The sequence below is a fragment of the Epinephelus fuscoguttatus genome, linkage group LG23 (assembly GCF_011397635.1).
Source record: "Epinephelus fuscoguttatus linkage group LG23, E.fuscoguttatus.final_Chr_v1".
NCBI lineage: Eukaryota > Metazoa > Chordata > Actinopteri > Perciformes > Serranidae > Epinephelus > Epinephelus fuscoguttatus.
This window is the reverse complement of record NC_064774.1, coordinates 20,038,472-20,110,560: the sequence shown is the minus strand read 5'-3', so window position 1 is coordinate 20,110,560 and position 72,089 is coordinate 20,038,472. Positions and strand designations below refer to the sequence as shown.

Sequence of the window (72,089 nt, the reverse complement as noted above, 5' to 3'; positions counted from 1 at the left end):
CCTCAGGCCTACATGGAGGACATCTCACACCAGGTCACACAGGTTTCAAGTATAGCTCTATTTTGTGATTATTTTTCACAGAAACTGTTCGTCTTTGTATGTACGTGGGGTCAAGTAAGGGTCAATCAGATTTTGAGCTATATATATGGCATATATCTGCCTGTGTAAACCTATGAAAACAAGAAAGATTGTTTGTGAACATCGGATTCAAAAGTAGGAAGCTCAAGGTTTGCATTGACGCTGAAGTTACAAACCCACATTTAGGTTACAAGAATTCATTTTGGCTCTTATTTTTTACAGAAAATTACAAAATCAGGGCCAAAATTTCCATTTTCTATCCACTTTCTTAAATTTACTTGTACTTTCTGTGGTTAATCTGTACTCTGATGTTTGTTGCTAATCTTTTCTATGCACCCACCAACTTGAAATTCTCTCCCAACATGACTCCACAAGCTCTAAATCTATTTTGACCCTTATCTGAGCCCATACCTATACCTTGGGAATATTATGCACTGTGTCCTCAGACATGTAGAGACTTGATCATTTATAAAAAAAAAAAAAGCTGTTTGGTGGTTGTGACTTCTGATAGCTGTGAGCATGGATACATTAGTAGCAATATTCTTTGACACATTTTTTTTTATTTAAGAGGATTTTAATACAGACTTTTGTACACTGATATGTTCACATGTGAATAAAATGGATGCACAAATTGCTTCTTACTGTTTTCTTGTCCTTGGCATTCATCCAGTAGGCTAAATTACGGTAGTTTAGTTATGATTGTGATTATGAAGAGTTGATAAAGTTCACAGGATGATCATGAGCCCAGAGAGCTTTCAAGCTGTTATGCGATGTGGCAAATTGATCCAGTTTGGATATCAAGAAACCCCACACTGTCAGAAACTCTGCACAGATCCTGAGTTGGTGCCTGAAGCCAGCAGGCACGAGTTTCATGGCATTAAAAAAAACTATTTGAAGCTTCAATATGGCAGCCAGACGCAAATCTGCATCCCGCCCTCATCATCTGCCCCACAACCTCACCAATCAAAAGCTGCTAAACCGCAGTCTTCCGGGTCGCTGAAGAACGTCGCACCTCGCTCCTCACGCGCGCGCTAGTCGAAGCCGAGGCGCAATGGTGCTCGGAGCGTCGTCGTCGGTGTTTCGGGACTGTCGGAGGAGCGGATGAGATGCCGGGGAACATGAGCAAAGAGGACGCCCCGGGTCGGAGCGCTTCTTTGACGTTCACCATCGACAACATCCTCAACCTGAAGCAGCGGGACGGCGGGGACTTGGACGCGTCAAAGGGACAGAAGGGGGACAGTGGATGTAAGGATGGTTTACAAGCGCGGTGTGAGGAGGTGTGGGACGTCCGGAGGAGGCATGGCAGCGGGTCAGACCAGACAGGTAACTGGGAATTTAATACACATACAGATAAACCAGTAAAGAGACTAAGAAAGTGATGCTGATAAAGCTGTTAAGAGGAAAGTGGTGCGTAAAGATAGGGATGGTATTTAATAACATTATTTCAGATTTGTTTGGGCTGAATATCGCGGGCCAAATGTCGTTGTTTATTTTCACATAATTATGATTGTGCAGCTTCCTCGTGTGTGTGTTTGCACGCAGACAAAAACCTAATGTAAGTTTGCTGTTACCGCTCCATCAAAGCACGTTTTGTCGCTTCATCCACAGCGCAAACGAAGCCCAGAGTCCACCGTGCGGACCGCGGGGACGACACACCGCCGCTGACCGCTGGCTCCTGTCCCGGGGCGCACGGTGCGCACACCGCCGAGGACCCATCCGAGCAGCAGCGGCGGCAGCAACAGCAGCAGCAGCAGCAGCAGCAGACCACCGCGGACTCTAAAGCCATGGTGAAGAAGAAAACGCGCACCATCTTCTCCAAGAGACAGATATTCCAGCTGGAGGCCACTTTTGACATGAAGCGCTATCTGAGCAGCTCGGAGAGAGCGTGCCTCGCCAGCTCCCTGCAGCTCACCGAGACCCAGGTCAAGATCTGGTTCCAGAACCGCCGCAACAAGCTGAAGAGACAGCTATCCACGGACATGGAGGGCCCGCTGGCCGCGGAGCACCTCTCCGAGGCGGGGAAAAATGTGCAATTACCGACTTTTTACAAAGACAGCAGCCTGCTGGGCGGATGTTTGTTACCCATGCCTTTCCCTGTCGTGTACCCGACTGCGACCGCTGCGCCTTATATCTACTTCTCCAACACTGGCAAATACTTTGGCCTGTTTGATGCAGACTGAGTTTCTCTGTGTGGGATCAGTGTGGACAGACGGACATGCAGTCTCTCCTGGTTTGGCTTTAGGCCTGTCACTTTTTTTTTTTTTTTTTTTTAAATAATAAAAATGTTCCCAACTTTGATGTCAACATATCAGATAATCCAAGACATGCATGTGCCACTTTTTGTCCTTCTCCAAATTAATTATTATTATTATTATTATTATTATTATTAATTTTTTTCAATGCTTAGGGCAGATTGAATTCAAAATTTATCGTCAGAAAATGAGCATGCATTCAAGTTTTATTCCGCGCAGTAATGTCATCTGAATGAATGTACGTTAATGCTGCATCAACTTTATCAACCCGCAATAATAGTTTTGTCCTTTTCTTCCAACTCCTGCGATGAACTTTTCAATATGTTTTTGTGATGCAACACTTCATCCGTATTTATATGGCCTTATTATTATTATTATTATCGTTTTTAATTAATTAAACACTCAGTTTGTTTTCACGTGACCTTTCATATGACAGACTGTTGAGCTGTGAATACAGTTGGTATATTCATGATGAATTTTGCAATAAAAAGTGTAATATTTGCAGTTTGGCCAGAGTGTGTTGACTCCAACTAGATTATATTCGAGGAAAAAGATGTTCTGACAGATCAGCTTCCACTTTTGATTATTGATTGTGTTTCTTTATATATTTTTTCTTTCCATTTGGTCCCGCGTAATAAATTCAAGAAAGTTTGCGTAATTTTATCAAGTATACAATTCTGTCATCATAGTTTTTTTTTTTTTTTTTAAATGAATGCTTTTTTTTTTTTTTAAACAAATTAATGTTGACAACTTTTTTTTTTTTTTACTTGCAATAAAGTGGACCGAGGTGGAGCAGGAAAATGACCCCAGTAACTTTATTTGTTTAGTAACGAAAAATAGAACAGTGGTGTGAAATAATCCCGGAAATTCTTTTTAAACACGTAAAATAATTTACAGCAACAGTTCACTTTCCTGCGTGTTCATCTCTTTATTCATCACCTTGTACTCAGATGTTTTATTTAAGCAAAAGTAGCAGTGCTGCAGTATAAAAATACTCAGTCACAAGTAAAAGTCGTGTATTCAAAGTGTTAACTCAGGGAAAGTACAAAAGTTTTAGCATCAAAATAAACTTGAAGCTCCAAAAGTAAAACTACTCATCATGCAGAAAGGCCTGTATCAGAATAGCATTGGATTATAAACACTGATGCTTTGCTGTGTTCATCACTTTAATGTTGCAGCTTATGTTGTGGCTTATTTTTAAGCTAGTTACTGCTTATGATCATAGTTGATTAGTGAAGTGGAGTTGAAGTATAAAAGTAGCACAAATGGAAATACATAAGCATAAGAACTTCAAAATTGTATTTCAGTACAAGTACTTGAGCAAATATACTAAGGTACAGTTCATCACTGAGCCTCAGCCTGTCTGCAGACTTTGCTGCCTGTCTGACTATAAGTTTGCACTGAAAACTCTGAACTGTGTTTTTAAACTTGAAATACCTGCAGACACAGTTTGTCCATCATTTGTCTCTTAGAACTGTACTGACACATTTAAATATGTGAGCTCCTCTCAGGCCTGATTTTAACACACTCTGTTTAAACCATTGCTTGATAAGTAACATTAAAGAGGGTTCAAGAAAGAATTTTTATTCTGACTTCAATTTCATAACTAATTATTAGAAAGACAGTTGTTAATGTTACTGAAAATGTAAACAACAGGGCAAAATCTTGTCTTTAATCAACTAAAATATTACTTTTAAATATAATTATTGAACAATACATATAATGCCATGCAGTGAATTCAGTTTGGATCGTTGAACAAATGGCAGCAGCGAAAAGGTGAAAAATCATTTGATACCACTTTATACATAAAGGCGAAAAGATTCTGATGTCCGTATTCAATTTTTATGACTAAAAGACATTTATGTTCAAAACAATTATAAACAGCTTAATGTGAAACCCACATCTATAAGGACTGCGTGGGGAGGATAATTAACACATCCAAAACAATGAGTGTATTAGTTAACAGAATGTAGTAAAAATCAGGTTAATGTTTGAAGCGATTCATACATTCCACCAATGTAGAACTTCACATTACTGCTCCTCCAAAATAAAATTTAACCTTAAAAAAAACTTTAAAAATATATGTATTAAAGTTTGTTCCCTTGGTATTATCTACTTTTTTTCTTGTAGGGTTTTTTGTTTGTTTCTTAGTTTGTTTAATGCAGCAGAACTACAGTATAATGTTAGTAATTCTTTAAAGAAAACCCAAAACCCTGCAGGACAAGACACGACAGAAAAACTGCATTTATATGTGGCCGTCAAAAAGTTCCTCTCACATCCTGACTGCTTTTAACAGTAAACAAATTGATATAAAACATAGAGGTTTATCATTTGAACTTTTCTGCCTCTTAATAAAAAAGTTTGGATAATTTATTGTTACATAAAATAAAGGTTGGACTATAGGGACAAAGTTTGGTCAGCTGATTGTAAATTTTAAATTTAATGCGAGTTGACAAAAAGTCTTATATTACAACAGTCACAGTCTTTGGGTTTACTGGGCACTGAACCTCTTGGTGAGTCTTTGATATATGTTACAGAGAAGTAACAAATAAGGCTGGAAGCAGCTTCTTTGGAGGAGAAAAAACAGAAACAGCCAATGGCAGACCAGATTGCATGTCTATCAGTTTATACATCATCAGCTTTGTGTAGCAGGATGTACATTTTCTCACCGCACAAGCAATGTGCAAAAAGCACCCTGAGAGAGACCAAGAAAAAAGTTACATGGTGACATTGTGCCCCATATGTCACATGCATTCACACCGTTAGGACTGACAACTTCTGCCCTTGACTAACAGGAAGCTCCTGTGTTTTTAATTTCAAAGAAAATCTGCTCACGTCAGAGAATCATCACAAGTTTTTGTTGCAGGTCTGAAGGTGACGAACACAGTCAGAGGTTCCCCCACTATGTGTTTGTCTTTGCAGTTAGAGCGTGCACGAGTGTAGCTGAGTAATGCATCTCCGCAGAGACACAGAGCGAGGGAAATAAGAGAAATGTGTGTTTAGGTGGACTTGCATCAGTGCTGCTGGAGAGATTTTTCCTAAAGGGCCCAGCAAGCTGCACTTACACACCGTTTCCGGGTCACTTCCCCCTTCAGTGCTGGAGCCTCTCACTGCTTTCTCCCTGTCACAGCCATTCAGGGCCCCGTCGCTGTTAACCTGTTCACTCAACCACTTAGTCTGCCTGCAAATCTGTTGTTGTCTCTACTAGATTCCTGTCCACCTTTGCAATGAGCGCCGCGTCGTACTGTATCTCATTATTCCCACAGAGGAAACGAGCTGTTGTTGAACATGTTGTGTCAACAATGCAACAAAATGAAGAGAGGAAAGAAAGGAATAACTCTGCAACACTGTTGATCCGTCACACATTAATATGCTACTGAGCTCGTCTGATTGGTCTAAAATTCTGAATTTTTTTTTTTTAAATGGAGGAACAGTTGTCATTCTTTAAGAATCTAAAAAAAGGATAAACATGTATTAACAGGCCATTTTTAAAGTTTTTTTGCACTCTAGTATTTGAATAAATTGAAGCACAATAAATTACTATTAAGTCTTCCCATTCATTTAACTGCGAGGGATTTTGTCATTGCAGGGCTAAAATATCTATCAGTATAATTAGTAGCAGGATGCACTATACATTCTTTTTTTTCATATTTAGAAGCATGGTACCAACTGTAAACTACTGCAGATCCCTCTAAGCCCTATTAATGCCACACAGCTGAATTGGATTTTAGCAGCGTATTGTCCAACAGACTGGCAGGGGCCCTTTGATAATGTCAATAATCCAACTCAGACAACGATTACCTCCCTTCTTTACCACCGTTCACATTAATCCCATTTAAATTCATAGCGTTAATTAAAGTGTAATCAGTGTGAATGAAATCAGTAATTGAGGATATGAATGCTAATAAGTAACGGCAACAGTATATTACATTACAGTGCATTTAGAGAAGCGATATTAAGTAAACTTGTTGTAAAATATCTAGTTCACTACTATCAGCTCTGTTAATATACATTATGTGGTATATATTCATCCAGCTGTAGAGACAAAATCATGTCTGTACTGTCACATCCTGGACAAAAATTTAAAGTGGCCTGTTTGTGTTTTAAATCAGAGTTTTGCAAAATTAAGTTTGTAAACTCTGTTGCAAGCCTTCCTGCAGACTTAATTCATAAAGTTTAAATATTTAGCAAGTTTATTCATTATGAGTGCACAAACTTAAATGTTCAGACTTAAAAAAAACTGAGCCTGCAGACACAGAGGATTATTAAAGTATTAAAAAGTGTGTGTGTGTGTGTGTGTGTGTGTGTGTGTGTGTGTGTGTGTGAGAAACCTTTCTATTTTCAAACACACCACTAAAAATGTTAAACTAGCACAAAAAATTAGTGTTAACGTTTGGTTTTAGGGTTAAAGGGCCAGTCTGTGATTTTAATATAAATATAAATTTAAAGTATACCTTCTAATTAATTTAATTGTTTAAGACACTAATTGGAAATCATCATTTTGTAAATAATTTAAAATAAAGGGCTAATTTTACTCCAGTGTTTGCAAAAATTTGTAAAGTAACTAATAATCAATAAAAAATATTTTTTTATTTTCTTGTGTTAATTCTGTGGGTTTTTTGTTTGTTTATTTTCTATTAATTATTTTGGGAGTGGAGTGACACCTTTGTTTACATCTGGATCACTAATTGTGCCGTTAATGTTATAACTGTGGCAAGGTTAAAGGTTAAAGGTCACGGTCGGACGATGAGCAGTTCTGCTTAAAATTAGTCCGCAGGAGATGAATGTAAATCAATACAAATGTCCTCACAAGTGTAGTAGCACAGGTTTGTGTGCAGAAGTGCCCACTTGGTGTGTCTTGAGTGTGTCTAAGATGGAGGTGGGGAGGTGGGGGGAGTATGTGGGGGGGGTTCGGGTGGGGTTTACAGTCGCCAGACTTCCTGACTCTCCCGCTGTCGGACACTTGTGAGCGCAGCGTTGGCTCTTTGTGTCTCAGCACTCTGCTCTGCAACCACAAGGTTCAAGTGACCCCACCGGCTGCCTGCAGTCTGTGCTGGGCTGGGCCGCAACACACCCCCCACCCAGCTTTGTCTGTCAGAGGCGAAGAAAAATCCATTAAAATCTCAACCTGATCAAAAAGACGCCCAAAGCCAAGACACCACATGCACTCATTTAGGGCTATCGATGACTGCCGAGCATTGTGGGGTAGCTTAATACATGCGATTGACTTACTGCCAACAGTGGCAACAGAGACTGTTTTTCTACAAAGAAACAGAGCTGCAAGTCTGGCAGAGTTATTCCGGGCTGATGTGCACCTCAAGGCCATCCAGAGCTGTCAGCACGTTCCTCCAGTTTGACCATCAGCAAACCGCACGGCACATGGTTTCCATTCGGTGTTAAATGCACGAATGCCGGGCGCTATTGTTTGAAATCATTGATCCCCAAATTGCAAGTGATGATGCGGTCCCACTGAATGATTGTGGTGGGAGTTTCGCTCATGCCATTAGCATGCAAATATGGAGATGTGACCCAACTGCTATGGCTTCGTTTTACCATGAGCTCTGTGTGAAGTCATTTTAGATCAGGTCCAAAATACAGCGGGAGTGAATTGGGACCAATCTTTGTACATGCTGCAGTCACATTAGTGCTGGTTTGTATTATGTTCTCTACACTTGCGCACGTGTGTGTTATCTAGAGGATCATCTTGTCTTCGTCTCAAAGAGGTTGACATGTTGTCATATCTCATTTCATCTCCTTAACACAGAGCGACAACTTTGATTGAGATTTCCACCTCAATCATTCACCATCGGCCTTGTTCGTAACTAGACCCGAACGTCTCAACAGTTGTTTAATAACCCAGATAAGGAGCCATTAAATCCAAGCTCACACTACTTGGCGCTCCACGCTGAAAAACAGGCCTGTTTCGCCGTGAGCTTTCTTTGCGCATTCTCAGATGGGATTTTATAATTACGACCAATTACCGTTGGAGCTGCCCGGAGGTAGGCTGGTTCTGGAGCAGCCAGAGAATGTGAAGACTGAGCTTAATTTTCTTGATGCATCAGAAGTGAGCTCTAACTGTTGTGAAATACTACAACTGGTTTTCTTCAGGCTAATTTTGGCAAATAGCAAACAGTGAGAGTTGGCAGGAAATGTGAGGCAGTGAGTATTTGAAGAGCTGCCAGGAAACAATTTAAACACCAAGATGATAATTAGGGCAGGCGATAAGGCCAACACCTTCTATCACGGCATGTGTAACTTTATATCACGTTAACAGTATATATCATGATAAAGTAACTGTTGTGTAAATTCAATGAAGCAATACATCACATTTGATCATCTTCTGTTTTTTTAGTCTGGAACTTTGATGCAAAGCAGCAAAAGTCTCAGAATGGGAGTTTTAAGGTTCCTGAGAACAATATTTTCTAATGTTACAGGTTTCCATGTCCGCCTAAACCACATTACCTTGTGAGGCAGCTGGATTCACAAGACCGCACGACAGTCAAAAGATCATGTGAGAATCCGGCCTTAATTTGCTTCATAGCCTGCCCCGAATAACTCCTGCTGTAGAGACGGTATTGCCAAATTTCTACCTGTGGATACATATACCGTCATATTATCCAGCCCTTTTGTCAGTGTAATTTTAAAAATCAAAAATAGTTCAGCCTCTACACCAGTGGCTCCCAACCTTTTTCCTTAAGGGACCCAGACACTTCACTATTGCTCTGTTAGCTCTTTTGTTGTTTAAATGGCATACCTTTCCAAAGCAGGACGAGGCTGTTCAGTTAAGGTTCTGTGAACATATATATATTTATTCAACACATTCTCACTCTGACCTCATCGCACATTGACGTTTTGGTCATGGACTTTCCACGTCCACATAAAACGTGCAGGGTACCCTGGGTGTATTGGTTGTGTGTCAAGTTCCCTTCTCTCAAGATACACTTCCGCAAACTGACTTTTTTTTTCTTTCAACAACAAACACACGTGGTTGGGTGTTGGCAACAAAAGAAAGTGGTTAGGTTTAGTACAAAAAGAAAGTCGGTGTATATTGGACCCATCCACCACCCCTACCACGTAACCCGCTCGGACTTTCGCAGCCTTAACTTTCATCCTTGTCCTGCCGTGTTCTCCCCTGACGCTGCTGGGCGCAGATAAACTAACAGCAACTGGTAACATATCATGCCGACATTAAGTATGCCTGTTTAGCTGGTGTCTGACACCGCAAGTAACTGCCCAAGCGCCCGATTTTGACGACTTTGGAGTGAGACTGTACTCGGTTATTTATTTGTCTATTTACACCCCTTAAAATCAAGAAGGTTTTGCAGCCCTCCATGCAGCTCAAGACCCCCAGGTTGGGAACCAGCACTCCAGCAGTACTACGCCAGACCAGTTTGTCAGTGTAAAGCCTCAGATATAATTTCCTAACAGATGGCTGCACGGACATTTCATCTTATATTATATTATTTTTTATATTACATATTTTCCCAAACTGTAGGGGGCAGTGTATCAAAAACTCATGCCTACAGCATGGTTCTGCTGCCAATCCACATCTGTGAAGTTAAAAAATCTCAGATGTGCACAGACAATCGAAAACCTGTCTATAAGAACCAGCTGAAGGGACATGTCTGATGGTTTGCCTCATTTTGGCTTTACGGACTCTTGTGACCCTCAAGGACGCATCAAGGATAAATTGAGCAGAAGAAAGACCATATTTCAACAGATAAACCCTGCTGGACAGTAGAGGTGTACAACTAAACAAATCTTTGACAATGAATCCTCGGACTGAGTGTAAAACTGTTAAAAATGCCTCAAATTACATTGAATCCATGACTTCAGTAAAGTTGCTCAGAAGCAGCACCCTAACTTTCTAACCATATGAAAAAGCAACAACATGAACTCAATGAGCTTGGTGAGGTTAGTGAATATGAGTCTTTTTTCGAAACTGAAATATTCAAGAATGCAAGACAATTCCTAACATCAGCCTCTAGTCAAGCTCTAGTTCCCTTCCTGCTGGTTTTGTAGACACGATAAAGGATAAAAAGAGTATGTCCTTCAGTATTTTCACAGCAAGGGTTTCGAAAACTGAAATATTTTAAGGTAAATGATTAAAAGAATCCAGTAAACAACCTAAAATCTTGAACTTGATCCTTTCTGTCCACCTGCCACTGATGCTGGTGGACTCCAAAATCTACCAGCCACTCAAGATTCACATGTCTACCATTACCACTGCATAGCCGATCGACCTCCGGGTCACAAAATCATTTCTCTGACCTCTGGACCACTGATAGCCCATGACAACTTGCATGATATGTAAAGGAACAACATACAACACATGAAGTGGAATCATCTTCACCCCACTAATTCACCATAAAATCCTGAAACAGCCTGATTTCTGTCTTTAATTTCTTTCTCACCCAAAGCAAAATGTTTAACTGTGGTGACACTATCATACAGTCAAGTTAAATTTTGGCCGCCTCAGAAATCGCTAAACAATGAGCAATAAAAACAGCAACAAACAACAACTTGAATAATGAGTAAAGATGGAAAACATGTGACACATCAGACGACACCCACAGGGATGACAATTGACAATTTTATATTTTTGGCACAGATGTGCTAATTTGACTTCAGAACAAAGTTAACAGATTTTAAAGGAGGAGACACTACGGCTTATGTTCGTGTTTTATTTCTCTGGGTGATTTATCAGACTTTTTATACACACTTTTATTGTGCACATATTAATTCTCTGAAATGTGATTAGAGACTGTGGTTTTCTTCAATCTTTGTAACAAAGGCACCCTTTGAAAATTGTTTATAAGTTCTAACTAACTTCTCATAAAAAATTTAATATGCTGTAGGCCAGTTAAGCCATTAATAAGAACATTTGTGCTGCAAGGTTGTAAAAATAAAATCCCTTTGGATGATGTTTTTCCAATAAATGTCGGCGATCACACAGCAAAGATTCCCACTTAGTAATAATCCATCAAATATGCAGTCACAAATATTATTAAGTCGTTAATTAAGGGGTTTAACAACGCTCCATCATGTCATCCCAATGGTGAATCAAGTCATGCAGGAGGATGAACATCAGTCAAAGGAGCTCTTTACAACCTGGCAGAAGTTATTCTGTTTAATGGCTTATGATGTATAAAGATGTATTAACCATAAATAAAGACTTTTTTCCACATGTCTGTGTCCCAGTTTCCTCGTCACCTCTCTGAAAACTCTGCAGTGGTGTACTAGCTCTGGCTAAGAGGGTGGTTTTGTTCAAAGGACTCAGTGACGCTGCACTTTACAACATAAACAACACCCCATTCATTATGACTCGTAACTTGATAGCGACCGAAGGGGATCTGGACCCTCTCGACAGGCTTTCAGAGGGCTTATTGATCCATTAATTTCGTCGACTTCAGTGGTCTGCAGTGACAGAGTGCCTCTGTAAATTGAATGGGGGCTGAGGGGATTACAATGACCGTATCTGATGAAAAGGTCCTGCATGAGTGGCGACGACATAAATAAAGCCAAAGGTCATCCATCTTCCTCTCTCAGGATCTGGTCTGCTGTGTCGAGAGGTATCTCATCTCATCCCCAAAGGCCCCCTAGTGGCAAATATGCCACAGCAGTGGAGAGCAGCCAAATGTCAGCATATGCTCTTCACACTTTGGGGATGAAGAGCAGGGAGGAAGCAGTGAGAAGACCATGACACCTGGGGGATACTATTTTGTAGGGGTGTTATAAAATTTACCATTTGGTTCAATATGATATAGTTGTATCACGGTTTGGTACATTTTCGACACAGCAAAAAAGCAGAAATACCAGAGAAATTTCCTTGATTTTGTAAATAACAATTTTTGTTATTTGTCACTACGAATATGTCCATTGTTACACCCCTACTTTTTTGGCACTTACATTTGTACTTCTTGCTATTTAAGGGTCATTATTTATCATCATCTCACAAGACAGTCCAGTTGGGAGCTGTTCCAGAGCTTTCGAACATCAGCAGAGCGTTTTAAGGATCTCTCGTCCAAGTCGGCTTAAAAATTTAGATTCAAAGTTCATTCTAAACATCATATAAGGGCAGGTGTTGTGCCGTGGGCAAAAACTCTGGTACATGCCCAAGAAGTAGGCCGACGTAACCAAAAAAAAAAGGGTGTAAGAGGGAGAATGTCAACAGTAGTGATATCAATGTACTGTTAAATAAACAAAGTAAAGATTTGATTTTCCAGAGTCAAAAAAAACCCAGTGAAACATATGTGATGCTGTGAATGCTGTGTCAGCAGAGGAATGCACAGTAACTGAAATTAAAAGAAAATGGAATGACATACAAATTGAAGCATAACACATAGTAAGTATTGATACTCTAAAACATATAGTCTAAATTATGATATTCAGGCTTTTTTTTACGTTCCTCATATTTAAAATGTATGTTATCTTGTGTTGGACAATTTGTGGACTGTAAAAACAAGATGATTTTTTTCCTTATATTGGTAAGAGTACTCCGAACCACTCATGAAACTTTCTCTCATTTTAGAGAAAAAGTAATAAAACAATGGTGAATCCCAGAAATCAATAGGCACTAACAAAACAGACACAAATCGTGGAACAAACAAAAAGAAGTTTGATTGCATATCTCTTCCTCTAAGTCATAAACTATTTTATTTTATGCCTCAATATTTTTTAAATAGCATTCATATTAAAAGAGACCTTTGGGCAGAAATATATATAGAAATGACTAAATACTTTATCTTTAGGCTTATTGATTGGTAACTTTTTTAACCAAACCAAGCAAAAACACCTTTTGTTCACTAATGTTGCATGGATATAAACATACAGGATCTTCCTGTGCACTGTTTGTTTGTTTACCTATCAGAAGTAATACACCAAAATTTGCATATAACCCACATAATTGTGAGGGCTGCAATCATGTAACCAATGAACTGACGGGAGTATAGAAGTAAGTTATATAAAGAGCGAAAGTCTGAGTAAGGACACAGGTTGCGGTGGTGGAGTTGTCACCAAACACAGGACTGTCCTCCAGGAGAAAGCTGTTTGTGTCCCCTGAGAAATCAAGTGAGGTTTGAGATATTTTAAGGTACATCATCACATCCTCACATTACATGATGTATATGATTTCTGAGTACGTAAGGTGACAACGCCGAAACCATGATTCTTTCCTTAAACCTAACCTAACTGGTAGGTGTGCCTATTATCATACGAACCGTTGTTTGAGGATATGTTGAAATATATGCCAACTTCACAGTGAGAGATGTACTGTATTTATCTTTTAAATGTTACTTTTGTAACATTTAAATGTATTATTTTGTGTATTTATTCATTCATTCATTTTATTCATCTCAAACTGTTGTTTTTTTTCCTAACTAAGATTTTTTTTTCTTGGACTGCTGTTTCAAATTAATCTTCCTCCTGGGAATCTAAGATTTTTTTTTATCTAATGACATCTTATCTCATCTTATGTAGGACACCTCTTTCCTGTGAAGGAAGGTGACGTCTGCTATGACGAATATCACACCAGCGTGACACTTTTTGGTAACAGATGTAGGCGAGTGTAAGAAAAACGACGTCTCCAGGGGCAGAGGAGCATATTGTGCCCTGTGTTTGCTGTGCTATCCCTCTGTGTATGGCAACAACAGGTCATTTCATTGTGGCCTCTGAGATGAAAAGCCCTGACCTTGCAGGGCACTGGTCTAGCCAACTTTAAACTACATGTCATCTGATCCAGGATCAGATGTCAGCCGCTTCACACAAGGACACAGCTGTAAGGAGCGGTAATAAGACGAGCAGTGCCATTCAGAATGACAGAAGTTATGAAAATCATTTAATAAGAACAATATGGAAGAACCTCGACGCCCAAGATGACAGAATCCACCCGGCCTATCAAGCTGTCCTCGTCTTTAAGATCAGTGTACATGCTCTGTTACAAAAGACACACTGAAATCAATAGTACAAGTTGGAGGAAACAGATACTTGAGACTAATGGACACTGGGAATTGCAGCTGATGGGTGCAAAGGGCTGAAATTCATATTGATACGGACATCACAGGCCAGTGGGCTCCAAGGGGGCGAGAGGAGGTCACAGGTTGCTTTGACAGCCTACCCCCTCTTAATGGAAGCCTATCGACTGAATTGGGAAGAAGCTACTGTGACTGAGCGGGAGGCACAGAGTCTGCATATGACTGCGGTAGAATAAAAGTGTCTGTATAGGCGCTTGGACATGTGCATCTTTTATGTGTGTGAATGCAGATATATCAGTTTCTTAGCTGTCCTGTGGGACTCTCAGTCTGATCAATAGCAGGTTATTAGTCGCCCAATAATACCTTTTTTGTGCTCAGGACCAGGATGGCATATGCGCTGAAATCTGAAAATGACAATCTTTGTGCTCCAGTATGACATAATCAGAAATGCTGTTTGTTTCTCAGCTTGATCTTCAGTACCAATTCTGTCATACTGTAGCTGCAACCAGAGGAAAAAGCTTTTTAATTCCTGAGTCCTTCAAAATTTTTGATATATGCAAAATTTTCTCCTTAAAATTATTTTAAAAAATTGTAAAAAATTACAAAACTAATTTGGAGCTTAAAGGTTAACTTTCATTCTTGTACAACTACCACTCTCCTGTGACACTGACTCACAGTGCACCCACTTCAAACATTATGACCTTATTGAATGGGCATTATTAGAGGTTATCAGTCATAGATATGGGTTAGAAGGGCCCTGCTACACCTACTCGTAGGTCCAGAAGGCTTTTATCAGCCCATTAAACGGCTGTGTCTATTGTTAAGTGGCGACCTCTCATGGCTGTTTAAGTTATGACATGAGCAAAGGAGGAAGTCAGGTGATGTAACATTGGGACAAAGAGCAGGAAGTCCATGTCGGGAGGGAGCTGACATGGTGGAGAAGCCAGACAAACACAAAAAAACTTTTTGAAACCAAAAATCAACACTGATGTAACCTAACTGTCGTACAAAAGTTCGTCACATTGCATTACGTCACCTCACATCACGTTGCCTTACCTCGTGTTGCATTAGGTCATGTCATGTCACAAATGAACTTACTATATTAAACCAAACCTAACAAAAGGGAAACTTAACAAAACTGCTCCCGATGACAAGTGATAACGACCATTTAATTGGCTGATAACACTTTATACCAACGTTAAATCACCTGCATGTTATATTGCAACATTAATGTTCATTCGTTAGCAGTACAGAAACCCAAACCTGTGGAGCTTTTTGGTGGTTCCCATCAATGCTTGCGAATGAAGCAGTGTCACACCTACGTATTTAAAGCTTTTATATAATGGCAGATGATGCCAGACTTGGTCCTGGATTATGACAATTTGATGATCTGCATTTTTCTTTTTGTGTTTTTTTTTGGTTATTGCTATGTTTTGTATATAATGTTGATTTGTTTATGTACTATGTTGTATGTTGTATCTTTATTGCTGCAGTATGAGTGTAGAGGCCAAGACAAATTTCCCTCTTTGTGGGATAATAAAGTTAATCTTGACCTTGATCTTTTTGTTCAATTTGAGCCAGAATTGGTAACACTATCTGAAATAAACATAAGAACACAAATTTGCTATTTTTTTTTTCCTGACCCATCAATCATTGCAGATTTATCTCGTCACTACCTGATTGAGTCCTGACGCCCAGGTTGGCAACCACTCTTTTAGAGTACTTCTTAAATATTAGTGTATTCAACTTCAGCACGAGTGAGACACTGCTCGGTAGTATGTGTAATTTTACTACGGGTCCATTCAATATATTGGACTTCCTCCAGTATTTTCTGGATTTCTGAATTAGCAGAAGGCTAAACAATGAGAACTTGTGCTTCAGCTTGCAGGAAACAACTAAACTGTCTGCAACCTGTGATGTGCATGTATACAAAGTGCTGACTCAGTATGTGACTGTAGTGTGAAAGTGACAGTTAATTGACAGCTGGTGTATTTCCTGCTGATTTACCTTCCTCTTCCAGGCAATTGGCGGCAGGACGGTAACTTGACCCACATCTCTCACCACAAAAATGTCATAATTTGCTCTGTAACCATTTTGCTTCCTCCTGAACTGGCGGCATGTGCTCCGAGCTCGGCTCTCCCTGAGGGCCGCGCAGCTGTGCACCGCTCAGCTCATCCAGTGTGACAGCCCGAAATCACAAGTGCAACAGCCCAGTCATGGGAATTTATCATCGGTAAACACATATCACTGAGCAATCAGCGGCTGAGTGGAATACAAGTCGAGCTGTGGCTGATGCAGTGAAAAGGACAACTACTCCCCAAATAGGGATCATTGAATTGCGGGCTAATAGCCTGAATGGCAGCCTGCCAGGTAGATGCACCTGCGGCCCTTAAACAGGCTGTGTCATCACTGCAGTTAAACCCTTACACATGGCTTCAGAGTACCAAGAGAACCATTAACTCACAGCTGCTGAGAAACAACCTTTACACTCAATAGCACAACACTTTAATCTACTCCTACAGTGTCCCACATCAACAAACTGTTTGTCCTGTAGCTACAAAGACAGAGGTATAATACGCTAACTGTACTAACACTCGGACGACGCTTCATGTCACCAGTCCACTTTAACAGACTAGATTCATCCCCTAAGTATACGTACACACATACACGTTTCAACACAACTGACTAATTCAAACCCTGCTCTGTTTTGTGCCTGAAAAACTCACAAGCCAGAAAGCGTGTTGCATTACAATGAAAATTAGCAACAATTAGCTATCATGCTATTGACCGCACCATTAGTGCATAATTACGAGTGTTTTTCACAAAGTGTGGACTCGAGTCAGACTCAAGACACAAATTTGATGACTTAAACTCGACTTGGAAAAAAATAAAATACTCGCAACTCGGGCCTAAAGTTGAAAAAGTATGCTATTTAAAAAGTGTGCCACAAATCAACTCATTTCCCTTTATTTCCTGAATGAACTATATTTTTACTTGTTTATTCAACAAGGACATAAATGCATAAGATGTTGCTTCATATCTAAAATACAAAGTAGCTGTAATGCATAAAGGTTTCTAGCCATGGCTAATTTGCAACCCTTGTCCCTGGTTAGGCTTTTAGAATTAAAAACAGGAAGTGTAAGATCACTGAGCATTACTGGAGTAATTCAATACAGTAATACAAACCAACATATACAGTAAAATACGGCAAAGACCAAGTCAAAGAGGAGACCACAAAAAGACCAGAGACAAAAAAAAAAACAATTAACATTGACTATGTTATGTAAGTATTAGGTCTGTGTGTGTTTGCGTGTATGTGTACATGTCCACTCATGTACATCCATGCATTGTGCTTAACCAGATGTGTATGCATGCGTTTACATGTGTGATCTGTTTATGTTCTGTTCATTTTCACTTCATTCTCTGTTCATCCACTTTGTTTGAAACAATCTGAAAGCATCCAGTCAAGTTGCAGGAGAGAACCATGAAGAGCCAACGTTATGTTACTTAACACCAGCTGGGAAAAATGATGACATCTATAATTTGTTTCGAATACAAAAACTATGCGGTGGTGAACAAAAAGTAAATTGCAGTATGCAAAATGTTCTGGTTGAAAATTATAGACAAAGACGCAACAACTTCCAACTTTGTTCCAAATTTGAAGTTGCACAAAGAACAGTAAGTCAATGCTAAAGTTAACACACTTAGCTAGCTACTGCCTCACTAATGTTAGCTTAACAGCCAAACACATTTTTAACAAACTTGTTTTATTCATGATTTGCGTTAATATATTATTTCTCTGTTGTTAAAATGGCATTACATTTGATGAAGAGCGCATTATGACTTGTTCAGGAATTGAAACTTGAAGTTTAGTACATGGGACTTGTGACATGCAAAACAATGACTTGCTCCCACCTCTGGTTTTTAATGACGTGGTTTTGATATTTATCGCTTATTATTTCTGTTTTGAATCTGAAAATTGTCATGTTACTGCTGTCACTACTACTATATTGCCAACTAATTTCTTAGGAATACAGCCATGGTGATCAAACAGCAAATCCTGAATGACAGCCCATGAAATTCAAGACGGAATAAAAGGACAAACAGGATATGCAGGCACAAATTAAAAGGTGTGTTTTAGTGCAAAGCTAAAAATACAATTTGAAAAATAAGGTTCAGATTTGACACAAAAGACTTGATATTTGGGCACTATAGTCAAAGGAAAACCACTTAGTACAAAGTGTTGCAGTGTTCTTTACAGCCCTCTTATGTCTTGACTGTCAAAAACTGAATGTTAGGAGCTTTTATCATAACTGTAAGTAACACAAAAAGCCAGAAATGTCTAATTCTGTCAACAGATATCAAACTCCTGCCTGTTCACCCACTGAAACCCACTCTGGATAGAACCTCACCCTCAATCAAACATGAACGTGCCGCACTGTTTGACAGTAACTGAGACACACACGATGCTATGATATGACTGTTTTCAGAGAGAAGAATTAATCAACAGTTTCCCGCTCTGCTTGCCCTCTAAGGCGGGTCTCTGAGGCAGCACTGGTCACATCAGAGCTAAACAGTGATGCTGCCTCAGTGCCAGAGCTCTGACCCATTCACCAGCTCGTTGGCCCTCGCTGGAATCCCAAGTGAAACACAATTTGTAACAGTCCAGCTATTTCTGTTTGGAGCACTCTTCCGAAACAAATCCAGTGGCTCTGGGTGATATGCAGATGCAGATGGTGCAACACAAACTAACTGCTCTGTTAATTGCTGCATGATGTACATTCAGCGACCATGTGCAGAAACATGAAAATGCCAAGAAGTCAACAACAATGATGAAGAATCACTGTATGTGCTAAGACTGGTGACGAAGGCTTGAAGATCCTCCACAGTACATCTCAGCCGCCAAATGGATCTGGCATGACAGCAGCCTGAGGTTGAACTCTCATCGCGATCCGACGCTCAAAAGACTCTCATACAACCTGTCATCTGCTATCCAAGCCACTATTAGCACGGCTGTCAACATTGCTCATCAGCCGAGATGAATGATGTGCAGCAAAGGCCACAGTTCACGGCCACTTCAAACTGTCAACAACCCTCTGAGTCAATTTAGCTGTGTGTCAAAAAAACACACACTGAATTTCATGCATTTTCTGTAAAAAATGTCACTTTTGACCTGAAAATCTATCAACAAATACTGAAAGTGTTAGTGTGTGTGTTTGGTGGTATTTCCAGAGATGATTTTCCCGTAAAAGTTAATGCTCATGATTCGCAACATCACAGAACATAACTGTACACACACAGGAATGTTTGTGTTGCTGCTAACAGAGCTAGTGGACTTAAAGCCCATTTATACGACAGCCCATTATCCCAAAAACAAATACCCATTGCTGCAAAGGGCATTCCTCCAAAAACACACTACACACTCCCCCAAAGAGAAGCACATGGCTAAATATTAAGCAGAATGATGTCATCCTACCTTCCCATGAAGCTTGCACTGGTATTTCATCACTGTTATTCCAACGCGCATGTGTGTGATATGATTGGTTGTACGTGAGGTGTTTGAGGGAGATCCACTCACACTGATGTCATATATGGGTCACCTCAAACATGAATGTTAACAGTCTAAGCAGAAAGATCAGATCTGGAGAAATAACTGAGCATTAAGTCCTGCAATGTGAACATAGCCTGAGACCCTCCATGCCTGGTGAACACGCATGTAGCCTTTCTTTTTCCACATACTAACTTTCTGTATGTTTTTCAACTCGAAAATCAGTGGGTTGCTAAAAGTCTCGCCATCAGTCAGAAAAAGACAAAGTCAAAAGGTGATTCCCTGCGTTATTTCGTCTGCAGTGCTTTTAAAAACAGGTGAGTGCTGAAGTGATAGCATCAGTTTGTTCTGATATCGAACAACACTTCATAAATATCCGTGCTTACTTGCCTTCAGATCCCCTGTTGTCCAGAAGAGGCATCTAAGAGAGACGGATGCTTTCAGCCATGCATTATTCACCACTTTAATTCCACAACCCTACAAAAGAGAAAACAGAGGAGTTTGTGTTTATTTTATTCATCTCTAAAATCCACAAATAGATAGCTGCAAAATGTTCCTGATCAAAGATTTATGAGCAGGCATCAAACAGTGAACCTTTGTGTTGCCCTGAAAGGGTTATGACCAATATCTCTTTCTTTCCATCAGAAATGCCAACACTCGGCCAGTGTGAGGAAAACAAACTAAAACTGAGGACTTCTTGTTTTTCATATTTGGACTTTTTCAGGTTAAAATGGAATTTCACTTAAAACCAAAAGATGACGCATTTATTGTGGTGCATAATCTGAGGTTCAAAGCTCCTCTTGTGTGGTCTAAATACATCACTGCAGACCCTTTTACTGTTAGCAAACAGTATGACGTTTTTTTGGTGGGCGGGGCTTAGCTGGAGGCAAAACAATTCTCCACAGACATTAGCTAGAGCTAGCGAGCAAATTCTGTTGGCTTGTTTTAGACAAAAGAGGAAGATGATATGAGTGGTACATTCAGAAATACTCATTCAGAATCCCGGAGCGCACTGTGGGACAAACTGGACCATTCAGAAATTCAGAGCGCTGTCGGGATGTACTGTTCAGATATTATAAGTGGTAATATCTTAGGCAACTGGACTTAGCACTTACGATTACCATGACCTGGATGACTGAGAATCTTCAACTGTTCGGTTATTCTTTCGTGGTGGCAGAGCGCTCTCTCAGCTCTCTGTCTGGGAAGACGGAGCAGCAGGGTGCCGAGCGAAATGAATGTGTGATTAACTTAGCCATTAGTTAATTCACATAGAAATATAAAGCTCTGTTTCTTCAACTAACAGGGCTCTCATTTTAGTGTAGAGCGTCAGACTGAATTTATGAACGTACCATGTCAGGTCACTCGCTCTCCAGGATCGTGAGTGTTGCTTGAATAAGTAAACACTGACGAACAAAACCAGACTGGCCGACCCGTATGCTCTCACTCAGTAGAAGTTTTGTGGTTGGTTACTATGTGAATCATACAAAGGATGACGACACTTGAACGGTTTCCTCAAGTTTGTTTTGCTATCAAAGCTAACGTTAGCTAACGCGCTAAAAAGTTAGCGTTACAGAGAAATCCAATATTCCTCTTAATACCTCCCCAATTTCTGATGAGGTGGACATGATAACCCTTAATACACATAACGTTATTCATCCCTACAACAGTAAATTCTGTATCTGTAACGTGAGTATTTTTGACGATGGCCTCCGTCCAGTCCTTTCGTCTTATCACATTTAACCCTAGTTGTCTTTGTTTTCACTGAGGGGCAGTGGCGGCTGGTATGGTAAAAATTTAAGTTTTGAGCCATGACTCCTTCTATTCTGGCTCCCAATAACACAACAATATGACATTTTAAGAGTCCTATGTAGCCTACAGCCCTGTGGTGGAGAGTCGTGTTTTGCCTCCAGCTAACAACTGACGTCATGTGACGCTGACTCTAAAAGGGTTTATAGAGATGAAGAAATGATACTTTAAAAATGCCATCAATTCCTATCCACAAATTTAAAAGGACTAGTTTGACATTTTAGACAATATGTTTATTTGTGTCCTCTGTAAACGCCTCCGGGCTCTAGCTCCGAGGCGATTATGGGAAAAAAACATTTAAAGCGCATTTCTCAAATTGTTACAAAAGTCTTTAATTGATTATAGAGTTGATACTAAACAGACAGCACATGTTGTATTACAGGAACCCTTCCAGTGATCAAAGACATCCTGCTGTGTATTGTTTTTTTCCTCTCAGGACATTTACCACTCCGACATGAAGAACAAGCAAAATAAATAAATAAAAGCTGTCGGGGATGAGAGACGGTCAAAGCCATTTTTCAAACTCAATTGTGTTTAAACTCACTCATACCGAGAGATTTTCAAACCCATCCTCTCCCGTCGACCGAAGCACTCTCCAAAAATGCTTTGAGATTTAGAGGGAAGTGGCTGAACAGATTGTTATGTCACCATTAGGGAGCTGTAATAAAGTCATATTTCTTTTGCATTTTGCATGACTGGAGGGCCTTCCACTCTCGCCTGTCTGCTCCTCTCACATCAGCCTCCCTTAAGTGGAGCAGTTCTGGGCTGCAGGTTTTGCCTCGCTGCTGCCAGAGAGTGTCTGTGCCAGATAGCGTTGCATGATTACGCTACACACAATTTTGTGGACAGTGTTATAGCAGGAGAATAAAATATCTTAGGCCTCATTAAACGCCCACCCATTTGGAAATTAGAAACCAGTTATTCATCATTGGGAAGGGAATAGGGATATCAGAATTAAGTGTTTTATAACAGCTTATTTACAAGCAACAGGAAGATTTGTGAAAATGCTGTGTGACAACAACCAAAAATTTCCCATAAATCAACAGTGAATGTGCAAATTAATCTTTAAAAAGGTAAAAAATGATTTTTAAAAAGTAAAGTATGCTTGTTTGGTGCTTCTCCACACCACACCCTATAGGTTTCTTTTCTTTATTGCACCCTAGTGCCAAATTCAGGCATCGCTTGCATGTCTCTCAGTTTTTGGAGCAAAACTGGAAATGATTCTGATACTGATAAACAGTGACAATCAAGTGCATAAAATTCATTGTGTTTCCTCTGAGCTGTAAAACACCAAAACTGTTCTGACAGATATTATTTTTTTGCCAGGAGCTGATGCAGACAGAACAATCATGTTTTCTGCTGTATATGTGAACGTGCCATAAAAGAGCACGCTGTCATGTTAATGCTGTTCATTTTTAAGTGGTTTTCTGAATATGTGGCTTCTCATGAATATTTGACCACTTTCTAAATTAATAAAAAAAATCCTCATTTGTGAATTTTCAGGCAGCAACCATGGTTATATGGGAAATTCTCTCTGTCTGCTGCTTGACGCTGAAAATGGTCATCTTAAATTTAAGATATTTTAAGATAAAGTTAATCTTCACCCATCAGTAACCCCTGACGTTGTGACAGTAGACGTCCCCATCAATCCTGAGAGAACACCAACTGTCGCATGTTCTGTACCAATACAAATGTGGATAGCAACCAGCAGCCTGTACTATTTATATGCTGTACATCTTTTACTGAAAAGGCCAAAAAAGAAAAGAAGAGAAAAAAAAATGGATGTACAACCTACAGAGGGAATCGAAAGTGAGTTAATGGTCGCCTATGTTGTTTTCAAATATCTAACATGTTCATATTAAAAATCTTTATAAGAATTAAGGGCAGTGACTGGATCTGAAGACTTTAAGGGAATCATTTTGGGGACTCGTTTTCCCTTATTTTTGTGTCTAAATGACTGATGAAAACAATTATGAAATGGTCAAGTATTAAGAAAGAGAGTTGCAGCCGCCAGTCACAGAATAGGCTCTAATGTAACCATTCGGGGCATTTGGCACCGTCAGTTTACTTGAACTAAAACTGCTTGTTTTTGCCACTGACAGGCTCAGATTGTTATTATAAGTGTCTGAAAACATTATGGAAAGGATCCCCACAGGGAAATAAAATGTTTTTTCACCTTTTGCTTTATCTCATTGGTCAAGGTGAAGTGAGAAAGCTCGCTAACTTTTTTCAAATTGTAAAAAATACCTAAATATTCACTCATGACACTGACATCTTTCAGATAACTCTACTCCAACCCAACACACTCTTCATCGCACTCCTCTTTCCAACTCTTACTAATGTTTCCACCATTGTTTTTCCTGCAACAAGTCGTCTCTCGCAAGATTTCAGAATGACATCTCCTTGAGTGAGATTTAATACTGTAACACAAAATAACAAACTGACCAGCAAAGGGTAGAATCTTTTCCATAGTGTTGTTAGACAGTTGTAATAACAATCTGAGCCTGTCAGTGGCAAAAACAAGCACTTTCAGTGGATGTAAACTGATGGCGCATAATGCCCCGAGTGGTGACATTGCGGCCTGTTTCTCTGTTGCAGGATGAATCGATCTCTCAGTACTTGACCAGTTTCAAAAACTGTTGTTCCCTTTAATCATTTAGACACAAAAACATGGAAAAATACAGTCCAGGCAAGTTTCCCTTGAAGATTAGAATCTTATCACACACTGTACGATTTTATCTGCTGACTGTCAATACCAAGAGACCCAGACTGGACGGGACCTGATCTAACTAGGTCCCATCAGTCATTACACACAAATCAAACAGTCACGATGTGCTTCCCCTCTTTAAGAAGCATTAGAATATGTCAGACTTGGATAGAAATTGATGAAAACAGTGAAGGAGATTCCAGCTTTAAAGGTATACTATGCAAGATTGTCGGTTGCTGTTTGTTAACACGCTCGCTAGCGAAAATGAAAGTAAAAGCCAACGCCTGATTCTCCTTTTTTGGCATTTCACCATGCTGTATTATGGTTTGGCACCTGGTCACTGCCTTTTTATGAAGCCCCAACCTCACCTGAGTGCTGTGAGGGTACATGCCCATAAAGGTGCTGAACAATGAAAAGAAGAAGAAACTACAGGCAGAGTCTGTACACAGCCACACACTTCTTGTGGGTTATAAGTGATGACTGAGAGGGAACACTTCTGTTTGAGTCTATAGATTGTTTTTTATCGGGAAAATCCCGCGTAGTGTTTCTTTAAGTCTCTCTGTGGGCTTCAAAAAGTTGACACGCTATTTCAGCAACATGTAAACAGGAACAAATTGACCACTAAGACTCTGCAGTCTGTTGTCCTGAACCTCAACAATGTCCATGTCTTTGATATGGACCCCTTAATGACTATAGTTAGCGATGAAAAATGAAAAGTGTCTGGAGTGTCAGGTCTGTATTACCCACTCTGTGATCCCAAACGAACTTGTTGAAGGATTAGATTACCGGCCTTTCTCAAGTGGGCATAGCTGCTGCTGTGGCTCTTCGTTGTGCCTCTCTGGGTTTGATTTGAGCCAAAAGAGCCACAGGATACAACTTCCAAGGCATTAGCATTCTCAGCAGTCACCCAAAAAAATTCAGATCACGCTAGTTCGAAGTGACAGGGTGCTTAAACTACAGTACATGGGGGTGAGAAACAACCGCCTCATGCTAACTACAAACACATTATGTAAGGAGCAGTGATGGGCTCATGCCCTTTCATCTGCACAGTCTGCTTCTTACAGTATTTCCCAACACTATAGTGTTACATCTCCTGGGTATGGACATGCTAATGCCTTTTAAGCACTGAGAGTTTATGATGTGGTTCTAAACAATTTGGGATCTTGTGATGAAATGGCTAAGGAGTCCAACAAACACATTGGTGTTTTTTTTTTAACTCAGGCAAAACAAAGACAAGTAAACCTCCAGTGCTTAACTCGACCTGGCTGTTTATCCTATGTGTCGGCTTACATTCAAATTTGAGATTGTCAAAACATGCAGCCAGTTTTATTTTAAGTTGTAGTATTATAAGTCTTGCTATGCAGGATGTGCCAGCTCTGTGACAGATTTTACTCACAGACTGTATAAAGTAATGGGCCTAACCACCATGACATCACCCATTGGTTTGTGGGCTCCCATTTTGAAGACACGAGTCTGGCATTCTGGCCGTCACCATCTTGGATATCTGGAGTCAGAAGGGTCCATGTTTGGACAAGAGGGTGGAAATAACCCCAACGCTAGCTGCTAGCTTGGTTAGCACAGTGCATCTACAGGCATAAAACTATCAAATAAAATGCAGATAACCGAACAACTGAGCATCCAAAATATCCAATTCCTTACAGGGTCTTTTATTCCAACCAAACGCTGAATGAGATGTTTTTAGGTGACCTAAACGTTTAAATTAACTTTCATGAACAGAACACACTAACATAGCAACAGCTATAGTTACATCCTCAGTTCGAGAATCTAGGGTTATACCGAGGTTACATTACCTGACAAACTTTGTCACCATGGTAGCAATTCATCAACAGATGGCACCCACCTGAAGCTCAAAGTGACCATGCCCTTACTTATGCATAACTTCAAGCCTTGATAACATTTAAGTGGGTGAGTTATATAAACACTGGGCATTTTAACATGAGGTTTATGGGGATTGACTCGCTTTTGGAGCCAGCTTCAAGAGGCCATTTGAGAAACTGTTCTTGGCACTTCCACGTTAGCTTCATTTTTTTAACCCCAGAGATTGCTGCTGGATTTTACTAACAAGAGGGAAGTCCCGACGATGCTAGCTATGATGCCTGTGTGTTTCATAGTAGGGAAACATGAGTACTAGGTGCAAGGCCGTAACTACCATTGAGGACACCGAGGTCATGACCTCGGTAGTTTTTCCTGACCTAAATGAATGAATAAAATGAAAATAAAAATAAACCATTTCATTTGTGCGGTGAAAGTACGTGGGAGGACCGATGGAAGGTGATTGAGTGACTCTCTCTTCTCTATAATAACAATTATTTAAAAAAGAAAATTCTGGTACTCTTGTTTGATCGACGCAGCTTTCATACAGCTTTGCACACACATTATTCTTAGATGGATTACTCACGAATGCAGGGTTGCACAGAAATGCCACACATATCACATGAAAGCGCAGGAGCAGAGCTTTCCAGTGATACCACACACATCATTGTGCTGTCATCCCATCACGCTATAAATACAGATCAATTGTCTACAGAATAAAAACCTGATGAATTTCTTTACAATCCATTATACAGATCTTGTTATCAGTCACTTCATATAGTGAGGAATATCGTATCTTACCATGTCTTAGGCTTTCGTGTGTTTCTCCCTGTCTATCCACATTTGTAGTCCGGCTTTCAACATGCAAATATCTCCATATTGTCCAGTTGACACTCCATCAAACTTTTTATGACAAGACCAGTGCACTTACCTTTGCGCACCCAGACAACTGTAGCCTAATTATGCATGTGTGACAGGGCCGTAGTCACCATATACATTGAGGGGGACACGTCGCCCCCCCCCCAAGATCATGTCGACAAGAAAACGTCCAGAATTTTTTTTTACTGCAAAGTGGCAAATATTATCTTGGAGGACATCATTGCACTTGGTTGACTATTTTTCTATGATCTTAGATGTAAATATTGCATGTTTCTTTCAGATAAAACACATTTTTGACTTGTGAATGAGTCAATGGAATTTCTTGCAATAATGAAAAAATACTGGCAATCATGTCCGCCTGGCACAAACCACATGTTTTGGACAGCTGTGAAGTGACAGAATGTCCCACCATCATGGTTCTTATATTGCCAGATTCCAGAGAGTCTCCCCTCTTCAGATATGGCAGAATATGTCATTTTCCAACTTGCTATGGTGAGATACATGTAAAAATGTAAGAATTTAGTCACACAGATTTGTTTTTTTCATTGATATAAAAATGAATATAACTGACAACTGACAGATGAAGAGAAGTACTTCCTGCTAAAGAATAAATGGTTCAAACATAATTATAAATACCCACAAACAAAGTTTGGTGAAAGGCAATTACACTATAGTATGAAGTGGGAAGAGAAACATGATAAGATGGGATTAATCTAATATGATGTGTGTAGTTCTTTATAGATGTAGCCTCTTAATTTGGCTGTCAAAGTACACCAGATTGAAGGCTTTTGATATATAATTGACAAAAATTTCTGACCCCCCCCCCACATGCACCACAACTAAATGACCTCGGTATTTCAAAAATCCTGCATACGGCCCTGACTAGGTGTTGCTCATTGTTCCGCTTTCCGGCTGATACAAAAGACCAAGTGTCACTAGATAAAAAACATCAGGTAAGACAATGTGAAATTTGTGCGTAGAATATCGCTAAGTTACCTGCCTAGCTAGCTGGCATAGGTGACATATATTGTGAGACAAGAGATGGAGTTCACTAGGTGGTTTCACACAAAACTAAATGGTACCATGACAAACTTGCAAAATGATCTTTCAAATTGACAAACATTGTATGTGTGATTTATGGCACAATTCAAACAGGATCAAGAAATTATTTATCTCTCACTGTTGACTACCGTCGATATTTTTTCCAAAATAAAATCCCATGGTGGGCACTGGGAGGAGAGCGGTCACTGTTTGTAACCTTTTTTTAGTACTTTTACAGCATTTTTGTATTTGTTGAGAGTAAAGTAATGCGTCCTACTTTTCAAACAACATTTATATAATTTTTCGTATTCTTCAATTTTACTACTGTGTATTTTAGCTAGTTTTAACCTGTTTAACTGTGACAAAATAATCCCACATAAAGGTCTACTTACTAGGTTTTTGTCAGAGCTTTCAATTATATGACACTGTCTTCATCAGTGTTGTCAGTGCGTCATGGAGATAAGTTTATTGAAATGGAAGATTTCATCCAAAGCACTTCAAGGACATCTCTCGCATTTGGGACAGTTGACAACCCGGGAAAAGGCTAGTAAGTGAACCTTGAGTTGATTTTATTTTGCCAAACCACTACCTTCTATATGTGGAGACTGAACCTCCATGTTTAGATTTAACTCTGTTTGGAAGAAAAATAAACACAATGCAACAATAAAATGCTTTGAATTTTTGGTAAGTATGGCACCTTTTTTATGCTTTTGTTAACTTTTTAGAGTTTTACAGACAAAGTTGTTCGAGTTGATTTCCTCTGTGCTGTTGTTCATGGTGGACATTTTCCAGGAACCATGGAGAACACATTTCAGCTCAGTAAAGAATAAAAAAAAGGTCTGAAAACAATGTCATGTTTGTCAGAATCATTTTGAGGCTGCCTTCCATCATTGAACCAAGCGTTTTCCATTAATCTGTTGTCTGGCATTTATACTGAGTGTGTTTTTGTGGGAAGCCGTGCCCGCTGCTACCACCCCCTCCAGTCAAACTGGAATGACTGGTATCTTATTGTTTTTCCTTGATCATAACCACTGTTTCAACTGAAATCCATTCGTAACACATTGAAACATCCTGTTTACAGGCAGAGTGGGTTGAAAACAGAGCCCCTGACTCACTCCAAATGGTGAGAGTAATTTGGTGTAATTGCACCACGGGTGAAACCTTTGAAGACCCAGTTTGCTTTGTGACTGAAACAATGATGATTAGAGCTTGTTCACTTGTCAACTGCAAACAGTAGAGCAAACACATCTAAAGAGCAGCTCTTTCTATTGTGCAAAACTTCACATATTAAATATTTGCTTTAAAAACACTAATACAGCATTGTGTTTAACTAGTAATACAATCATACCAGGTTTATCTGCACATTTAGAATAGCCATAGTTACCTAAATGACTGACCAAGTGTGTGACCGACTATACATATTTGCATTTTAGCTGCAGGGTTTCAGTGACAAACAATATACAACCTGAGCTAACTTGAGGCTTGAAAGGCTACTGCTCACACCACATGACATAGATTACCTTTAGAGAAATCTGGGCACCTATTAACACCGCTGTTTGATCTCAATGGCACAAATTGATCCAAGGTGAAGAAATGGTGGCGTAATTATGATTGATGATGACAGAAAGGGGAAATGATTTGTGCCTTTAAATTCTCAGTGAGAATGTTGTTCCTTAGTTAAAAGTCCACAGTAGGAGATTTAGGAAGCTGTAATGAAATGTGAAGACTCAGCTGATGAGTGGTTGGACAATTTCATTATTATTCTTTAGGTCATAATTAGTGTAGTATTTTTAAAGTGAGAGGCTGGTTAACTTCCCGGTTGCCATTATGAATTTTAAAACATTTTTATTGCTTTGGTTTTAAGCTTTGTAAAACTTTTGTGCACATCACACACTGAACTTTGAGGCCAATAATAATTGATATATTGACTGATGAAAATATCACTGGATATTTTTTTTTATTATCTTAAACAAACATTGCTGATACAAACCCTTAAAAACTATTTTTCTTTTTGAAGTTGAGCTCAAAATTTTTAATTGTCTAAATTAAAGAATTGTGACAAAAGCTGTATACTGAACAATTAGGGATGATTATTTGAAATATTATTGAAATAGCTATGTGGCCAAATGCAGTATCCAAATCACAGGAGCTCAATTTTTTTAATAAAGGTAAAGAAGTGCGTCACGACAAATGATTATAAATGAAGAATCGTGGCACTACAGAGATGCCCTGGCCCACAAATCATATTTCAGATGTAAAAGAACAAGCTTGTTTGGCACAGAGCCCAGCAAAAACAACATCATACTCTTTTTTTTAAGTTAAAATAAAATGCAAAAATTCCAGTTAAAATCACGACTCATATCTTAATCGCAATATCTATCAAAATAATTGCAATATAATTTTTTTCTACAGACATGCTAGCTGTACTGTGAGGCCAATACTGCCCTCTACAAATTATGCTTCTATATTACAAAATTGTTTTCATAATTATGTTGTGGTGTTATGTTCAGAGACAACATTACTTTGAGTTAAAACACTATTTATGTACAGTGCTGGATTCGCAGGGAGGTGGTTGGGGTGGATGCCAGACATACAAAGTGTAGGACAGTAACACCAGAATCCCAGGTTCACATCTGGACTACTGTCTGTTAACAAATGTTAAAAAAAAAGGCTAATAATAAAAATATATATATTGCTGGAGTCACTGCAAGTGGTTTGTGTATTGCGAGGTTGCCTATTTTGGCAGAAAATAGCTGAAATACATTGTCAGTGAACATATTGCTGAGACGTTAAGTATCATCATTTTTGCAACTTGCCAGATATGTTAGCTAGTTACATTTCTATTATGTTAATAGCAAACTTCATTCATTTGGCATTATATCTTCCTTTAGAAACGTATCTGCTGTTTCAAATTAGTTGTATATAAAAATAATTTCTCAAAGACAGGCTAGTTAAGCTGCGCAGAGGGGCTTTAAGCTAAATGCTAATATTAGCTTCCTAACATGCTCGCAACAACGATGCTAACAAGCTAATGCTTAGCACGTGTAACGTTTAATGTGTTAGCATGCTAACGTTGGCTAATAAACCCTAACTCCATAGTACAGTTGAAGCTAATGTCATTAGTTGTGCAGGTATTGAGTCATAAACCAAAGTATTGGTCACACAAACAAACAAATGAGTAAATAAGTAAAGTCTTTAGGGTGTTGCCACAAGAAAAGTCAGAGGATCACTGAGGCCAGTTAGCTTCAATCTCAGGACACATGAAGGTCTGCACAACATCTCATGGTAATCAGCCCAACAATTATTCAGATATTCAATTTTTGAACAAGATCCACTAGTGTGGCCAAAAATAAACTCAGTCAGTGTTCTCTGTGTCTACATTACCTCAAATATGTCTTAGGTATGTTTGTATTTCTGCAGTATCCTGTTACTTATATGCAGATAGGGATACATCTGTGACAATATTGGTCATTAATATCAGCTAATTGTTGGTCTGACTCTTGCACACAGTGTACTGAGGACAATTCCAGCTACATAAAGTAACTGTATACACTGTTTGTGCAGGAAATTGACAATATGGAGCACATTACACCCCACACACATCTGAGACACATTAATACAAGTACATTTAGGTTTATGGCCAAGCCTAATGGCTAAGCATGAGTGTGAACGAGAACACACTTCATAAAGGATCCCGCCTGTTAACAGATGCATTAAACTTCGCACACACTTCTAGTTGCTCTGCGCTCACCCCTTACATCAAGAATATGTAAGAGATTCACACTCAAATTAGTGTATTTATGTTATAATGTCAACTTTGTACCCTGCTACCCGACACTCTCAAGAGGAGTTTGATGTGAGCAGCCCAAATCTGTGACATATTTACAAATGAAAAAACATGTTTGAGACAAATACAACACCACGATTGCTTTTCATACTTCCCCACAGAGACCCGAGCCTTCAACATTCTCCTCCAACAGCCTCAATTGAGCACGAAGGATTCTTATGATGGCGGGGCATCTGTGACTCAGTGTCTAGAATAACTCTCTAAATAAAGAATAAAAGCAATCTGCTCTCGTTTCACTCAATGCACCTTTTTCCTTCCCTGTTGCCAGGGGGATGACCAAATGCATTTCATATGCAAGCTTCGCGCTTCACTGCCTCCTGAGCACAGAACCGAATCATGTTCCACTTTAAAAGATGTTAATTTTACATTTTTAATGACCGGCTGATGGCTTAAGTAAGTGAGTGCCGCTTACAAGGGAAGATTTGATGTTCTGGAAATCCTCCTCCACACACCTCCAACTCCTCATCCTGGATTAAATGATCTGTCTTGAAGAGTGAGGGACAGAGAGTCCTGTTAAAAGACAGAAAAGTCCATAAATATATTCCAAAAGAGGAAAATGTATTTATACTGAATGCAAACTACAAACAATACATTTTTGCATCACTGCTCCACACTCTACACATCATGTGTTAACGTGCTGTAGTGGAAGGAGATTCCTCAATTTCACGGCTGATTAGCCTGATGCCAGGATTATCTCCTGTTATTTTAAGGCAGATAATACAAGATTATGACTTAATGGGATCTGTGAAATCAGCTGGAACACACTCTCAAAGAAAATTCTGCAAATTGCAGTTCATGCTAGTCAAACTCCGAATTGGAGAGGTGAAACAGTTGACCACAGCTCTATATCCAAAGGGAATATTTGACGCATAAATCATCCGTGCACCACACATTAAGGGTTCACAGCTATGGGAAATTACACAGCTTTTGAGCTTGAGGTCATCAACAATTTTTGTAAACACCTTAATAGAAATTCTGCACATCCCACTCCCCAAGGGCGAGCCAGCTTCCCAGCGTTGGGAAGAAAGGTTTCAACGTGTCTCAGCTATGAGCTAAGCGGTTTATAGCACAAATTCTGCTCTCTTTTTTTAAGGTAATTAGCTTGTGCTCAATGCTGTCATATCCAGAAGTGCAGCTGCTTTTGAAAAAACAGGGCAAGAAAACAAGAGGCCAAGCCTCCCCAGGGTCAGTGCCCACCACAGCCTGGATTATGGCACCAAAGGAATCCTGGGAAGCGTGTATTGATTTGGCCTGACACTTGCTGCCACATTTAGCTTAGCCGCTGCTGACTTGCAAAGGCTTCAAGCAGTTATCTGCCATATTCTCTACTATCTTTAAAGAGCACTGAGAAATTACCTCATGCCATAGAAGATTTATCATCACATAATTAGCTCGGTGCACCTAACGGCAGATCTCTTTTGACTGCTAATACAAGCTTAAAGTTCATGTGCAGAGGACTATGCGTAATTAACTTGTTAGCATGAGCATGCTGTGACGAAACGCTGGCCTTTATAAACTGCATTTGTTTTACAGATTGTCTGGGTGCTCTGCTGTACTGCGATATCTACCGGATGCTACAGACTACACTGATACACAGTACAGAAATATTAGTCTATTGAATTAGATATGATTTCAAATGTTGCCACTCAGTTAAAAGGGCATCATCAGCGGTTATCACCGTCATAAATATGGGTTAGAAGGCTCCTGCTACACCAACTAGCAGGTTCAGAATGCCGTCACCAGCGCATTAAAATCTTGTTGGCACTGGGAGCTGTTGCGTTAGGTTTCACTTTGACTGTAGGTTAGGTTTCAGTGCAAAGACTAGATAGTAAGTTTTAGTTCATCAGGGTTTGGCTTGCAAGTACATTGTGTGATGTATGACATGTGACGGCCCCAGGGCCTCCACTAGGGTTTGGTGTTGGTGTTGTTGGTGTTTGTGTTTCAGAGTGCTGGTGGCTTGATTGGTCATGGCGATTGGAAGCAGCTGGCCACTGTCTTCAGCCCTTTAAAACCCGCCCTCCTGGGAACTTGGTGTCTCTTCTTTTTCCCCCTGGCATCGTGCTGCGTTGATTGCATTTACTTCATTCCTTAGTTTTTGTATAGTTTAGTTTTGCATTATCTTGGTTATATTGTTTATTCTTGAATTTTTGTTAAAATAAATTACTTATTTTTATGGAACTCCCCATGTGTTTCCTTATTTGTGATGGTCTTAGAGCCGGACCATGACAGACAAATGACGTAACTTACATATGCTACATGACAAACTTAAAAGAGCTCAACATTCTCAACGACCGAAACCCTGGTCCCCTGTGTTTGACCCCTCCACCGCCCTGACCAACCTCTGTTCTCAAACTTTCTTACTCTTTTATACTAGCGTTATGTCAGCCGACTTCCTCCATCACTCCCAAACAATAAACACGGCCATTTAATGCGCTGATAACAGCATTCTGAACACACTAGTTCGGTAGCAGGACCTTTCTAACCATATCTATGACCCTGATAACCACTTATACATTTAATGAAGTGATTACATTCGATCCATTTACCAATTCAAAATAAAATTAATTGTAAATGTCACTGGAAACAGCAATCAGAAGGATCTTGAAAATGTAAGTATGAATTCTTTGGAGAAATGTTACTATTCTCTTTGTGATGTTTAATTGACAGCGGCCTTCTAATGTTTATCTCATCTTTCAGCACATATTACATTTACTATTAGAACAAACCTATTAGTACATGACAAACTAATTGTACATTAGTTATACAATATATAAATCTCAACTCAAGGTCTACTTACAAGTTTCTTTGGTAATTTCGACAGCATCTCACAGTCTTCCTCTGTGTTTCAGGTGTGGGTGGCACCACAGCTTTCCATTGGCTCCTGGTCCATAACTCTGGCCCCTTGCTGTGACAAGGTTTATGTCTTTGGTCACGAGATCACAGGAAACTCCACCTGCTGAAAAACACCATCAAGATGCGGTTAAAAGCTCAGAAAAGCGAGTAAGACCTTAAAGAGACAATTCCCCCCAAAATTTACCTGTAGTGCTGTTTACCAGTCTAGATTGTTTTGTGAGTTGCCAGGTGTTGGAGATATCGGCCATATTGAGGTCTGCCTTCTCTCAAATATAATGGAACTGGATGGCACTCAGCTTGTGGCACTTCCTGTGTGGAGATACAGTTGGCAGATGTAGTTCAGTAAGAAAATAGTTCCTCAGTGAAACTGCTCACAACAAGGTCTGTGAATTATCTTGAGTAACTGGGTCATGATTTCTGGAAAGAGACATTGCTGGTGAGGTTTGCAAATATATTTTTTGGGGTCTTTGAGCACCACAAGCCAAGTGCCATCTCGTTCCATTATTAACTCACACCAAAACAATCCAGGCTGATAAATAGAACTACAAGCAAGAGGATAAAATATGTCCCTAGCATAAAGCCCAACTGTTGATTTTGCCAGCCATGTCATGCTAGCATAAACTTCTGCTAACGCTGTGGCTTCACCTTTACCCAGTAAGTATTTAATCAAGGCACTACCATATGTCTGTATAGTGGAAAGGAGACATATGGTGCTTCTATTGGATTAACAGTAGTATTAGATACATGCCGAGGAGCATCTTCAAAACATGGAGCAAAGATCTGGATTCACCAATGAGGGAGATTAAAAGAAACAAAGGCTTACAAGAAACAAATATGCAGCTGTCCATCTACAGCCATACAGGAAATGTCATAGTACAGAAACTGTCAGCTCAAGATTACGTGTTGCACAAGCAGATGCCTTTAAGCCTCGCACTCTTGTAAGATTGTGTTTGTAATGTTTAGTGTATTTCTGTCCAGTGTCATGAGCTAATTTGACTCCTCACATGCCCAGTGTTCACATTTCTACTCAGCTGTAAACATCTCATCACCCAGTGTTGTTGCTCTGCAAGATTCTGGGCAACTACTATGTCCAAAGAGCAACCCTTGGCAAATATTCGCCTTGAATCATCCAACGCTTTACCCTTTGGAGCACCCATTGGCTTTCAGTGGCCAAACGCCATCTTATTTTATTCACGTTACGGCCCCTCTGCACCCTTTAGTCTGGCACTCTCTTGGAGCAATAGTATAAGTCTCACCCCTTCTCCTCTCTACAACTGTCGGCCAGATCTGATTCCTCTTCTTTATCGTAATGTTTTCCATTTAATTTAATTCTCTGAGTAACAGTTGTAACATCATAAGGCATCTTCTTCTGCGTCTCTGTCAGCTACAAACGCAGTTGTGGGAGCGCGCTGGATGAAATGGGCAAAGACAGCTTCACAGTCGCCAGGGGTGTTATTCTAAGATCAGGCTGGAATCAGAAGTTTTGTCGGTTTCAGTTAACCAGGGCGCTGCTAAATGGCTTAAGCCAAGCATCAGTGCACCCAGCGAAGGCTCTGAGATATTGCTGCATGACAGCTAAAGTAGCTGGGTGCATCACGGACATGTACCCAGCCTAAAGAGCCCTCGGGCTTTCTCTTCTTCATGACTGACTTTTAAGTGTTTTATCCCTGGGACACAGCGATAATGTGCATTAAGATCAAGAACACTTATTTCAATTGTGCTTTATGTTTTATTCTGGCCTTAAATTCGGTAGTGTCTAGACTGTGCTTTGCTGAGAATAGCTCACACGGGATGATCCCATGACAGTAAGTATGTGAACATTAGTCTTCACTGTTATGTTGCCAAGAAGAAATGTTGTTTAAACTGATATAAAATGGCACGAGCAAAGCATTAAGATTTCCTTCTATAAAGATCTTTAACAGCATGAATATATACATTATAGACAGGAGTTATCCCTCAGTCTCCCTCTACAGATATGTATATACATATATTCCTCTTCTTTTCAACAAATCCCTTAAAAACACCAAAACCAACGATGCATCAATTCTTCAACAGCTTTCAAAAAAGGTTAAATCATTCCCTAAAATAACAGGGAACTCTAGTTTACTGAAACTGAAGTAAATGGCGCATTTGTTCAGGACTACTTTCAGTGATGGTTGTCATGCTCTAATGAGTATTTACAGCAGCAGGACACTGTGTGTGGAGTCTTCTCAAAATAAACCGTGGTGCCCATGTTTATTGTAATGCAGGAACATGTCACACAGTGTAACAGTGTGGCTCACTGATGTGCTTTTAATAGTTTTGGAGAACAATGGAGCTCTGTGGCACAGAGGAATAAGCATCTGTCGAGGTTTGGCTACACAGACAACACTTGTTCGTGGATCAATCATTGTTGGTTTTTGGTGTTTTCATTTGATTTGTTGATGATAAGAAGAAGAATTACCACCCTACGGTTGTATGCCACCCCACGCTAGTCAAGTTGCAGCTTACATCTACATCTGTCGAGACTCATATGAAGCAATGTCAGCTGACAATGATTCAAATATGGATGTTGCTGCAAAGAAGCCACAAATACGAAAAAGAGAAAGCTTTACACGCATCTTCAATGCAGCAGCACAGAAGATCTATACAATCAGCTCAGTTTCAAGGTGGGCACCCAAGACTAGTGTCACCAATTCAGTATCTGACCAAAGAGTGTTTTTGCAGAACATTATGATGTCACAGCGTTTATCTCATTAGACATTTGTGTGAAATTTTGTCACAATCAGCATAAATTTATGAGTTATGGCCCAAAAACACATTTAGTGATGTCACAGTTGCCTCAACCTATGACCACCAACAACTAATCAGTTCATTCTTGAGTCCAAGTGAACGTTTGTGCCATATTTGAGGAATTTTTCCCATGGCCCTCTTGAGATATTGCATCTGAGATAACGGGACAGATGAACAACCCTAGCACATTATGCCTCTGGCCACGGCTGTCGCTGTTGTGCAGGCATAAAAATGAACACCGCCAAAGTTATCCATTAAATCAATTTCTTCTGGAAGACATGAAATATGCTCACAAATGCTGTTGATTCTCAACAACCATTAGGAAAATAAAACTTGTGACAAGAGATACTATTAAAGATGGAAAACATACTTTTTGCAAACAGAAAACGCACTGCAACAGTGCTAAAGCTATGCAGCACAACATCAATCACCATCCTGTGGAAACCACTAAAAGGCTGTCTTGTAAATTTAGGACCACTGCACTACTCTAGAGCCTGGTCCTGTAAAATAACAAACACCAACAACTAAAATGTGCAATACATACCATATAAACCTTAACAACAATCACGAGTAAAACCTACTCAGGCTATGAAACTGGCATATACTGTATTGTGAAAGGTTGTGGAAGCTCACTCGTTGGTGTAATGGTGGCTTGTTAAGTTTTTTTAATATCATGACTTTTTGAATTCACCTGAATTTGTCACTTCTGCAGTGTGAGCATGCTACAAACTCAAAACCTACACAGTGAGTAAGTAGTGAGGAGACTGGGCTGCCCCATCCCCTCCCACAGTGCTGGGAGCCCTCACACACACGAACACTAACGATGACACCAATTAAACTCCGTGAGGGTTAGAAGAGGGAATAAACTGCAAGGCTGGGCTGAAAACACTGAACAACCATTCAGTAATATTCTCAAAATGACAGTAAGATACACACAAAAACATCCAAGATCATTTTAAAGTCTTTCAAATGACTGAGTTCGAGGCCCAAAGCTCAGAACAGACAGTATTTCAAAGCAGTGTAACACAACACCTGATAATGTGCCAAAATATTCCTACTCTCTGACACAATGAATTTAACTCCACGTAGGAAGCCCATTTGTTAATATTCATACATTCATGGAAAAGCTCCAGGTGCTGTCATTACCTAAACACCACTCCCTCAATCCTCATCAATGCCACAGCCTGGGAGTCTTCTCAGCATGTGATTTCAAATCTCATCAGAGCAGCACATTGTTGGATGCTTACTCTGCTGGAAAATACTGACAACATTTGTCTTGTGGCCACTTTGTTCCATGCAGCTTTACACCAAACCAGACTTGAGTTATTTGCATCAAAACACTTAACAAACAACTGAGCAACTACAGAGCCATGTGCTCATGGAGGCACATTTCTAACAGGATAAAGATTCAACCTGAACAGAGCATGATACTGAAACATGACCAAGCTGTTCAAATTATAACATAAATACAACATAATCTTACCTGGGATGTCCCAAAGTAACACTTTTTTTTTTTTTTTTTTTCTTAGAAGGAAAAGGTTTAAAGAGCCCAAGAGATTTACACTTCAACATCCTGGGAAGTTGCTGCTTCCTGGGTAGTGTCATGCCCAGGTGGGCGTAATCAGGAACTGCAACCAGTCAACACATTACACCCCTCTGACCTCACAGCTCAGTGTCATGTCCTGCCTTGAAATCCTGTTTTAACAAAATAAATAAATAAAAAATCTGGTATTATCCAAAGTGATGGTGTTTCTATGGCATTTAAATTCATATTTGGATTTTTATTCAGTAAAGTCACACACACAAAAAAAAAACAATGCAAATGTTTCCTGGTAAAATTACGTATTTTTAAATTCAGATGTGAAAATGTCTTACAGTCAGGAAAATGTTCAAATTTTTGTTCATTTGCATTATTCATATTTTGTCTGATCATGGCTCTGTCCAGTAGTTGCCAGAGAGCATCTGTATTGTGGGAACTTGGTCTGTTTCTATTCACTCTAGAAGAATTAAATAAGACAACATGGTGATTTCAGACCTTGCAATAAATCATTGTATGGGCTCAGATGAACCATAACTAATAAATCATCCTGTCTAATATGAATACATGTTGTTTGTTATTGTTCGTTAAGCTAGAAACACAGAGTTTAGTACTGTTCATGCACCACAATACACAGAGTCTGATGCAACCAATCACTGTGCTATTCAAAACAAATACATGCTCATTTGTTGTTGTAGAAAATCGTGATGCAAGATATTGGATTTTTTGCTGATATTTGAATTGTCGATATATCCACTATTTTCCCCCAACTTATTTTAGTGGTCATCAAGTCTTTTTTGTAGTGGAATTAAAGACATATTATGCATACACACTCTTATCGTGATGGCCCACGAGCAGATGAAGACATGAATTAGAATGCTTTTCAATGTATGTAATATTCATTCATTGTGCAAAATAAGAAAAAAACATGTTCGATCCTGAGAGTTCATTTTAAAGCTGATATTGGCTGATACTGATGGTGTGCTGATATCATCACACACCCCCAGTAGAAAACCATTTTGGCCCAGACTGAAATATCTCAACAACTATTGGATGGATTGCCATGGAATGTGGCCCACACATTCATGTCCCCCTCAGGACTATTTGTCATAACTCTGATGATCTCTCTCTGATTTTTCATTTAGCCTCACCATCCAGTCAAAATGTAACATTTTTCATATGTACACACCTCCAATTCTAAAGACATTTCCATTAGACTCAGCTGTACTTGGTGTTTAGCGCTAATTAGCAAATATTTAAATGCTAACAGGCCCAACCAAATCAGAGAATTTGGTAAATAATACCTGCTAAATATCCACATTGTGAGCATGTTAGCATGCTCATTTTGGCATTTAGCTCAAATCACCACTGTTCCTTAGTGCAGCCCCGTAGAGCTGTTAACATGGCTAAAAGACATGTTGCACACAAATAAATGAGGGAAGTTTTCAACTTTGCTAACCATTTCTTCCCGAACATTCTTTGCTACAACTATCACAATGGTTTGAAAAGGCTCACTGTTAGAAGTTCACTGCAAAATTAACAATAAATATTTCCCTGTTACCTGTGGTGCTATTCATCAATGTAAATTGTTTTGGTGTGAGTTGCCAAGTGTTGGCGATATTGGCCGTAGAGATGTCTGCCCTCTCATTAATATACTGGAACTAGATGGCACTCGGCTTGTGGTGCTCAAAGCGACAAAAAAATAAAAGAAATAAATAAGAAACTGAAAAACTCAACAACAATGTCTCTTTCCGAAAATCATGACCTGGTTACTGAAGATAATCCACAGACCTTGTTGTGAACAGTTAAATGTAGGAATTATTATTTATTTTCTCCCGAACAACTTTTACCAACCATATCACTCCGCAGAAGGAAGCGTGCATCTACTCACCTTGCACCACTGAGCTAGCTAATGTTACAGCTAAGCCACTGACATTCAAATCTTGCATTGTAACGAGGACAAGCCTCTCATCCATGAGTTGATGCATGCGTCCTTCTGCGTAGTAATATGGTTGGCGGGTGTAGTTCGATAGAAAGGAAATAGTTCCTACATGAAACTGTACACAACAAGGTCTGTGGATTATCTTGTGTATCTGGGTCATGATTTCATGTTGGGTTTACCAAATGTACTTTTTGGCATTTTGAGCACCACAACTCACACCAAAACAATCTAGACTGATAAATCGCACTACAGGTAAGAGGACAAATCAGTATTTTTGATTTTGGGGTGAACTGTCTCTTTAATAGACATGCTAAATCTGTGCTGCCCTACTCCACCGAGCGAAGGCCTCACACTTGACAAGGACTGAACAAGCAGATGCCATCTCCATACAGATCTCCCCTTTGAACTCCCAGTGTAAGAGAGTATCAGAGCGTTGCTGCGATAAATCAAAACAAATGAACACAATCAAACTCAGGAGGAACATGTCAACAGACATGGAGCCTGTGTGGCCTTGTTGTACAGTGACCTCTGACCGTCACGCTGAAGGAGAAACCCCAAATATACCAACAGAACAACACAACAAAGAAACTCCAATCCTCAGCGTACCTCCCAAGTTCATAAACACCAGCGGTCGTCAATCAACCCGAACGCAGCCTCTTATTTTCAAAAGGAAGTGACTTTCATAAACGAGCAGCTGTATTTTCTATTGTTACATTCTGTTGTGGTTGGGGATCCCAACACTATTAAAGTGGAATCACCTTAACCCAGTTGGACCAGCTTTTGTCATAGCTGAGGGGTTTTCTACAAGAATGATTGGTGGGGTTTTGTATACACTCACGCTCGACTGGGCGCATTATCTTTGCTTCACGTGTTTCCCCCCCGAGTTTGTTCAGGGTCTGTAACAAAGAAAGTGGCTTATTATCACCCACCGGAGGAGTTGTCTGCACATGTATGATTCAGTAATTGCTGCCGCTTAACAAGCAGACTGAATTGGACTTGACATTGAGCCATTATTAGGAAATGAAATGCTGTTTTTACAATTATGGGAGCTTGGCAGGGCCCAGTGAATCTCCCCTGTAAGGATCGTAGGAAGAGAATCCAGTTAAATCCACAAAGATGCAGAGGTACTGTGTGAAGTTTGAGAGTATATTTGATGAGCAGTAAATCTGTGTGAAATATATAAATAAAAGGAGATTATGAGATGTTTTCTTCCAGTGACATTAAGTGGATTTTTTTTTGTGTGTGGAAGAGGTGTCACTGTTAGTCAAACCAGTCTGATTCCTACTGCTTTGTTTCATCACTGTTAACTTTCTAAGAATCAGTGACAGCATTAGTGCAACTCTCTCCTTATGAGCCACTTCTAACTTCTCTAAAATATACACCTGTTGCAGGGAATCAGTTCTAGTGGAAACAAACATAAAGACACGGCCTCAACGTTACAGCAAAACAAATCAGAATTAGGTCTACATGGAGATTTCCACAAAGCAAACTGGTGTTTTGTCCTCAAACAGCAAAATAACAAGCATATATCAAACAATTTGTACACCCACTTTGTTAGCGCCTAAGACAAAATACCCATCAAAAAATATAAATTACATTTTCTCATGGCCTACTATGTGCAATCTGTATTTTTATACTGTTAACAAGAAATACAATTTGATTTAGAAATCATGTGCTGCATCTTTAATACTCCTCCCCACAGGAACACACTCAACCAGGGAGACTGTATACTGTAATGGTGCAGAGTAACTCCCCATACTAAGTGTGTTCTTCTAGTTACAACTTTGCATTTGAAGTGCTGTTGTCGAAAGGCAGGAAAACACTTTTGCAGTGTACTGTTTGCATGGAGCGACTGAATCTGCACTTTATACTTTCTCTCTGCATCTCTCAAGTTGGTTTATCTTGCGACACCCTGACTAACAGTTTGGAAACCACTGCTCTATGGCATGTTTATGCATAATGACACAATTCTTCTATAATACGTAGAGAGTAAGTGGGGCAGAGGTGATGTACAAAAACAAAAACATCGCTAGCTGATGGAATATGCCACCAAGATGCACCTTTTTGTTTATTTTGCAACCTAATTCCCAGAAAAAAAATGCTGGCATCGTATGTTTCTGCAGATACGTTAAATTTGTATGTTATTATGTTCAAGATATGCTGAACCTTGCGTTTCTGTGTGTTTCAACAACCCTGTAGCTAACAGTGGTTAGGTTAGGCTAAAACACTTCTTGGATATGGTTGGAAAAGATCATGTATTGGCTTAACATACCCTGTTTTTGGGTGGAAACACAGCACTGTCTCTGTAAAACACAAGTACTTAGTGTGGCACTACCTCAGTGGAAAAACTGCAACAGGTTGCTGAAACCCAACCACTTTTGTTGTTTGTTGGTCTCAAACATCCGTCTGCAGCTTGGCAGATGTCTTGCCCTATTTGTCACGCCATGCTCCATCCACTCCACCTCCCAATCAAAAAGTCAGCTCCTATACTACCTCGGTTCATAAACGTTGATATGAAGTATAAAATGTGCTGCAAATGTTACATATCTGTGGTTTGCAGAAACAAACGATGCCAAGTTTTTCTTCTGGCAACTGAGATGCTTTGCCAAGCCTCTGAATTACTACTTCAAGTGATTTTGTATTTTTTGTATGCATAGAAGAAGCCACATTAAAAACAATCAGCATCATGTAAATTTACAGTAAAACTACTGTGGATTTGTCATGCACAGTATAATCTAATGTTTCTTTCTTTTTTTATGACTTTCCTTATCTTTTGTACAGCATATTGTCCTCTCTGTCTCTTCTATCTCCTTCTTTCCCATTTTCTTCCTCCTTTAAAGCAATTTGTAACTTCTGTTCATCACAATATATAAATACAGTTGCTGATTCAAACTGTGATAAATCATCCAATAGTAGTTACAAATATTGGAAAGCAGGTAAAAAGTCGGAACATGACAGTTTCAGAAATGTAATCCTTGCCAGCACACTTGCCATTCATACACTAAAATCACCTCATAAGAGTGTTAAAAAATGAATGAAATAAGTGTAACCCCCTGCTGTGATGCTGGCACCTGGTGGCACTATACTCACATGGTGGACTGAGCGTTCATAAATAGTCATAGTTACAAACTGATCGCGAGTAGGGACATAAGCGTATTAAAGCTCCTTTGAGAACAGCTTCACTGAACTGAAATGAGGCGTTACTTACCTACTTGCCAGCAGCTTGACGCTAATACAACATGGCAGCTCAGGGCGGCTCTACGCTACTTTCTCAGCCTCACCAAGTAATTGGTGACCCAGCACCCCACCTGACATGGGCAGCAGGAGGAACCGGTCCCAGAAAAGCAAGCGGGGTCAATCCTACATGGGATTGTCATATGTGTTAGCTGGAAAAGCACAAGACTAGTAAAAGCAGTCATTCATACAGAGTGTGGCGCAGGTCAGACTGACACAGTGTTTGGTTTGGACTTCAGTCCCATCATTCTGTTCGTTCTGAGGGACGGGTCATGGTGGCATTAATGTCAAGTTTCAACATTCCTTAAAGAAGCAAATTTGAGTAGAAACGAAGCAACCTTTTCTTAGCTAACTGACACTTACTGAACCTGCACCCGAAACAAGTTTTCAGTTAAAATTTCAAGAAGTTACTAAAAAATTCACCTGTGAGATTCTTCCAGAGCACACATTAGTGTCAGATATCTTTAGACGTGCACGTGATGTACAGCCAGATGTATGCTCACAGCATTAGACAGCTCATCATATATTCATTTGATTCCTGAGTGCATTTGCGACACTGAGCCATATGGCTTTTAAATCATGAGCAAACCCAGTTTGTTCCTTTCATGTAATGTAATTAAATGTAATCTGTGAGGACTGAATCATTGTGCACAAACTGCAGCAAGACATTTACATTTGGTGTCAAGCAAACAAAAGCAACAAACAAGAAGAAACTGAGCAAAACATTGTTAAGTAACCCTTAAAGTGAGCGAATGATTTGCAGATCCTTAATGCAAAGAAAATGCTGGAAATCAATGTCCCTAAATTTGTAATTTTAGCCCTTTTAATTACTCCTCACACACTTTAATCACTATATTTGACCAAATTCCTAAATATCAAATTTAAGATTATTGCTACTATTTACATACAGAGATTGTGGTATTTAATCTATAATGTGAATATAATGACTAAGTGCAGTAAAGGCAAATCAGCATCCCAGGTCGTCGAATACCGATGAACTGTCTTGCCCCATGGTGTCTCTTAGCAACACACAGCTGAAACACATTGTAGCACATGGTTCATGTTGTGAAATGGTCGCAGTAAGGTTTGAGCAACAAAGCAACTTGGTTAAGTGCAAGTATTTAGTAAGTAAGTAGTTCAAGTATTTAACTTGAGGTAAATATAACACGTGTCTGATGTCAGTGCGCAATGACCGTATGTATAGCGTTACATTAAAACCACACTGAATTTTGGTTTCACATGGGACATAGGTGCGTAAGTGACATAATGTTACGTTAAAACAACACTGACTTCTGGTTTCACACTGGACACAAGCTGCAGTCTCATGGATGAAAGTCTGGTTTTGTCTGATCTACCCAACGCCCCGCTCTTCCACCCTACACCAACTTTCTTGCTCTTTATACTACGTCAGTTGATGTCAGCGTCAAGTACTGCTGCCGATGAGTTTACAGTGTAATTAGTTACAAGCCCTGTGCATCTCATGAAGTCACTATGTTGGGGAGGGGAATTGATTATTTACCGAAGTATGTCTGACTTCGCTACAGTAGGCCTGTTGGTATTTAACCCTTTTCCGGTTGATCAATTACGTCACAGACCAAACAGCTAGCAGCAAACTGGTACCATGGTGGACAACTTTACAGCTCTGTACATTTCGTCCGTCCAAAAATGCAAGGCTCTGGATGTAGATTTTGCCATCTTGTTACTCACTCCTTCCTCTTCTGTTGCGCGTTTAATTCTTTCAAATTCCGGGTCAAAGCCTGAGGTGGAAACTGTGGAGCATGTGCAGAATGCCTCGGCCAGTTTGGGTCTGATTGACAAGTAGGAGTAATTCGACTCCCAATCCATTATCTGGGGATATTAACCCAACTTTGAGAAATTCAATTTAGTACGATTTCAGTTAGACTAACATGTTTACATGTTTTTAAAAATCCAGTTTTAGTAGGACAAACACAATAAATCAATTTTCTCTAATTTCATGTAAATGTACTGATAAAGACGCCAATGGGTGCCTCCGGCGTCAATATCACACGCCATAGGGTGTGACAACGTGGTGCTATTTGATGAGAATGGTGAAGGCAAATAGCAAAACAGTCCAGTATGTTCAAGAAAATTACGTCACTTTACTGTAATGTAGCCTAGAAAACCAGGTAAAGCCAAGACTTTTCCCCATCTGGACTCTACCTGCACCACATTTTCAACTTGAAACTACACCTCATTAATTCCCACCTGTAAAAATGACCTCCTCTGCAGATGGAGTGGCTTTGTTGTCATAGAGATGGGGTGAGGAGACAGAGGTTACTCTCCCCTTACATACAACCACCTGTTACCACATGAACAATATTCCAAACATTGGTCATATGATAACAAACTGTCCTATCTCCATGACAACTAAGCACCTCCATCAGCTGAGGAAGGCAACAAGATATGTCTCAAAGGACGTACCTTTATAATATTACCTCCATTACTATAGAATGAACAGTAGCCTGCACAGTAGCCTATATAAAGCCTATATCATGAATTCCAGATTTTAAAACATACTTCATGTTGAAAAAGACTTAGTTGATGTCATCTGACAGTCTCCCCACAGAAGATTGTGTGTACAGTATCTTCCAGCTAGATAGGTCTCTCCTCTGCTGTTTGGCTGAGCGGTTTTGATGCCAAATCATGTGTTTGTGTTTTGTAAATCCCCCCGAGAAGCCTGGTATTTTTTTTCACTGACTTGTCATGGGTCAACTAGTTCACTGAGCAGACTTTTCTCTATGATTCTGTAACAGTATTCCTCGACCTTTGTGTGGGGGCAATTTGCTTTTCCCATGCTTCTTTCATGACCTTACAGAAGAAGCTGTTTTGTTTATAAGATTTGGGACCTCACTGGACCCTGGGGCTGCTAATGCTCTTGCACACTTTACTCAGTTTTGTACTACTTTGCATTGTGGCGTATTGTGTCCACTTGGCTTTCTTGAGGTGAATTTATGTTGTTGTGTTGGTTGTTTTTTAGCTGCGTGTGACAAATTTGGCTTAGCTCTTCTTGTACTCTCAATTCTCTGATGCAGTTCCTCCAGTCCAGATGCAGTATTATGTCAGTTTAATGCTAATGCCTTGACTTAGTGCTTACCTTGCTACCTTCCTTTTATTTAATTCCTTCCTTCCTTGTCTGTCATTATTGTATAGATTTCATGGATTTAAGGCTATAGGTGTATCACAGGAATTTATACAAGTGGAAACATGCTAGATCAGCTTTCCATGGCAGGAACTATTCAAGCCATAAATAAGCTCACCTATAAAGCTGACAACTGGAAATATACGGAAACATAAATTAGATTTAAGTTTGCAAAACATCCTTCATGCTTAGGTGTGTGGGGTGGATGTGTAATTATATATTGATAACAGTTTCCGTGATTGTATTGGATTAATCAGGTCATGAGGGGATTTATGTTGTGTGCAGGTGTATTGACTTTAAAGGGAGTTTTTAAAGTCTGTAGGTTAGATCTGTGGTTCCTTTACGAGAAAGCATAAGACAAAGCAAAGGGGTTGCAAGACAAATAATAGGACTGGAAATGAGACGAAACATAATTGTGTTGCACACAGTTTTTTCTTTGCTTGCTTTTTGTGGAACAACTGAATGCTTTTACCTCTTCAAGTCTATAAAAAAAAAATAAGGTGAAGCCATATGACGTGTCACATGTAATTAGGATTCAAGTATACAGTACTTCATTTTAAAGGGTCAAACATTTTCAAATTTGTTCTAACAGTGTTGCAGTACTCAAGATTGGTCTTGGTCTTGAGACACTTATTGAAGGTCTTGGTCTCGCCTCGAACTAGACCTCATTTTTACTCGGTCTTGTCCCTGTCTCAGACATTGAAGACTTACGATTTTAGTTCAAGATCGGTCTAGATCATTACTGGGGCGATATCACATAATAGCCTGTACAAAAAAAGGAGTGCTGAATATAGATGAAGTTAGAAAACAAAGAAAATCTCCAACACATAAAACTGAACTCTGATGATTTTATCAAGACATTTCTCATAGTACACTAATACATACACACACAGATACATAGTGTAGTTTATAGGGCAATAAAAGAGGAGAATAAAGAGGAATCTTTTGTTTTCTGTGAGTGTTTTTATGAGAGTGTGGATCTGTCAGATCTATTTTGGGGGTGCCTATGGTTTGCATGTTTAACTTTCTCTTGCCATGCAGTGTGGGACTCGCACTGGTCTTGACTTGGTCTTGACCTCTAAGTATCGGTCTCGTCTTAGTCTCAATACACTCTTGTTCTCGGTTTAGGTGGCCTTGACTACAACACTGTTTTCTAAAATACTCTGTAATAGGTATAACTTTCCTACTGTGTTATTTACTGTAATAAATTCAATTCAGAATGACATGAATGATAGCATGAACGATAATTTCAGTTTGTATTCATAGGAAATAACTAATTTCTATTCAACCACTTCCTTGTTTATCTGCATGAAATAAAGCTGCAGGGCAACAACAACTCAGCAAAATGGTCAAGACACACCGAAGGCACAAAACTACACTATTTCTGCAAATTTTTACACTATGTTGAAGAACAATCAGACTCCATGGTTTGCATATACTTGGGCCAGAAGTTGGCTCAGCCTGCCCTCTAGTGGCCACCTGCTTTCATTACCAACCAAAAATGTTACACTCAATGAAATGATTCAGAAGAGAAGTCATGCCAGTACTCTTTTTTAACGTATTTATTTTCCCTTTAATTGTAATTTTACATGGTCTTGTTTCAAAGTAGCTGTACAAATAAACTTAGGAAGATTTAAAAGAAAGTGTGGTTAACTGCAGCTGTAAGGACTCACATTGTGACTGTATAAAATACAAAACTTTACTGACACAAAAGCTGCAAAATTGTTTAAAGTCTTTAACAAACTTTTATTTCATCATGATCATTAATTGAGGTTATGAAACTGACTTGGAAGCAAAGTGTGAAAGATAACATAAAGGCCAGCCAGCTACCTTTTACACTTTTCCTGCAACACCAATAAAAAGCAGTACATTCATTACACGATAGCTCGGTTTGTGTGTATAGTGTAGACAGAGATACAATTCCTCCACTTCTCCCGTTAAAGCTTTAATAGTGTTTGAGCAGCCATGTTGGTGAAGGGCTTCCCGGCAGGACAAAGTAGCTCCACCACCAGGGTTTCTCTTCTCTCTCCTCACGGTTGTGGCTCAGATCAGCCATCAGGGTGTAGCGCTCGTACTGATTGTAAGGGTCAAAGCGATCATAGGTGCCCATAGACAGGATGGTGACATCCTCTTCTAGCACGTCAGGCTCCAGTGCAGCTTTCTGCAGCACAAAGTCCACCCGGCCTGCTGTTTGCATTCGAGCAGGCAGGTGGACTTTCTTCATAGCTCTGGTGTAGCCCGGGGCCGAGGCGGACACGATGTGGACGCCGGGGGTGAGGAGGCGCCAGTAGTCTCCGTTTTCAGCTGGGCAGGGAGAAACACGCTGAGTGTGAGTGTTTGGATTTATAATTTACATGCCTATATATGAGTAGTATTGTGTTTCTTTAAGGGTCACTCCATAGATTTTACCCTATAATCATCACAGAAAAAGTCTGTGCTACAATCCTAGGACATGGAATTTGACAGACACAGGTCAACATATCCTCATACAACAGTTCATATGATATCATATGAAAATGAACATACAACGTTTTGTATAATATCTTATGAATTAGCAGCCCATGAATTAGCACCCCTACTAGTTAGGTTAGGGTTAGAAAAAGAATCATGGTTGGGCACTGTCACATTACTTAGTTCATTTAAAGATACATACTTAACGTAAAGTTACGTAGGTTAGGTTTAGGAAAAGAAACGTGTTTGGGTGTTGTCCTGCTGCATAATTAACGTAAAGTTACAGTGGTTAGGTTTAGGAAAGTAAAGTTATGTAGGTTAGCTTTAGGAAAAGAAATGTGTTTGGGTGCTGCCACGTTACATACTTAACGTAAAGTTACGTTGGTTACGTTTAGGAACTAAAAATTTAAGCATTTTAGGTTTAGGAAGGAAAGTAATGTAGGTTAAGCTTAGGAAAAGAAATGTGTCAGGATGCTGTCAAGTTACATACTTAACGTAAAGTTATGTTGGTTAGGTTTAGGAAAGTAAAGTTACATAGGCTAGGTTAAGGAAAAGAAACATTTGGATGCTGTCACATTATGTAGTTAACGTAAAGTTACATACTCAATGTAAAGTTACGTTGGTTAGGTTTAAGAAAAAGAGATGTGTTTGGGCGTTGTCACATTACATACTGAACGTAAAGTTACATACTGAACATAAAGTTACGATGGTTAGGTTTATGAACTTAAAAGTTACGCAGATTAGGTTCAGGAAGTAAAGTTACATAGGTCAGGTTAAGGAAAAGAAATGTGTTTGGGCGCTGTCACATTACGTAGTTAGCGTAAAGTTACATACTTAACATAAAGTTACATTGCTTAGGTTTAGGAAGGCAAGTTACGTTGGTTAGGTTTAGGAAAAGAAACGTGTTTGGGCGTTGTCACATGACATACTTAATGTTAAGTTACATTGGTTAGGTTTAGGAAAAGAAACATGTTTGGGCGTTGTCACACGACATACTTAATGTTAAGTTACGTTGGTTAGGTTTAGAAACTAAAAAGTTACGCAGGTTAGGTTTAGGAAAAAAATGTGTTTGGGTGCTGTCACATTACGTAGTTAATGTAAAGTTACATACTTAACATAAAGTTACTTTGGTTAGGTTTAGGAAGAAAAGTTACGTACGTAAGGTTTAGGAATACATTCATGGTTGGATGTCGTCACGTTATGTACTTTATGTAAAGTTATGTACTTAACGTAACATGACAACGTGATGACGTACCTTTAAATAACTCCAAGTTCACTCGGTTTCACATGGAACACGATCACCTGTCTCCTGGTGGAAAGTCATGTGTTTGTTTGACCACCACCTCAACGTGCCTCCTTATGTGGACTCTCGCTCTTTACACTACTTCCTTCTTTACTCCTGTCAGTGCTTCGATGGGTTATATATGAACTCTGTTGCATTACTTTTTGTTCGTATACAGTGCATTAGAGCAGCCTGCATGGGTGTATAGCAGGCAGGGTCAGATGCAGCATTTATGTCAGAGTCAATGGGAGAGATGGGAAATATAACTGTGTTCACAACTTGCAAGTGGACAGTTCCGAACAGCTGTATCATAACAGAGTTGTAGGGGTGAAAAATACTCTGCTTTGATAATATAACACTACACCATAAACATACTATTGACTCGTACTGGACAAAAAGTCAGGAAATTCGAGCTTTTTTTTGCACCTATTTTGACCATTCTTTAATCTCTTACAATCACCTACCTTTATGTAGGTGTGATACTAAATTTCTGGAGTGCCCCTTAACAGACTAAAAATTGTCATGTTGGCCACAGCATCTTGGAAAATGGACAAGGCAACAAATCTCATGTCATAGTTTTGAGTAAGTCATCTGTGAAAAATGGTGCATCTTGTTATTTATTACCTGTAGTAACGTCATGCCGTATTCCTCTGACTGATATTTGTGCACCTTTGATGACATTTCCCCCCTCGTCTTTTACGATTCCTTTGATACCTCGATGGACCTGAGGAACAACATCAACAACAACAAGACCAGACGCTTACAAAGAATCATTTCAAATGCAAGTTGACTTAAATAATGACAAAGCATCAGTCATCATTCACTTATTGTTTTGTACACCTGCATGCAGTAACACTTAGGGATGCACCGATCTGATATGGTGGATTGTTGACGCCAATATCGACCTTATAAACTTGGTGATCTGTATTAACAACAGCTTCCTAGTCCTGATCATAACAAAATTTAGTCGTGACACCTTTAATCAGCTGCTTTTGTTCGCTGAATCCCTTGTGCACAATATTGCCTGTTCAGTAATATTTCATTCTCACAGTATAAGCCACCTTGTTGGGAGCTACATAAACAGTAATTCATAGCTTCCACTTACATAATACTTAGGAAGTTATATGTTTTTAAAAAGATCCAGTACATGGGTATTGGATCAGTGCATCCCTATGCCAAACATCACAATATCAACAAAGATAAGAAAACTGAAATTCATAACCGTAACCGTGTCCTTACCGCTTCAATAAAAGTGATTAAAGCCTCGCTGTTTTCATGCCAGCCGATAAACAGCTCCTCTTCAGGGGGGAATTTATCACAACCCAGCTCCACAGTCACCTCGAAACAGTTGGTGTGAAGGTAGTTGAAGTCTTGCATGCCTGAACAGAAACAAAAACAAACTTGCTTTATCCAGAAATCCATGAGAAACTGAAATTCTCATAGGTTCCTCCTGATAGCTGGTCTTACAGTGACCTCTAGTGGCTCAAGCTAACATTTCATTTTTATTTGAGAGTCAGAAATCACCACAGCTTTTACTGCTTCAACTCACCCCCTGCAATGCTGGACCACTGTGCTCCATTAACGATTCCTTTCTCACTGTGACTGCGAGACGGACCACATCGGGCATTTTCATTGGCCATTCTCTCATGGGCATTTGCATATGTTCTTGAAAGAAGCTTGAATACCTACGGAATAAAAAACTGAGGGTTATTATAAACATTAATTATCATGTTTTAAAATATATCTAGGATTTAAGAGGCAGGGATTATAATATGTATTGTTTGCATGTATGTCAATTCTATTTTTAGCTAAGGGCTGCTATTACTCATTAAACATTTTTCTTATATTTTCTGGATTCAATGCACTTTTGACTGATGATGTGTTTCAAGGAGCCCGTTCACCTTGTCATCCGGTGTTGGGGAGAACATGTTGCGTTCCAGCGGGTGTTTGGACAGATCATAGGGGTAAGACACCACCAGGTCCCCACTGTGGAAGTTAGCGGAGAGCACAAACGGGATGGAGCGGATCCATTTCATGACAGCGTAAGTCTCTGGTGCAACCTGGATCGCAGCATTAAGACTTATTCGAACCAAGAAATGAAACAAATCAGGTTTATTCAATTTATAGTGGTAAAGCGAATCCTCAGTAATGTCACCCCATCAGGGTATGAAATATCATTGACTGACATGACATATATGGATAAGGATTCATACTGTACCTTACCAAACCAGTAATAGTCTGGGATTGGGATGTGGTCGGTGCGGTAGCCCTTCTGTCTGCGTCGGTTGTAAACGATGGATGTCAGATCAGGGAAGTTTCTATTTAGGTCGATGTTCTGAGCATTGTTTCGGCCGATGTTCCAAGAATCATATCTGTACCCCTGCTGATGTCACAAATGAGTATTTCAGAAAATTAGACATCATTCATTTTAGTACTAGGGATTTAAGTGAATGTCTGGATTTCAAATTGAAACTGTATGATGCACAAAGTAATTAAAGGAAAGTTCCACTTGCAGTTTGCACACACTTTCTCACTTCCTGCTGGTATATATTTATTCATGATACTTACAGTCTACAAGACAATCATCGGATATCTGGACAAGAATCACAACAGTTCCATAAACATATGCCTGTGCTTGGCAAATTATCCAATCAATTGTATATGTGTTTTACAAAAACAGGCCTGTTTTGCATGCCTGTGTCATTATGCCCATTTCGTTTAATTTCCTGGATAGTAAAAATGAAATAGTAATGTATGTGTTTAATAATTCAACCTGATGTTTTTTTGTATTTCATTCTCTGACGACTGGATAGTTTATGTAAGGTAAAGCTGTAGTTGGTAACTTTTATAGAAATAACTTTTAGTCATATTTGCTCAAATAGTCACTAAATCCGCACAGTTACACAAGACTGCCCGCTGGAAACAGTCGAGCCAAAATGAAGTCCTGCCCACCGGCTGGACCAGCTCTCTCCTTTCACAGCTAAACAGTACACTGAAATATGTTTCTTAAAACATTTGAGGCGAGAAATAGGCAATGCAGTTTCAGAATCTTGATAAATATTTCATCAGCGCTGCCAAGTTTGACAGTTTGACCAGAGTTCACAAGCAGTGACTGACAGCTGTGTTAGAGACACTTTGGCTTGATTAGTTGTTTTCCGTAAGCCGTGGTAGATTCTTGTAAATGCCATCAAAAGCATGAAGAGGATGAGGAACCTGATTTTTTTTTTGCCTTTAATGGACAGGACAGCTAAGTGTGAGAAGGGGAAAGAGAGAGAGAGAAACACGCAGCAAAGGGCCACAGGCTGGACTTGAACCCGGGCCGCCACGGCAACAGCCCTGCACATGGGGCGCCCGCTCCACCACCAAGCCACCGACGCCCCAGGAACCTGATTTTTTTTTCACAGACTGTCTGTCTCATACTTTGACTCCACTACATTTAAAAGACAAATATTGTACTTTTGGCTCTACTACATTTCTGTGAATGCTCTCGTTACTAATTACATTGGCTTTGAGGTCACAGGATGTTTGTTTTTTTCTTTTCTAAAATGCAAAAGTTGATAAACTGTGATCATGCAGATCTGGGTGTGGTCTGTTTGTCAAAGTGGTGTTCCCGTACCTCTACCTCGCGCATGCACTACTCAGATTGTGCAGCTCATTGGTAGAGACAGGTAGAGAATAAAGGTCAGGCTGTTTCACATTTCTGGCAATGCTGTGTAATAAAAGTTGAATTTACCAACCCTACAAATTGATACTTGTTTACTTGCTTGCTTGACTTTCTTCTACAAGCAGGTCAGGGCATTCAGTGGTTTGTTTCAGAGTCATTAGGCTCTGTAAATTTATTGTGACAATATACAAAAACAGTACTTTAAATATTTAACGTTTTTTTTAAAAGCATGTACTCCAGTACTTTAACTCAAGTAATAATTTGACTCAGCAACTTTCACTTGTATTGAAGTAATATTGCAACAGGAGTATCTATACTTGACCCAAGACCCCAAGGTGAAATTAAACTAAAGGTTAGAATTGCCTGTTTTTTGTTGAACCAACAGTCCAAAGCCCAAATGATTTAATTTACCTCACATATAAGAAGTGGGAAACAACAAATCTTCAATAATAAAGTAAAAATCAGTACAACACTCCAATTTAAATTTTTAATATTGCCGCACGTCTGTTTCGGGCACACAATTCTATTTGCTTCATAATAAAAAAAAATGTACATATATTCATATTTTTATGAAGTGAATATATTTGTGTTGTTACATGTTTTTGTGCTCTCATCCATAAAATTCTGTGTCATGAAAAATTGTGGCTCCCCCTGCTGGGATGCATTTGCTGTGTTGGTTGTGGTTACTTTTAATTAACCCCACCTGTGTACATTGTTTGTGACATTGCTAGAATACACTCTGAAGAAGGGTGTCTTGCTGAAATGTCCGTGTGGCAAAATTAAAAATCAAACTGAAGTGCTGTCCTGATCATTACTATATTAATCGCAGTCAGGATTTGACACCCAGCCTTAAAGGTTTAATCGTGAGTGAGCACACTGTGTCTTATTTAAACAACAAATGTTTCACGTTTTTGCTTTCACTCTCAAAACTTTCAACAAATCTGTCTGTCGATTGACTAACTTATTGACTAGTCATTTCAGCACTACGTTTCACAAATGCCCAAAACAAAGCAGTGTGTTCAGTAATGTGTGTAAATGCATCCATCCTGTTATGAAAATGCTCTGCACTCATGCTACAAGGTATTTAAAGTGGAAAGAGACAACGTTTTAGCTTGTACATAACACTATGGAGTGGATGTTGATTGCACAGTGTAATGCTAAAGAATAATGACAATAATCTCTGTCAATAGGTACGGTCTGGAAAAATGAAGGCTTCGAAGTGCTTCAACTATTGCACAACCAAAACAGGAGGAGGATAGTGATTTTGTTTTCCCCAGTAGCTATCAGTATCTATCCCCAGTTTCCAAAGAGTATCAGTGTAAGTTCTTTGCAGTTACTATCCTTAGTAGCAGCAATGGCGGATTGTGGAACAACCACAGTAACTGGAAATTGTGGTTGTTGCTTGGCTCTGGGATACCTCTAGGAACTCTAGCAAAACACAAACTGTTCCGGTGACTTTGCAATAGCGACGCCAGCAATAATCCCATTAAAGCTATAGGGGTGGAAAGTTAAAAAAAAGTTGTCTGTTTTTTTGTTGGGATGTTTGAGTGGTTTTCCAAATGTCTCACAAAACCAATGTGGCTCATCCTGCACAGCGATAAATGTATGTAACCGTGGAGAACTGACCTGCTCCTCATCATCACTGAAGTTATTGTCCTGGTGTCCAGAAACAGCCACCTCGTATCCATCAGGGTTCATGGAGGGCAGAATATGGATGCGGGTGGTGTTGATGAGGGTCTGGATGCGCTCGTTCCCCAGCTGATACTCCGAGCACAGGTACTGAGCCAGGTAGATCAGCAGCTGGCGGCCCAGGACTTCGTTCCCATGCATGTTGCCGACATACTTCACCTCTGGCTCCACTACAGAGGGTCACATTTACAGTAACTGCTCTAACTGCCTTGATAACGAAAAAGAATGCACACTATCTACACAGACTCTGATGAGCTGTACTCACGCAGTTCATGCTCCCCGGGGTTGTTTGAGAACTCGATCACAAGCAGCTCCCTGCCCTCCATGCTGCGGCCGATGCTGTAGGTTCTCGCTATGTCGGAGCATTGCTCCTCAGTTTTCTTCAAGATATTGTTCATCTGAGCGTTGGAGTGATAAGTGAACTGTATCGTGGTGGCCAGCTCCTCAGGTGGAACAAATTCCATGCTGTCGAAGGCCTCTGGATCCTGATCAGCTGTAAGGAAAAACACAGCAAAGCCTTATGGGTTTTGGTCATTTACATCTAACAGTGACCAGCCACGTTTTAGATCTATCAGACAAAAATGTTTGTACATTCTTGTTAGGCTGCCAGGCTATAAATGGAGTGTCTGGTATGTACAGCACAAACCAAAAAGAGAGCACAGAAAGTCGATCTAACACCAAATGCCTGGTGGGGCTGAACGTGCTTATTTCAGCTGACACATTAAACTGGCAAACCAGCTGATGTCTGCCCTTATTTTTGTATTCACACTTAGCAGAAACCAATAATAGCTCCAAAACCACATGGAGCGCATTAAACCTTCGTGCTGCCAGATTCAAATGACCTAGAAGACTGTCTGTCAAAACTGTCACTGCTGCCTTTTGCTACATGTGTGTGCATTGTGTGCAGCACATGAAGTTATGTACGTACTGTACAGCATTGCTGTGTGAAGAGCTGGAGGTCACATGATATCAAAGCAGGACATCAGTTTAAAATGAATATGAATATGGGAATAATTACACAGGTCCAACCTGCTGCCAGACATCTGAACTGAATTCTACACGGTGGAAAAAAGTTTTGCACGACAATAAAAACTTTCATATAGCAGTGCAGGTTAAAGCAGTAGTTTCAGACACTCTTATGACCATGTACACATTTAACTGTGCTAAAATTATATGACTAAATGCTCAAATCAATTCCTTCTGTCCTGCACAAGTTCCTGCTCTTCATGCTCTCATATGGCTCACACATGATTGCTGCTCTGAGTGGCAGCAGAGTGTCTTTTTCTGTCTTCAGAAACTTGTTTTTGACTTAAAGAATTTGTAACAGTTTATAGAAAAATACTGTCAGACTTTGTTTGCCTTTCTGCGGTGCATTAAGGGGCTGTTTATACAGATAGACTGCTAATGAAAACACAGGACAATAGCCACAGGGCCCAGTGTAAGTGAGGGTTTATGTGGGGAAATAAGGCGTTCCAGTTGGATTTTACTTAGAGGTGAGCCACATGAGCATGTGTGCGAACCAGATGCCTGCTCCATTGAAGCTCAAATGAATATACTTGTCTTTCTCTTGCGGATGAAAACAAAAAAAAAAAAAAAATGTAAATGTTAGCAAGGAGACAAAACTAAGGTTCTGTCACTAACATAACAACACAATGATACTGTACTCAGTTCTCACCTTTGAGGCCCTCCAGCGGGTCATAACATCCCTCTTGTTCGCTCACAAAGAAGCGATCGCAGTCCAGGAAGTAAGGCCAAGCCATCTCTATTCCCTCAAAAAGGTGGCTGCATCTTGTACGCACAGTCTCACAGGTGGTGCGACAGGGCTTCAGGACCTTGTTCTTTTCACAGCGCGGGACCAACACCGAGCAGCCTAGCATACGGATCTCAGGGTTACACTCGCCCCCGAGCAGAGATTCAGCCACGCTCATGAGGAGGTACTCGGCACCCGCCTCAGCATCTTCGCGGGTCTTGTGACCAAGGGTGTTGGGGAACATGGTCTGACTGTAGGACATGTCATCGCAGTAGGAGAGTAAGACATCTGTGCATTTAGCTGAGGTGAAGAAAGAAATTCAGATAGGTTAGGAAAATATTAGAAGGAAAGGATTACTTAAAGTTAGATTGTCTCTTAACTGTTCTGTAGTGCTATTTTCCACTGTTTTATGTTTCTGTCAGTTCTTTCGAGGGATCCAGACTTATATCTCCATCTGTCACACACTTAATGATGAGCCTCACTGTGCTGTCTTCAATCATCTAGCCCCAAATATTTCTATTATCTCTGGAAATTAGAATTTGAATATTTCATACTGCCATTGATCATCTAAAAATACACATGATGGTCTTATGGCTTTCGGGCCAGATTCCATTAAGACTACACCCAGTGTGACTTATGATCTCATCCTTTTTGTTATTAAAAACACTGAGTCACAGGGATGTAACGGGACAAACACTCGACCTGTCAGGGAGATTTACAGCCCCGATCTCACTCTGGTGTGAAAATTATACGGTTTCAGGCTCAAACGCCAAAGAAACGCTACCATTTTGTCCACAGAGATGATCAGCTGCAACATGAGGCAAGCTGGATGACAAAAAGCTCATGCAGGACATCACTCTTCCTCCAAGCCCAAGGGTACTTACGTTTTTCTTCCACTTTTGGCTTGCACAGTCCTGCAAGACACATAGGCATGTTATTAACTGACACTGTGGCAGACACTAGATGGCAGAGTGGTTGCTGTAAATGCCACAGTGTGGCCTACAAACACTTTGATCTACCTCTGGTTTCGCCTCAGGAGCTTTCTAAAATGCCTGTCTCTCTACAAAAGTCTTTATTAACTCACTAGAAGTTCAATATATTTCACAAGATTATAAATCTTAATCATTGAAGTTGAGAAGCATGCTTTCATCTGGTGTATTAATATCATTTGACAAGCTGTAGGCCTAATCTAATCATAATCACAATAATTTTGTTGCTTTAAAAGTTACTTTTAAGCATTTTTTACATGTTCACAACATAAAAGTCAGCTTGTAGCTCTAGAAAACTCTGCACTCTTAAAATTCTGCACATGAAAATGATGTCTAATTCATGTAGCAGGTTCCGGATGCATGTGTAATGATAATAAAGTGCGTATGTCATGACATAAAGCTGAAAAAGTTCACCTCTAACTCCTGGGTCGCACCGTCGAGGAGCCCCGGACACAAGGACCGACAACTGCAGCAGGATCAGCAGCATGATGCTCATTTTCCACGGTTTATATTCCATTTCGATGTGGCACCTCACACACGCAGCCAGAGGGTGTGTGCGTCCGTTTCCCAAAGTCTGCAGAAATCCCCTCTGAACTTCCCTCACTTTATTACACGTATTACGGTCAACTATCAAGTTACAGGGAAGTGGTGGCTCTGAGGTGAAGCTGGGACATGTGCATGAAAATGCGAGCGTGTTTACACGAGATTAAAGTTTAGTTAAAAAGGCAGCACGCAGGAATATTTTTCCTTTTTCTCCACTTTTGGGTTTAGTTGTTGAGTTTTTGTTCCAGGAGTGTTTGACTCTGGTTTAAAATGAGTGACAGTGCAAGTGCCTCCTTCAACATATATTTTTATTTAGGCCTATATTAACTTATATAATCATATTCATACTCTCACCTTGGGGTGTCACCCTGTCACAGGTGCTTTCCTCAGTCGCTAATCAAGGGGTCCTTAATTGCCGGGGTTAAAGTGGTTGCCATTAAAGATGCCTGTTGGGGTTACACCATGAATATAAAATTCATAAATTAATATTAACATTTTTGTGACGCCCATTTTAGCTCTCTTTACTTAATTATGAAAATGATGTATATGTATGCTAACGTTAGTGGTAAATTCAACTCTAGTCCAACTTCAAGGAAAGATAATGCTTAAGCTAGCGGCTAAGCTAGTTTTTAACTTAACTTTAACAAATTAATTTAATGTTAGCTGTCATTTGTATAATGATATAAACTTATAACTTACTTCAAAATGTCCCACGTCTCATTATTAGAGCATCATAGGCTACTTATAACAGCAGGATATTAAACCAGACATATTACTTAATTGTCCTTTAAGCTAATGTATATTAGCATCAAAAGGGCGCGAGCTGTAGGGGTCCTCAGAGTTACTGCAGGGTGGCCACCAAATTCCCTGTTGATAATTCAATTAAAGTTTGTTTTTATTTATTTATTTCCAAAAATTAGAATGAGTCTAAAATACATATTAACCTGAATCCAGCATATTAAGCTAGTGAAGATAAGTTGGCTTGTTTATAAAACCTATATAGTTTACAACAGTGATTCCCAACTGGTGGGTTGCGGGTCCAAAAGTGGGTCACGGGTCCGTTCTGAAAGGACCGCAAAAGACTTGCCAATGTGTCAAGTTTGTAAAAAGCTGTGTATTTGTAAGGAAAGTGAATTTTCAGCACAAAGCTTTTTCTTTGAAGTGCTGTTTCCTGCCGTAGAGTGAGAAACTAACGACAGCTGCTTAACAGAAACAGCAAACTAGCTCGATGTCATGGCCAAACGCAAGTATGACGCTGAATGTATTAAACTGTGTGGACCTTGAGCTAATGACTAAGGAGTAATCTGGACCTCATGGCAGGACCAGTTGGGAACCACTGGTTTACAGTACCTAACATTAATGACAGGCTAACTGTTACCCATGAATACTTGTGCAATCATGTGAGCTAGCTAACATCGAAGCTGCTTTTTTCGCATTGTTTTTTAACTTTCAAGCAAGAGACTCTGACACGCCGTCCATCTCAGAAACCACCAGCTAATGTGCAGACGCTCCTAGTCATGATACATTTGCTGCTGACTTAACAGCTACAGCCAAGTGTGAAAGAGAGAAGACCCGAAAATATTTAGAGAATTACCTTACATTCAACTTAGTTTTATACAATAGGCTATATTTAGTGGGGGTGCCTGCTCCGTCTCTCTTTCAGCAGGGATCCTTGGCCTGAAAAATGTTGAAGACCCTTGGGCTAGTGTGTAGAACTTAGTGACAGTTAGCTGTGATGTGGCTGATGCAAAAACATGATTGGCACTATCTAAATCAGGATCCAAAATTAACACCCGCCAAGCGTCCAAATTGGTTAGATTTTCCGTTCTGCAAGTAAATCTCCAAAGGCTACCTGCCATAGTGGTGGGTAGGTGTTAGACATGTAACAAAACAATTAGTCACTTGCAGTCCATTCAGAATGGACCCACAATGCACCTTTGGGTCATGACCCACCAGTTGGGAACCACTGAATAAGGCGACCGCAGAATGTACAAATGGGGCTATGCTACCGATAGCTATTGCTCAATTGGAATGTCCTTTTTGGTCCAAAGATACATCCTATTGCAATGTTTTATGACCATACTTGTGACATAACCCACTAGTAAGGACATTATTACTGTTATGTCTGGATTCTTTTGGGTCAAGTTTTATCACTATACTCAATCTTAGAGCCAGAAAATTAATATTTAAGCTAGCCTGGGTACAACTGAGAGGGTGGGAGCTGCAGCCATCCAATAAAAATCCCTTTGATGGAATAATAGTTCTCTAAATGACTACCAAGAGAGATAGAACAAAACCTTTGATTGCTTCAAGAGAAGACTTCATGTGCTTCAAGACTCAGCTGAGGTGATTGCTACCTGACCTGATTTCTATCCATTCAGCTTCATCATCAAGTGAGCAGCTCTACATTGTTATTTAATGTGGCAGAAGACCGTCACACATAAAAGATTTTATCAAGGCTACCTACATTGAGCTTCTTCATTACATTGAGCTTGTTTTACTCATTCAAATAATTATAGGGTCTTCTCTCCTTCAAGCTGAGCTGATCTGAATTAGCATAATGGGAAGCATGATTATTCATCATGCAGGCAGGCGGGCAGGCGCAGGACCCCTGGGTTCATCACTGGATAGAGTATCTTGAGAACGAGCTCGGCCCTTTTGGCTGTAATGAGTGAAGTGATATGAGGGTGGTGCGAGCGAAAGCAAAGTAGAATTAGTACTACATCCTTCAGCTAAATCAGGAATATGAATTAGATAAGATGCTTACTATGGTCATTTATTATGCAATTGATTGCATGGCCCAGAAATTAAGTGTTTGCCATACTTTCTAACACTTACTTTTTATACAGATATAGATGTTGTTTCCTAAATTAGATTTTTATTTATTTATATATATTTTTGTAAGACAGCAACCTCCTTATCAGCACTTGTAATCTGTCAGATAAGTGATAACTTTTTCATTACCTTACTCGAAATAACCCAAGTGTCTGAATTCAGAGTTGAGGTGTTTACCATTAATGCAGTACTGGCGGACTGGGCCATACTCCTTTGAGGTATACTGTCTTTAAGATAATCATAGTGTCAGAAGAGTCATGAAGAAAATATAATTTCAAGCAGTGCCCCCCAAGTAGGCTACAACTAGCATGGCATGGCCATTGTCGAAGGGGTCCCTTGAACTCTCACTGCAAGATGTCTAAATGAAAATGGGTCCTACGGGTATCATGAGTCCTCCCTACTTGAGAGGCCTTGCTCCCAGTGAATATTTCGTTCCTTACAATCAATTGTCCTCTTTCAAATTAAAGCTGTATATTTGTCTGTTTAAGGAAAAGGACAACCAGCCTATCTGAGGAACAATGAATTGCCTAACATGTACAGAACCATAAACCATTAAAACAGGATTGTTGTGGAATTCAAAGAGTTACCTGGTATTAGTCTATGCATATCAGATAATTAGTAACATTAACTGTAAAATAAGAAACCAAAGTATATCAATAAACTCTCATATTGGCATCAACTATAAACTTCAACAGGATAATCCAATTCCTGATATTCAGTTATGGCTTTTGGTTTTGGTGTCCGACCCCAATATTTTCAGTGGCCACCCCCAGAAAAATTTCTAGGGGCGCCACTGGTTGTAAGCATGGGTTGACACTCTATAAACTCTTCACGTTGACTCAGTGGTTGTCCTTTTAAGTTTGAGCAGCTATGACACATATTTTTCTGTGCATATATTTTCCATTTCAGTAATTTTAATCACCATTTCCTTCATTAGCAGTTTCTGATGATAGGGGTTAATTATTAGACGATGCGTTTATGTAGACAAACCCAGGCTACAGTCCAACCTTGAGCTGCTTTTATAGTGAACTGCTTGAATTCAGAGGTACTGGTGGTCGAGTTAGCTAAAACACAATGAGGAGGTTTTGTCACTTTATGCTGCTAATAATTGCCGTTGGTCTCCTTCCATGCATTTAATTAAGTCTGAGTGAGAATAAATTAGAATCACTAATTGGCAAAAATGATCTTTGACCCGTCTCTTTAATTACACTTGGCAATAATGCTGCTGCAACAGAGACATTTACACCATATATCATCTGTGATATAATTAGGGCCATGAGGCAGATGGAAACAAAACAATGTGATGTTCAAACAGGTGACAAGCTGATGGTGAACAATGAACCAAAATAAATTATTTAACAAATTTCCTTTCAAATATACCTGTCAATTTCAAATATTGAATCCTCATCTATCATTTGAATAAAAGTTCTACTATTTGTCATTTAGTGTCCAAGACTTTTAGCTGTAGTGCTTGAATTTAATTAAGAAACTTACAAATTAAATCAAAGGGCATTACCTAGATTCAATGACATTACTGTGAAAACATTAATATTTTTAATAGCTTTATAATTGACAGCTTTTATTGCACATATGCCACTAATAGCTAATCACACTGCCCAAGAACAGCAAGTGACGTACGAGAGGAAAAATACATGTGTATAAAGTACATCCAAAGAAACAGATTTTTCATAATAAAGCAGCTATTCTGGTTTAAGTATAGAACCGCTGAAAAAGTCACGCATTCAAATCTGGCACAAACACAAAACAGTGTGTTTAAAGCACTTTGAAAGCATTCCTATGCTACATCACATTGCTCCCCTTTTATCTAGACAAAAAGTTGTTCCTGTACAGTGCAAAATATATAGTAACATCCTGTAAATATCCATAGAAATATTTTCTCCAGTCAACTGGCAAAACAAAGCACAGTTGTACAAATGCATTTCAGTCAAAAGTGAGCTATCTCTAGTACATTCAGTTACAAACTCACACTGAAAATGAAAAGTCGGGTGATATTCTATTTTTTCTTACTGTCAACAAATCCCATGAAGAGACCAAAACTGATAATGACACACTCGTATTATCCCTGCCTCGTACTCATGAGAACACTGGTTTAATTCACATGAGAGATGGATTTAATTAAACAAAACATGTCAAAACTGAGATACTTTGCAGACTAAGCAGCTATAAACTTGGAGCATGGTAAAACAGTCACTGAAGTACACCTGATGTTTAAATAAAGTCATTTGCTTACTTGTATGGGGCAGTTCTTATTTGTCAATTGTCCAAAAACTATTGAAAACACAGCAGTGAGTCAACTGGTTGCACTGGGTTCATTACAATGAACCAGAGCACTGTAGTTTATTTCTGTCAAACAAGTATACCCTGTACTGCTGTCGTAAATATTCACTGGTGAACCAAGTGTGTATTCATCCATATCTGAAAATAGTCCCCCAAAAAATGCCAAATTTCTCCTATTTGAGGAATGTTTGCTGAAAACTACAGTGCCCAGCTGTTTAAAGAAATTATGGAATCCGTTTTGAAATTAAAATATATATCTTTGAACCAGTTTTATTAGCTGTGACCAGCACCTCTATAGCTGCTCTGTTGGTTGGCTGGTCAGTTGATAGGTTTTGCCCTCGAAGGCTACAATTTAGCGTGGAGGTTAACTGTGTGTGTGTGCTTGTGTTCATGCCAACTGGCTAAACGTGCGGATGCAATTGGAGTGGCCTATCACAATAACGTGCATAACTAAATGGCGCATCTAAATGGATTCACAAACCTACCCAAGATGATATGGAAAGATTGGTCATGAGCTAAAAGACGGCTGATTAACATTCATGCCGTTTGGCCGAAAAGGGCAACACGTGGATGCATGATCGTATGTAGTTTGTTTGTTTAACATCATCATACATCACTGTGAATACATCTTGTTGCCTAGTAAATCAGGCTGTTTTTATGCACTATTCATTCGCATACCTATGAAAGTTAATACACCAGTGTTCATATAACCCATGTAATCATGAGCTTATAATTAGTATATAACCTACATAATTGGGAAGGATGCAATCATACGAACAATGTGCTGACGCAACACTTTTTCACTCCAATCTTGTCACATATCATTGCTTGGTCGTGGAATTTCCACGTCTACATATAAAGATGGTTTGGTTTTACATTCATAGGGGAAGAGAACACCGGCCTCCTGGATGAAAGTCGGCGATTGTTTGACCCACCCACCACCATTCCCACCCACCCGTCACAGACTTTTTGTCCTCTTATCTTACGTTGTTGTCTTGCCGCATTTCCCCCTGACACTGTCAGGCACACTGATGGTGCTCGGCCGCGTATCATGTCGACATGAAAGCGCTTTTTTTTTTCATCTGTGTCTGATGCGGAAAGTCACTGCCCAAGCACCGATATACGACAACTTTGGAATGAGACCAGGTTGGCTGATGGGAAAAAATAAGGAAGTAGTTTTAAGACCAAAAGTCCATGTAAGGAGGCAGGTTGGGGGTGTGGATGGATCACAAACACAGGACTTTCCACCAGGAGACTGGTGTTCTTGTCCCTTGTGAAATCAAGTTATGTATAAGTTATTTCAAGGTACATCATCACCATGTTTCTTTTCACAAACCTAACCTATGTAACTTAACCGTAAGTATTTCACGTTAAGTTGGTTACTTCACTTACGTACATTACGTTCAGTTCATAACTCTATATTATGTGCATAATGTGCCTGACCATGTTTCTTTTGCTAAATCAAACCTACCAAACTGTACTTTCCTACCATACGTAACTTATGGTTAAGTACACAACTTTACATTCAGTATTTGACGTAACAACGCAATTCGTGGGGCGTTAATTCTTAGATATCATAGGAACTGTTGTATGCTAATAATTTAGATGCACAACATGTGGTATTTGTGCAATGTTTGATTGACAATTTGATTCAGGCAGAAAACCTGTGTTGCACATCATACCCCTTAAATGAAGGCAAAAATACAAACAACAAAACAAATATTAAAAAAATATTAATGAATAAAAATAAATAGATGTAGTGACACAATTTTGGTCTTCTCACGGCACTTGTTGACATTAACAAAAATATAGAACATAACCAGCCTCACCATTTAATATCATGGTGTACATGTTATTTGCCTTTGGCTCCTGTAACTATAGTAGCTCTGAGAGAATTAGACAAAGTGCATCAATATTCAGTGACTGACATGACACTGCGAAGTAGTCTAACATGGTCAATACAGAACATGGCAACAATGTGCAGCGGTTGAGCTTTCACACCTAAGAGTAGATTATCCAGAAGCAGGAGCAACACAGTCTTTCCTTCATTTCACGTCTTCACTCCAGCGCCTATCGACCATTGGCTTCGAGCTCTGTCCCTGCGTTTTGTGGCAGAGGAAAGGTCACTACATGTGGATTTGTCAAAAATCATTACAAAGTGGTTGGTACAGTACAAAAGGCCACTTTATACATGTCGCTCAGAGGGAAGAAGGGGAATGTCTCCAGCTGCATGATCCTTCAGTTAGAGATTAATCTGAATCCATGACTTATTCGATGAAATTGATTTGTCTGATCCGTGTGTGCAACTGTGTGGTTTTATGTGTCGATGAATCACAGATCTCTTGTTTACCGATACTGTCTGAGGCCAGCGTCTCCACATCGTCCCCGTCCCTCCATATCTGTCTTCCTGTCTTCCCCTTTGCCACCTTCATCCTCCCCCTCGTTACTGTCTCCTCATTCTTCTCCACCCACCGTCTTCCTTATTTCTGCTCTCTCTTTGCCCCCCACCCACAATCTGTCCCCTCTATCTGCTCTCTTTTCACTTCCTAACAATATCCTGTCCTCTCCGTCTCTCTCTCCTCATTCTTTTCCTCCGCCCACCTTCTTCCAAGAGGCAACCTTTATTTTTGGCCCGTGGTGTGTATCTGCCATGTCCGCGCGTTTGCCATTAGCTGATCCTCTGGAGACAGTAGTCGTTCTCTGTGTCTAAAGAGCTGTTATGGCCAGATGAGGGGTACAGGTCACGGCGGAGCAGCCTGTTGACGACAGTAACCAGGACTTTCTTGTACTGCTGACGTAGGAGGGAGTAGGCAAAGGGGTCGGATGCAGCCTTGCTGTATGTCAGGCACTTACTGATGATTCCCCAGTGGCGGTTGATATCCACGAAGGGTAGAAGCTCGGCCAACCTGAAGGGGCGGCAGCAGAAACATGACTAAACAAAGTACATTTTAGTCAGAACTCTTTTTATCTTTGGTCTTTCAAGTGTTTAAAGTCGTAAGAGGATTATGCAAGACTTCAATTTAAGAGTCTTCAACACATTAGGGACTGTCTGTAAATTATTACAGGAGGTCAAAAGGGGGGTGGGGGTGGAGTCTATTTTCTGAAGAGAGAGTCTTTCTTATTGTGCTTTCAGTCACAGTGGTGATAATTAAAGTAAACTGTTTGTTGGAATATTTGGTAAATAATACTGTTTACCATTATTTCATATATGCAGTTTTGTGGAAACACTAAAAGATTTTGCTTCACTATTTCAAATTCTTTATGCAACTAAATTCTTTATGATTAAACAAATTGTATGAACAATTGTATGGAATGCCTACCAAAAAAATAAATAAAAAAATCAAACAACGAAATAACATGAAATGCGACACACACACTGTAATGTGTATTTCCTTTTTATCTATACATTTACTATGTCATACTGAATTTAAAAATATAATGTAAAAGGGGAATTATTTGTCATTGTTTTATTTTTTATTTAAAATTAAAATTAAATTTTTAATTTTTGCATTTTTTTTTACATTTTTTTTTTTTAAATTTTTGATTTTAAATTTTATTTTTCTATCACTTTTTATTATTATTTCTTTTTTAAACCTACTAGTATCTAGCCTAATGCCAAGCACTAACATTTTTTACAAGGAGTTGCAGTGGAGCATGCTCTGTTTGTTTATTTTTAGATGGCACATTAAATCTTCCATAGAGCATAAACTCAAAGGAAATACATATAACAATGACCATTTTGTTTTACTTTATTTCTTTGTTTGATTGATTTTGTGGAGGCATTTCAAGTTGTCCATAGTGTTAAACCCGTTTTATACTGTATATACTGTTAGGTACTGCACTTTATTTTATATCAAGGAGAAGATCCATTGAAATGTTTAATAACCACTCCGCAGGGCTTTAGCTTTTTAAAAACTGAACCATAATGTTCAGCCTTCCTTCACACTCCAGTAATTATCATACAGTACCTTATGTTCTGCTAATAAGGTTACCACAGAGTGTGAAGAATATTCCCCTTTTACCCTCAGTAAATGTGCATAAATACTAATTTAAAAGCAGAACAGATACATTAGTGGGAATTATCATAGGCCTAATTAGATGTTTTGGTTTCGACAGTCAGTCAGGTTTCCTCCAGTGGGTAAGGTCAGGGGGGTTACTCCAATATCTCAGGCGCTTCTTCCTTGTTAATGTGTCCTCAGTCTTCCCACACATATATGTGTGCACACACCACAAATGTCACACTGATGGATCATCGCCACCACATCTGGCTGAAAACTGGTTTGTGGGGCCCCTGGAGCGTTTCCTCTTTTCTCTGGGAGCCACTATTTGTTGTCTGCACTGCATTTATTGTCCTGCACTGTGTGTGTTTAAGTGGAAGCAGCATGGCGAGCTGCGTGCTTACATGGTGATGCAGGTGAATAATGAGGCAAACTGTAATGGGACTGTGCACTTGGAGTGTTGGATTGTGTCTAATCTGATCCAATGGCGTGACAGATCTGTATCCTCTAGAGGACAACAGCTCTAATGAGGCTGGATGCAGAGATTAGGTTTATGTTTTGTTATAAGCTGGGTCATTTATCTTTTGTGTTGTTGTAGGGAGTTTTGCAGTAAATTAAAAGATTCATGGGCTACTGTCAATTCAACTTACCTTGTAATTACATAAGGAGCAAAGCAGATGATGAATGAGCCGATGAAGATGCTTATCTTCTTTGTGGCTCTCTGCTTTCTCCTCTTTTGCTCTGCTAAACATCTCTGTTTCACGCTGAAAACAGCAAAAGACTTTTTAGACTATGAATTGTGAACTGAATGAGACAACTTGGTTTCACAGGCTATACATGAGGAATGCATGTGGTGAGCTACCTTGGGTGAATGTCGACCAGCAGGAAAAGAGTCTGCATGGTGATAATGTCAATCCTCTTGCAGTGAAACCTGGCGACTTTCAACACCTTCAAGTAGGTGAAACACAATATAAGCAGGGAGAGCATGAAGCTGGTGGCGTGGAAAACGACGGTGAAGATTGTAAACTTAATCCTGTCGGCGCCCTCCTGGCTCGGCTGCAGGGTGCAGGACGCGTACACGTCGTTGTAGTCGACCCAGGAGAAGAGCAGCGCGGTGAGGGAGAAGGTGAAGGAGTGGAGCCAGGAGTAGCACACCATGATCAGCGCGTCCTTGTAGCGCATCTTAGTGGAGTAACTGAGCGGGAACACCACCGCTATCCACCGGTCTATGCTGAGAGCCGCCATGCTCAGCATGGTGTTGGCGGTCAGGAAAGTCTCCAGAAAGCTCACCGTGTGGCAAATGCAATCCCCAAAAGGCTGCTGGTCCCTGATAATCCCCACCAGAGTGGCCGGCATGTTGAGAACAGTGATGAGTATGTTGCAGAAGGACAAGTTCATGGTGAAGACGCCGGGCACCTGTCGGCGTATCTCGGTGCTGTGGACGAAACATAGCAGCACCAACAAGTTGGACAACAGCGAGACGACCGCGACCACGACGATGAACAAAGCGAAAATGGTTTCAGCAAAGTCCATGTCTCACTCCAGAACTCTCGTGTTACCTGCGCCTGGTGTTGGTAATGAGCATTTCAAATCAACCATGGTCACCCGTCGCTCATCTCTCCAGCTGCTGCCCTCCAAAAAATTCTTTTCAATTAAATCCTCATGCGTCCGCGCGCCGCCGTCCTCTCCAACTTCCACGAGCGCTGTCCAGCGTGCTGAAACGAGCCGCCGCCAACATCTCTCTCCTTCTCTCACCTCAAACTTGTCGATTATTTCCCATTAGCATCCGACAGGTGCAGGTGGAGAGCTCTGCAAAGTGAAGTGTGTGGCATCATCACGCAGATCTGGAAGGGGACTGAGGAGGACCAGGGTGCATATTGAAATAAATGATCACACTCATCACGTGAAGCCACGGTGATCACACGCAGGGAACAACTTGTCCTAGTCACAAAACACCCAAACTCACACCTACTTTCCTACATATCGGAGTATTTCTCTGTTTGTCCTCCGCCTGTTGTTTGATTCCTGCGCGCATACACAAATCGCATTAAGTTATTCACGTGCGAGTTTGTGGAGTCGTCCGCATTGATCACAGCTCACCCCAAATCAATGTAGATCAGGAGGCAAAAGAGCGCACAGAGATCCAGGGATGTGCTCCTGGATAATTGGAGACGCTCCTGCCGTGACCAAATGGCACCAGGTGCACACGCGCGCCAGAGAGGCACGGGGGCAAATAGATAGCTTTTCCTGAAATGAATTATTTATAGCCCCGTGGCTACTGTAGATTCACTGCGCACCATCATAATCTGTGTCTGGGATGCAAAATATACAACAGGACTGTCGTTTCCAAGAGAATGCTGCTGTTTGTAGACACAAATCACAGTTTGTGTTTTATCTTTGGCCAATATGACTTTGTACTGACATGGAACTGAAAGTTAATGGTTTATATCTACTTTAATTTTTACACTGAACAGTCAAAACCCCTTTAATTAAGCAACTCATCAATCAACAAAAGGAAATATTGACATTGCAACATAATAGTAGTAATAATAATAATGACAACAATAATGTGGCTTGATGCTTAGGGGTTGTGTTGTGTTTTGCTCATGGTGCTCTGTTGTGTGTTGGTGTTATGTGTAATACATGAGTGGGTGATGTGGAATACTGTTATGTGTAGTATGTGTTTTTTTAAGGTATTTCTTGTGGACTAATATTGTAAGGCAGCAATATTGTGCAGCTCCTGGGTCCAAGACAAATTTTCCTATGGGGACAATAAGTATATTATATTGTATCGCATCGCATCACATCGTATTGTATTGTATCGTATCGTATGCAACACCCAATCCCTTCTACCTCTTCATGGCACATTGAAAAGAACAAGTTGCTTTTTATTTTAAAGATGCAGACAGACAAAAAAAATGTCAGTCTCTCCCACCCCCTGTTCCATCTTCTCCTGAACCACAGTGACAGGTGTAGCTGCACTTATCCTTGCAGCTAAAATTTCTGAGATAATGTCCAGTAGATAGCTGAACCTATCAAATTTTGTGGCAATATCAATAGTAAAGGTTGTTTATACTTAATTGTGTCAATGCATATCATTAGTGGGCTACAGTTCCTGGTGTTTCACTA

General features: G+C 39.8%; 4 protein-coding genes across 5 annotated transcripts in view; 2 read left to right on the top strand and 2 right to left on the bottom strand.

Moving 5' to 3' along the window:
- LOC125884055 (homeobox protein HMX1-like) overlaps positions 1-311 on the top strand; it is a 3,635-nt gene extending 3,324 nt beyond the window's left edge. Inside the window, exon 3 of the mRNA XM_049568797.1 lies at positions 1-311. This exon is cut by the window's left edge and continues 718 nt beyond it. The gene's annotated coding sequence lies outside the window, so the exon portion shown is untranslated.
- The window catches only part of LOC125884334 (homeobox protein HMX2-like), a 2,297-nt gene extending 39 nt beyond the window's left edge, over positions 1-2,258 (top strand). Inside the window, exons 1-3 of the mRNA XM_049569231.1 lie at positions 1-49; positions 1,063-1,401; positions 1,687-2,258. The exon at positions 1-49 is cut by the window's left edge and continues 39 nt beyond it. Coding sequence (XP_049425188.1) covers positions 1-49; positions 1,063-1,401; positions 1,687-2,258 — 960 coding nt within the window. The remainder of the gene's footprint in view (positions 50-1,062; positions 1,402-1,686) is intronic.
- Positions 2,259-49,008: 46,750 nt separating this feature from the next.
- LOC125884049 (carboxypeptidase Z-like) lies at positions 49,009-59,884 on the bottom strand. Of its 2 annotated transcripts, none has more exons than XM_049568786.1 (11): positions 59,701-59,884; positions 59,182-59,211; positions 58,223-58,597; positions 56,813-57,040; positions 56,485-56,717; positions 53,413-53,577; positions 53,096-53,254; positions 52,744-52,879; positions 52,434-52,573; positions 51,819-51,918; positions 49,009-49,765 (listed from the first exon to the last, which is right to left on the bottom strand). In XM_049568786.1, exons 1-11 carry the CDS (start codon positions 59,801-59,803, stop codon positions 49,407-49,409), a joined length of 2,028 nt encoding a protein of 675 aa, XP_049424743.1. In that variant the 5' UTR covers positions 59,804-59,884; the 3' UTR covers positions 49,009-49,406. The 2 variants fall into 2 exon arrangements, with proteins under 2 accessions (XP_049424743.1, XP_049424744.1); XM_049568787.1 differs by having other exon boundaries at positions 53,413-53,574.
- A 6,843-nt stretch (positions 59,885-66,727) lies between these two features.
- On the bottom strand, positions 66,728-71,150 carry gpr78b (G protein-coupled receptor 78b). The gene is made up of 3 exons (XM_049568794.1): positions 69,823-71,150; positions 69,611-69,724; positions 66,728-67,868 (listed from the first exon to the last, which is right to left on the bottom strand). Exons 1-3 carry the CDS (start codon positions 70,491-70,493, stop codon positions 67,631-67,633), a joined length of 1,023 nt encoding a protein of 340 aa, XP_049424751.1. The 5' UTR covers positions 70,494-71,150; the 3' UTR covers positions 66,728-67,630.
- Positions 71,151-72,089: the final 939 nt, after the last annotated feature.

What these genes read in the sequence shown, in the direction of transcription:
- LOC125884049 (XM_049568786.1), bottom strand. Translation starts at nt 59,803, where the DNA reads ATGGAATATAAACCGTGGAAAATGAGCATCATGCTGCTGATCCTGCTG. An exon ending in CCCGCTGGAGGGCCTCAAAG is followed by an intron (nt 57,041 to 58,222) that starts GTGAGAACTGAG and finishes TTTTCCTTACAG; the next exon opens with CTGATCAGGATCCAGAGGCC. An exon ending in ACGGCATGACGTTACTACAG is followed by an intron (nt 49,766 to 51,818) that starts GTAATAAATAAC and finishes CTCCCTGCCCAG; the next exon opens with CTGAAAACGGAGACTACTGG.
- gpr78b (XM_049568794.1), bottom strand. Translation starts at nt 70,493, where the DNA reads ATGGACTTTGCTGAAACCATTTTCGCTTTGTTCATCGTCGTGGTCGCG. An exon ending in CTGGTCGACATTCACCCAAG is followed by an intron (nt 69,725 to 69,822) that starts GTAGCTCACCAC and finishes TGCTGTTTTCAG; the next exon opens with CGTGAAACAGAGATGTTTAG. An exon ending in GCTCCTTATGTAATTACAAG is followed by an intron (nt 67,869 to 69,610) that starts GTAAGTTGAATT and finishes CCGCCCCTTCAG; the next exon opens with GTTGGCCGAGCTTCTACCCT.